The sequence below is a fragment of the Glossina fuscipes genome, unplaced genomic scaffold (genome assembly GCF_014805625.2).
Source record: "Glossina fuscipes isolate IAEA_lab_2018 unplaced genomic scaffold, Yale_Gfus_2 1, whole genome shotgun sequence".
Classification (NCBI taxonomy): Eukaryota; Metazoa; Arthropoda; class Insecta; order Diptera; family Glossinidae; genus Glossina; species Glossina fuscipes.
In genome coordinates, this window is record NW_023998415.1 from 17,011,792 (window position 1) to 17,076,510 (window position 64,719).

General features: G+C 32.5%; 6 protein-coding genes and 1 pseudogene across 6 annotated transcripts; 4 read left to right on the forward strand and 3 right to left on the reverse strand.

Annotated features, from left to right (window-relative positions):
• Positions 1–13,836: 13,836 nt before the first annotated feature.
• Positions 13,837–15,310, reverse strand: LOC119632182. Its single transcript, XM_038024979.1, has one exon. It carries the CDS (start codon positions 15,257–15,259, stop codon positions 14,327–14,329), a length of 933 nt encoding a protein of 310 aa, XP_037880907.1. The 5' UTR covers positions 15,260–15,310; the 3' UTR covers positions 13,837–14,326.
• A 7,880-nt stretch (positions 15,311–23,190) lies between these two features.
• LOC119632078 (probable serine/threonine-protein kinase DDB_G0278509) lies at positions 23,191–24,729 on the reverse strand. The gene has a single exon (XM_038024781.1). It carries the CDS (start codon positions 24,559–24,561, stop codon positions 23,437–23,439), a length of 1,125 nt encoding a protein of 374 aa, XP_037880709.1. The 5' UTR covers positions 24,562–24,729; the 3' UTR covers positions 23,191–23,436.
• A 14,073-nt stretch (positions 24,730–38,802) lies between these two features.
• Positions 38,803–46,285, forward strand: LOC119632464 (leucine-rich repeat-containing protein 15). Its single transcript, XM_038025383.1, has 2 exons — positions 38,803–40,630; positions 46,203–46,285. The coding sequence occupies exon 1, from the start codon at positions 38,803–38,805 to the stop codon at positions 40,495–40,497; it is 1,695 nt and encodes a 564-aa protein (XP_037881311.1). The 3' UTR covers positions 40,498–40,630; positions 46,203–46,285.
• On the forward strand, positions 46,056–46,791 carry LOC119632465 (vitelline membrane protein Vm26Ab). The gene is made up of 2 exons (XM_038025384.1): positions 46,056–46,067; positions 46,203–46,791. Exons 1-2 carry the CDS (start codon positions 46,056–46,058, stop codon positions 46,578–46,580), a joined length of 390 nt encoding a protein of 129 aa, XP_037881312.1. The 3' UTR covers positions 46,581–46,791.
• A 2,076-nt stretch (positions 46,792–48,867) lies between these two features.
• LOC119631918 lies at positions 48,868–49,530 on the reverse strand. The gene is made up of 2 exons (XM_038024496.1): positions 49,472–49,530; positions 48,868–49,290 (listed from the first exon to the last, which is right to left on the reverse strand). The coding sequence occupies exons 1-2, from the start codon at positions 49,481–49,483 to the stop codon at positions 48,997–48,999; spliced, it is 306 nt and encodes a 101-aa protein (XP_037880424.1). The 5' UTR covers positions 49,484–49,530; the 3' UTR covers positions 48,868–48,996.
• Positions 49,531–55,669: 6,139 nt separating this feature from the next.
• Positions 55,670–58,457, forward strand: LOC119631920 (cuticle protein 19.8-like). The gene is made up of 2 exons (XM_038024497.1): positions 55,670–55,701; positions 58,132–58,457. The coding sequence occupies exons 1-2, from the start codon at positions 55,690–55,692 to the stop codon at positions 58,363–58,365; spliced, it is 246 nt and encodes an 81-aa protein (XP_037880425.1). The 5' UTR covers positions 55,670–55,689; the 3' UTR covers positions 58,366–58,457.
• A 329-nt stretch (positions 58,458–58,786) lies between these two features.
• LOC119632467 lies at positions 58,787–59,235 on the forward strand (annotated as a pseudogene).
• The last annotated feature ends 5,484 nt before the right edge of the window (positions 59,236–64,719 follow it).

The window sequence follows — 64,719 nt, forward strand, 5'->3', positions numbered from 1 at the left end:
ACCGGCTGCATGTGTTTTATACCGCTGCTGTGCGAGCAGCTTTTCCATTAATTTTTGCCCTGTCGAACCTACATAAGCGTCAGTAGTAACCGTAACTGTTCTGTTATTCTTATACACAATTTAACACTGTTGTATACAGTACCTCTCCGTCGTTAAGGTCAACATATTATATTATCCCTGACCTAAATTTCGTTGCCATTATACTTGTAGAGCGTATAAATTATATCAGCCCGATTTTCTGTGTTTGTAGCATTTTTTCCCCGTATCCATCTCCTCTTCTTATTATTAAGGAACAACTTTAACCGAAATACGTCATCGTGCTTATAAGCGGTTTTTTCTTTTTTTTTTTTTTTTTTTTGTTATTTTTTCTCTCAATTCAATCCTAACATACAAGTTGTCAATGAATTTAATTTTATATGGAAGAAAATAGGAAGAAAAATGAAATTTTACTCTCTAGTAGCATGCATTTACATATAAAATACGTGATACGTATTTAATGTCCTTGTTATATAATCAGAAGTGTATTTATAGAAAGCAGGCTGTATACATGCATGCATGATGGATACTGTGTATTTGCCTGCAAAGCCTCTAGATATATCATTGATAAGTTAAGAGAATATTTGGATACATGTCATAGATATGAAAATGCCTTGAAACATAATGACGACATACTACTGATTAATAGTAGCTCAGTTAAGTGGGACTAAAATATACGACACGCATTAAGTAATAGGTTCTAATTAATGCTTTAATATCTAAACTAATAGTTTCTCATGCAATCAATGAAGGCTATAAGCATATATGTAAAATGTATCTGATTAGTTTTTCTATTGCACTTAAAATATGGGTTAAGTTAGACTTTTAATGCATAAGAAGACTAAAATATATGTATGTAAATTGCGAGGCCGCATATGTTTCGCATATGCATGCATACGAATATATATATATATATATATATATATATAGGTATACGATATTCATCTCCTTTACGGTATTAAGCTTAAATAGCCCACATTTCATTTGCGCTACAAAATTTATGCATATGTATGCAACACAACAGACGGTAACGAGTTTTTTAACAACCTTCGAACCACTTGACCCCATATTTGTCACATCTAAAATTTAGCTGCATATATGTGCATGGATGTGCAATAAACACATTTTAAAAATAACCTTGTTGAACAAAAATATTCACCTAAATGCATACACGCGCGCGCCCGCACATCCACGCACAAACTCGCATATACCTGCTTAGTAAGCCTTATAAAAAATAATTGCATTGTTTGCATAAAAAATTCAAATTAAGTCCTCTTTGTTTTTAGTTAAACTTTTATTAACTCACAGAATACACAATCGTTTCACATACACACACACACACACACACACACACACACACATACATAAAGAATGAGTGCTTCTTTAAACTATTTTTAGATGAATGCCATTTAAATCTAACGATAATCTTTTCTATAGCACGTGCATTGCAGACACAAAACAAAACAAAAATGCAAAACGAACAACACCGTATAACACGAATGTTAATTTTATGAAAAAAAAAATATACAAAAAAAAACAATAAAAACGAAAATGAATAAACAAATCCAAGATAATATATATAATCTACATACATATATATTATATTTAGTTAATAGTGTCGTATATATATATATATATTGTGTACATTAATCGCATCAATTATCGTATGGACACATCCAGTGTCGAGGCGTATGATTAACATTCTTATATAATACATATTAGAGATGAGCACGTGCTCGATCTCTTTGCGAAAGTAAGCTTTTTAAAGAAAACTCTCTCGCTTTCAATGATTATCTGTTATCCGGGGTTTAATGCAGTAGTACTCAAACTGTGGTACATTGCATTAATTTACTTGAAAATTATTTGCTAAGTTTGCAGAGGAATGTCCTTCGAATGTCCTTCGTAGGCTTAGATTATTTATTTCTCATTTAGAAAGACTGCTAAACACCATCAATTCGAGGAGTTGCAAACACCTATCTACCAATAGATTTTTTTGAAGCCAGCGAGTGAAGTGACTCTGCGAAGAAGAGCTCTTTAAGAGAACATTTGCATGTTCCAGTGCAAAAAAAAAAAAAAAACACATAATCTATTAGATAATTGCTACTTACGTAATATGTACACAGCGTATAATGCGGTTATGAAAATCTCTATATATAAATTTCTAGTTTACTTTACTCTGTTCAAAGTATGCCAAATCACTCAGGGGACGTTACCTATTTATGTAACAGGGTGACGATCGGAAAGAAAAAAATAAGAAATAGTTAGAATGATGGCAAAGGTTGGTGTTTTAATTGTCATTCTGTCATTGTTGTAGCTATGTAAAGCTATTTAAATTCCAGACTTTCCTTCGATTTCTTGGCGTTAAGAAGCGTCCTAAGCCTAAAATTCTAGAACCGAAGGTTCGAACTAAATTGCATGTATTCTCCGTCATCTCATCCATCTCTCTAAACTATGTTTACGAATTAATTTTTTTCCCAATTAAATTTTTGTTAACTTTTGATATGTTCATCATGTTAGATGATAAAAGCGACAAAGAGAAAAAGAAAAAAAAAAGTTTGCTTGCAAGAAAATGCGTATAACTAAGCACATGTAAAATGCACGTTAGACATGAGGCAAATGCATATATATATGTCTATGATATCAGCTACATGTCAGTAATTTTGCGTTCCAAGAAATTGTGAAACCTTTAGTTTAAATACAATGTACAGAGTGATCCAGATTTTAACTTTTTTTGTTTTGCTTTTCAAAAATTAAGCAGATTTTTATTTAATATTTGATAATATTTATGTTATATTTATTGCTGAAATGATGATTACGTGAGTTCAAAAAGCATCTATCCAATGAACAATTACATCAACGTATGCCTTAATTGGTTTGTAACGTAAGCAAAGTTCTGCTGCATTTACTCTTTAAATTTCTCAATCTATTATTATTATTATTAATATTATTGTTTTTTTGAAAGAAAATTTTCATCATTAAATTAACTCCGAAAAATCAAATGTCCAATGATTGTCGGCACAATATCTTATCGCCTTATAAAATATCTAAATCATTAATATGAGTCTATAAAGCATTTTAAATCTAAAGGATTAGTTCACTTTGAAGCATCCGTCGTTATTATTGAAAATGTTTCAGTCAAAATCGAAGAGAAAAAAAAAAAAAACAAAATTTATACTCGACTTAAACGCATTAATTTAGCAAATGTCATTTTTATGTTATTTAAGTTTTCATATTTCAAACTAATCGCTTTCCGAAATGAAGGGGGGGATGTGGTGCATTCAAATTATTAAATGACATTTGTAACGGTATTGCGTTACGTAAATTTAGCAGCATATTCTATTTCGTAACAGTATTATAACGTATGCAGTAAAATTGCTGCTCGCCTGTACATATGCTGCCACGTGTACGCTATGTTTCGATCCAAGATAATACCCTATCATAATTTTAAAGTACAATTTAGGCAGAGTAATATACGTAACATAACGTAATCATAATGCCGACACATTAATGACATAAAGAGATCGAATCGAAATGCAACGCTAAACGGTATATGTAACACTTTCTGATTTTCATCAATTTTTGCTGAATGCGTTGATCATTTTATTTTTTACCTGAGTCCAACAAGCAGGATAGATAGATAAAAAAAAAATAAATAAATCGATGCTTAAGAACAGCGTTGCTTAAGAACAGCGAGCGCTACCTGATGCGGCATCCGATTGATTTGTAAACTTAAAGATCTTTATCTATTGATCACCACCGCATCGCCATTTTTTATTTTTATTTATTTATTTATTTTTTTTTTGCAAATTTAACGCACTTCTGCGAGATAAAGCGGCAAAAGTTTAATATAAACATTCGTTAGTGCGGTGTAAAAACATCGGCAGATATGTACCCGATTAAAAACAAAAATCTTTTCGATTAAGTTAAGAGATTTTCAAATCTTCTCAACAACTCTCGATCTCTCTACATGTTGTTTGTCTGCTAATCGGTTTATCGGCTTATTAGTTTGTCGATTTATCGATCCGTCGGCTAGCTAATTTCTAGTTGTGTGCGTTTGTCACTTTATCGATCTGACCCTCTGTCTGCTTACATTTACTGGGACTTGGATGTTTTTTTCTTAGCTCTTCATCGCAGTTTTCTTACCAGAGGACGCGTCGAAATGTTTGGTTTCAATATTAATAAATATCTCTTTAATTAAAAATTAATGTTTGAAAAAAAAAAAAAAAAAAATGCTAAATTTAATGCCCAATATATATCCCGATGTTTGCGCGCATCGGCAAATCTTTCGCGGAAAACTCAAGAGCAAGTTAACGAATTGTTTCTCTTCGGTCGATAAGAGGCGTTCTTCGCAAGCGATCTACTTCTTTTAGTTGAATTGACTTTCAAAGCGATGTTTTTCGCAAATCCCAGCCTATTGAGGTGAAAATTTCAAATTATCGGTATTTTCGCTTTTTCAATTTTTTACTTATCGCAAGCACACTCTGCCGAACGTCGTGGAAATTTTTTGAAAACGATCTTGATTTTTCAGAATGTCTTCCCCGCGGTTCTTTTCGTTTCTGGTTCACAACGTCGTCGTTGTTTTTTTGCATTGTATGTACAAAGCCAGGTCTCATCGTCCACGATACTGCGTTTCATAACGTCCTGCGGATAGGAAATGATTGTTTTCCGGATAATTTAAAAAAAGGAACCTACTTTTATATGTTTAGAAAGTGTTGTAAAATTTCTCAATCGGGAAGATTTTTACCCCTGGTTGTGGTATTAATAATTTAATTGTGGCAGTTTTTGGTCATGACACCGACAATTGTCTATGTTAAATTTTTTCTGGGTTTACTCGTTAACTGACGGCACTATAAATAGACATAGCCGGACAGACGAACGTGCACGTAGATAAATCGAATAGACGAATAGAGGAATCTACGGTTTTAAGTAATCGACAGAGAGACAGATTGGTAGACTGACAAATGGGAGATAAGGACTATTCAACAGATCGACATATGGGCAGATTGATGAATCGACAGATCCGCAAAACGACAATAGATTGATGGAGATGCAGATAGAGAGATGAACAAACCAACAGATATACGAATCGGTAGATCGAAAAACCGATAAAAAAACACGAGAGAGATCGATAAAACTGCAGAAGGAGCAGCTTGGAAAATTGATAGACTAACGAAATTGTAGATAGACAGGTGAAAGCAGATATAGATCGACGACTAGAAACCAACACAGATATATAAACTAACATGCATATGCACATTATTAGGATTTGCATTAAAACAAATCGAGTCATAAATTTAGTTTATATCACATTTGTTAGCATTTAGAGATATCGTGCATGAAGTGCAAGTGAAAAAAAAAAAGAGAGCATATGCGTTAACGTATTAGATGGTAATCTTGCGAAAAGGTTATAAACATCGTCATCGTCATCGTCATCGTCCATATCATTAACTGATGTAGTTATGCAGTATAGCACGTACAATGCTGTATGCAATTGATTGCATTAAATTGTTGCAAGTTATCGTGGCATTTTTAAGCATTTGTTACTGTTGTCGTTATATTGTTTATGGATGTATGTACATATCTATGAAAAAAAACAAAAAAAAAAAATAAAAATAAAAATAAATAAATAAAAGAAGAAATTGTTTATATGCGCTTGCATATTTACGCGTTAGTCAATATCCTTCAACTTAAAAAGTAAATGTCACTTAAATGTTACAGCATAGAATTTTCAAACATTTTATTATGTGCCATTACTGCTGGACCGGACTGAAAGAAAAAAAGAAAATGCAAATTATCTCAAAGTTTTTTTTTTTTTTTTAATGAAATATTTATATAAAAACTTCTCTTGGGAATTTTATTTGAAAATTTAATCAAGGCATACTACGCGATATTTTACCATAAAAGACTCTCTTCACTCGTTTAGAAGGCGTCTTTTTCTTTGTTTTTTCTACTTAAAAAATAACATTTCCCTGGAAAAGAATTCACAAAAAAATTGATATATTTTAGCGCAAGCGGGAAACTGACGGTGGGACATGACAAAATGATACATCTTGACACAATTTCATTTTCCTTCCCCTCGAATTTTTTTTCCTCCGTTCCGACAAATCCAGCCATAAGTCTTGAGAGATAGAGAGAGATAGAAAGAGAGAGAAATAGCGAGAAATAGAGAGAAACTGAAAATCCCTCCTCTTCGGCTTGATCAAGTGCGAAAGCAAAGGACTACCCCGCTTGCTTGATTCGTTAGAGTTAGTCGCGGCGCTAATAAAATTGTGGATTAAATTGTGGTTAAAGGACAATGCAACGATTTGATCAGAAGCTCATCGAAAGTTTTTCATTTTTCAATTCAATTTTCATCTTAAACCTATGCATAATATAACGAGTTACTCCCAGCATAAATCGCGAACACGTGACACGTTGCATAAGCATCGACCAAACATGACAACAAATACACAGGCTTATAAAAGTAAATTATTTTGCATTTTTTTTTTTTATAAATCTTTTAATCTTAATTTTTGTATATTTGTGTCTGCTTTTAAAAAGCACTAAAAAAATGTATGTTTACTTGCTTTCGTTTAAAGAAGTTGAAATTCCTGAATAGAGTTTTATGCACATTTCGCTTATCTTCTTATCGTATGCGTTAAGTTAACAATAAATCTTGTATAAGGATTACCTAAAAATGTCACATTCAAGTTGGAGAGTATGTTGCGTTATTTTCAGGTTTCATGAGCATGACCTAAAGTATCTTGGACGCCCAACGATAATATCTCGTAATTGTCGTTTAATGTAGGTAGACACGTTAATGGATCGATTAAAATATTTACACACAATTCTAACCAATATTTAGATTTAAATATCATGATATTAAAGATTACTTTATTTCTGTCATATTGCGACTTCTCCATGTGAAAATACAATAATACTTTTCAGTATTCCATACCACGATAAGTTATCTCGCAGAAGAGTGCGTATAACATAATTTTCGGAAGTTTGGAAGAGATCAACTTTCATGCTAATAGATTACAAGGCTGGGAAGGTTGAACCGTACGATATACAAAGCGAAAATAACGATGATATACAATAGAAGAAACGAATCTGAATCATCATCGTCATCAGGACGGCTTGAGCGTATTATAGATTGCTCGATTGCTCAAGCGCAAACCGTCACTAGGATACGCTGATGCAATTGTTAGGGACAATGAGCGTATCGTGACGGTTGTGAAAAAGTCCACCTACTAAGTAAACGGAAATATGCTGCTTTTATCACTATATTCATCTCGTTTTAATGTATTCCCTATAACCGATCTATATATGTAGCGAGAGTAGAATACCAGATAATTATTCTTTTGTAAAATTTTACAAATTGCTTCAAAGTAATGAAAGACAAACTATATGCCAAAGTGAAAATATTATTTAATAAAAAAAAAAAAAAAAAAAAGCGAAAAGTATAAACGAGTTATGGCCGCTACATTGTTGCAAAGGGAATAACGGTATTACACTTTATGGTCTATAGTATAATTAATGTTCGGTATAATGTTGTTATATAAACATAGTACTTTCAACTACGAATAATTAACCGCTTTGCATACGCATTCTTTTTGAGTGTTTTGCAGGCATGTCTCAAAAATACACTCTACTTGATGGTTTTCCATTTCTGGTTGAGAAGAAACCTTTACATGATTTGATGACATTTTGCATAAAAAAGAGAACAAAGAAATTGTAAGTAAGTAAGCAGGAGAAAATTATGGAAACAAATTCAATTTAGTTATAAATAGAGAATAAATTGATTTTGTACGCTACGCATGCAATCGTGTTTTCGTGTGTTTTCTTCGCTTAAAGGTATATCGTACTTATGTTTGATTTATATGCATGTTTGCCGCAACAAAGCAAATAAATGATTAACGATGCGGAAGATAGAGTCTTTGCGCCTTTGTTGAAATAGCGAAATGTGAATATTTATGTAAAACGTAGAAAATGTATAAATAAATATGAAAGCAGATCTCTTAACTATTGCCATAGATTTATTCTCATTTTCTACTTCTTCTGCTTTTCAATTCTCTTTCTTTTTGTGCTTTATTACGATTTCCATTAAAGTGATATGTATTTCATTGTTATTGTGACATCATAGCAAGCCATAAGATGAAACCTTTGGTCGCCCTTATCCATTAGCCGTATGTATGAACCGTTCAATAATGATGTAGTTACGATCAACTATTTACTGCATAATACTTCATCATCCCGTATTTTGTTAACGATAATGTGCACACTTTTTAACCTAAATCAAATCCTTTCAATCAAATATTGGATCATAAAATTTTGCAAATTTGAACACAATTTCGGTTATTTTACCGAACAAACAGGAATTTTTTGTAGTCCCCATCGCAATGAGCAAAAACTTGAAATGAAAATTACATTTACAATTTCATCTTGCTTATGGAAAATAACAACATATTCATGGATAATATTTTCCCCAAGCATTATTCATATGCATGTAATGTTGCGACAATTATATTCTATATCGTATGTAACACTTCTAGGTGTTAAGTGCAGACACAACTATTTTCATATTGATCGTGATTCATAATTTCATTTAAACTTGCCTTATCCTTATGTACTTTGTGTGTGTGTGTGTTTGTGTGTGTGTTTGTGTGTGTGTTTGTGTGTGTTTGTTAACCTATAAATCTTAAGCAAACTCGACAACTTGATGCGAAAATGTATATTTATTTGTATTGGACTCCTATGGCGACCACATCTCGTTGGTAATGCCGTCTTTTCAAAAATTCCTTATCTGAAAAATAATTTCGCAATTTCGCTGAATAACCTTAATTTGATTCAAAAAATTTGCATCGAATGGGACAATTTTTTTGTATCGCCCAATACATCCCATACAATAATTGCTATGAAAAGTAAGAAAAAGTTATAATGCCATCTAGGTCTACATTATTGAATCCATAAAAGGGTTCGCTTGAAAACTATTTATTTTTTTAGCTGCAATGAAGGTATAATTTTTACTGGCATAAAGTTAGTGCATCGTACGTATCACGCGGGCTACCTTCACATTTGTTGGCATTTGATCATCATTGCAATCATTGATAGTTAAGGTGCGTTAAGGTATTAACAATACAATTACAAAAAGTGAATAAAAACATAAAATACAGACATAAATGAAAAGCGAAATCATGTGTCACGTTACAAGAAAAAAACATACAAAAAAAAAAAAAAAAAAAGAAAAATTGTATTTTTACTACTTACCATGCAGCGTAAATAGAAGGTTAGGCAAAGATGACGAATGTGCAAAGTGAGAGAGATAAGGTCACTCCAGATATTTAATATATCGTAAAGGACGCTATTATTTTGTTGCTGTCTAATCATGACATCGTCCCTAGTAACAGACTAAGCCACACAGTATATGTAAGGCATGACTTTAATTACAAAAAAGTAGGTAGCTAGCTAGGCTGCCTAAGTTGTCTTTTTTTTCTCTTATTTTTTTTATGCAAATAATGGCAGCGTGATGGCAGTTAAGTAAAACCATCTTGGAACCGTTTTCGCATTATCTTGAAATAGACCCTTATGATCATTGATTGATTTTCATTTCATTGTCCAGCATTCCTCATCTTTGTCGTCTGAGGTTAAAATATTCGTATGTCGTCTTCGCTTGGCTTTATATCAGGGAATGCCATGCTAAACACCATTCGTCCATCCAGTTCGGTCATATTGCTGTAACCGTCAGCTTGACTGCTAACCGGTTATAAAAGATGTATTTTCTATTCCCAAAGATCTGCAAAGGACATTTGATTAATGGCCGCGTCATTTATAGACATTGGCAAATATCGCAAGCATTATCTACTCGTAGTTCGAGAAGCTTTCATGCCCAGCCAAAATTTGTTTTACCCGCAAATTCATTTCGTCATATTTTGTCTCCGATCACGGTTCGACAATTCGCGATAAGGAGGTAGATCCACCTTTCAATTGGTACAATTTAATACAACTCTTCCTATTTTTAAGAATATTGCGCCTTTTTTTCTTGTAATACAAACAAATGTATAGTAATCATGTTGTATTATGTAATAGACTATGTATGCTATGAGAAAAGTTGGTATAACAATACGATGATCGGCTTGGAATTCGTTGAGTGTATAATTAGATCTTGAGCGATATTTCGATTTTCTCATTTCTCATGGTCTCTGCAAACGCATTAGTCGCGTTGCGATAATAGGATTTTTAAACAGGAGCCTTCATAGGGAAGAGATTACAAACAATAGATCTCAATATATTTCAAATTTCGCTTAGTAAATTTTATTTATGCTGAGAGCAAATAAAAGTTGAAAACTTTTTGTATATATTAGTTTGGGGAAAAAGAAATCCATTATTTTTTCGGTAGATGGCTGCACTGATAGATTTCTCGTAAAGTATCGATCAAACAATTTCAGATTTATGCTCGTTGGAAAGGTGACATTTCGCAGTAAAAAATATTCTTTGGCTGTTTTTTGTTTGGTGCATTCAGTTGTGAGTTACAGCGTGTCAAAAATGGAAGTGAACAAAGAGAAAATTCGATACATTTTACAGTTTTTCTTTGACAAAGGCGAAAATGCAAGCCAGGCGGCTAAAATTGTGAATGGTGTTTATGGTTCCGATACTGTAACAGCCAATTATGTGGACCTCGCACAGGTAGGCCGGTCGTCGAAAATGTCGATAAAATCGGAGAAATGATCGAAGTTGACCGGCATGTTAGCAGTCGTAACATCGCCTAGGAGCTAAAAATCGACCATAAAACAGTTTTAAACCATTTACACATAGCTGGATTCAAAAAGAAGCTCGATGTTTGGGTGCCACACCAATTAACAGAAAAAAACATGATGGATCGAATTTCCATCTGCGAAGCCTTGGCCAAACGGAATGAGATAGACCCATTTCTTAAACGGATGGTGACTGGAGATGAGAAATGGATCACATACGATAACCCTATGTGAAAACGATCGTGGTCAAAGAGCGGTGAAGCACCTCAAACGGCCAGGAAGGTTTTGCTATGCATTTGGTGGGCCTGGAAGGGGATTATTTATTATGAGTTGCTTCCATATGGCCAAACGCTAAATTCTGATCTCTACTGTCAACAACTGAACTATTTGAAGATAGCGATTGACCAGAAACGACCAGAATTGGCCAACAGGAGAGGTGTCGTGTTCCACCAGGACAACGCTAGGCCACACACATCTACAGTGACTCGCTAGAAACTTCGGGAGCTTGTTTGGGAAGTTTTAATGCATCCGCCATACAGTCCGGACTTGACACCAAGCGATTATCATCTTTTTCTTGCATTGCAAAATTTCTTTAATGATAAAAAATTGGAATCTAGGGAGGATTGTGAAAATCGACTACTAGAGTTTTTTGCAAATAGAGACCAGGACTTCTATGAGAGAGGCATTTTGAAGTTACCTTTAAAATGGCAATAAATCATACAACAAAACGGTGCATATTTGACCCAAATCGGACAATCCGAAGCATGTTAAATAAAGTCCTGAAGTTCATATAAAAATAATGGATTTCTTTTTCCCCAAACTAATATATATATATATATATATATAATTAATTGTTAACACAAAAACTCGCGCGATTATCACGATTATCAAATCCTGCAGAGAGCATTATTCCCAAATCAAATCTTCCAATTTCGCTTCGGCGTTTCACTCTAAGGAAACAAATGCGTTCGTCCCGTTCGTATTATTGCACGTTCATGTTATTCATGTTATCGATGATTGAATGAATCGATTGTGCAATTATGCGGCAGAGGTCGCCGTCCTGGCCTTATTCTTTGAAACAACAATTCGTCGCGATAAAGTGATATATGAGTTAAGTGCATTTAATGTAAGGCTTGAGACTACGCGATTCCGTATACAAATGAATTAAAAGATCGACACAATAGTTACAGAACAACTAAATTCTATTGAAGATGGCACAATTCAAGTCTCACGTACAGCCGTTACTTGTCCTCTTTACACCTCGCCGTGCTGTGTGTTGTTACTGGCAGAAGAATATTTCCTAGAAACCATTTTATCATTCGTTTAGCAAAATCGATCTCATAATCTAAGCTTGATTTAAAAGAGGCGACACTTCCATCAATGTCCAATAGATAAATTGACTAATCAATGAAAATTATATAATAATAATAATATATACTAAGATATGATCCTAAAAGAAGCAAAGTGAAATGATGCGCTCCTATGAAAAATGTTAAACTTACCCTTAATCGAATTTAAAATGCTAAGTAATAGATAGAATAAATTGTTTTACGTTATCATACATTTTTATTGATTTCACATATACTCGCTTCGCAAAAGCATCCTCCATCCGTTTTGTTACTGTTACTGTAAGTTTCGTTCGTTTAACGCTGGTTAAGAATATGTCGAATAGACAAATGGGTTTGGGTGTGTTCGTGTCTGTGTATGTATATATGTATATATGTATATATGTATATATGTATATATGTATATATGTATATATGTATATATGTATATATGTATATATGTATATATGTATATATATATATATATATGTGAACGCTTTTATGAATACTTGTAATTGTCTCTAAAAGCAAAATACTTTCTGTCTTTCGCGTTCGCTATCGTCACTTATCAATGGGCTCTTTTCATATCTAATACGCATAATAAAATGTGTGATGCCTTCGGCTTCTAAATTGCATACACGCATGAATACACATTCTGTGACAACTGTGATCATTCTACAAAAAGTACATATAAGAGATAAGATGCACATAATTTATTGCTTTAATTCATTATTGTGTTACGGTTTTTGTATTTTATTCTTTCATTCTATGGTCTTTAGCTTTATTTGTTTATTAAATATGCTGGTAGTGTAAAATACTTATGGCAAAGATGGAGAAAAAAAAAAAAAAAAAGTTAAAGAAGTAAACAAACATTCATTCAGCTAATGCAAATGCATATTTTTGTAGTTAGTTATGTTAATATTGCATATGAATGAGTACAGAGGGTATCGTATATCTATATGTGTATACATACGTATATATTTATGTAATATAATTTAATATATATCAATATACATATATATATGCATATATATATATATATATTGCTTTTATAAATTTATTGTATATTTTTTTATAAATATATTTAATTAGCTATTTTTCTTACTTTTTTCCTTTTTTTTTTTTTTTTTTTTTTTTTTTTTTTTTTGCAGGTTTGTATTTATTGGCAGTTTACGGAAGAGTTTCTCTATTGTGATAAGTAATTATTCATGTAAATATGTATGTATTTTTATATGTTCGCGTGCATTTCTTCAAAGGATTTAGATGAATGTGTGTATGTACGTGTATGAAATATAAACTTTATTTCACTTATTTGTTTTAACTTGTTCGCCTTGCATATAGAAAAGAAGGAAGAACGTAATGGAGACAGCAACGAGTTTTAACGAGTGTGCGATAATATAGTAAAAATTAATATAAACTGATTTTCTCTTAGGTTGCAATTCTTCTATTTTTTTTTGTTTTTTGATTTTTTTTTTCATTTTTTTCTTTTTTTTTTTTTGGTTATGTAAAAAAGGCACCACATACGTTTTTTTATTTTTTTTTTTTTAAAAAAATTTTTTTTTTTATAATATTTTCTTTTTTTTTTTTTTTTTTTTTTTTTTGCTTCCATTACTATGAGTAAAGTTTAATAAAAAATTAATTTTGTTCATAACTAATGTATTTTAATTAAAAAAAAAAAGGAGAAAAAAGAGAAAAAAAAAAAGGAAAGAAAATTAGTATGAAAAATTTCTTCTAACATTGATATGAAAAATTATGTTTTTTCTTATGAAAAAAACAACAAATGTAATATCTTGGACTTTGTTTAGATGCGTATATCTTCTCCCATTATCACAGTTATTATAAATAATGATGATTATAATCAAAAAAGGATAATAATTTTCGCAATGCTGTTAAACTGAATCAAAAGAAAAACAAATACATAAATAAATAATTTTTTTCCAAGTATTTTGGTGTTTGGGTATATGTCCGCGTGTGTATGTGTGTGTGTGTGTGTGTGTGTGTGTTTTATGAAGAAAGAAAAACTGTTATGAAAATCAATGCAACTACTTTTACTTGACTTTGTTTTGTATACGTTTCTGGTAACGACATCAAAGTTTTCCTCTCTTCAAACAACAACAATTTTCTAGCCTTGTCTACTGTTGTCTGCTGTTTTTCTTTTTTCTACCTTTTTTTTTGTTTTTGTTTTTTTTTTTTTTTGTTTTGCAAAATTCGAAAAAAATGCTTTAAATGCGTTTAGTGCCTCGCGTACTGACAGCACACCGAATTTCGCGGTACTCGCTGCGTTGGCAAACCGGAAATGCCCTTCAAATATGTGTAGGATACAGGCTGACGTAGTATACGTTGTGGCGGTGGTTTGACTTTTTTATTTGATTTACCATTAAGTGCGGCTGCTGGTTTGAGCTGATGTGTACAATGATTTGTTAAGGTTTTCTTATTCAATTCGAGATTTGATGATGATTTTAAAGCGGATTTAATGGGAGTGCTGCTAGCGGAGCTTGGTGTATCGCATTCACTATGCGGCTGAGCTGGTGGAGCACCGCTGCATGATAGAGAACGTGTGGTTAAAGAAAAACCTGCCAAGGCCTTGCGTATGGTAGAAGTCGAACGACGCTGCAGGCGCGAAAAGCTAGCGCGACTATTATATGAAAGTTGTTTATTTAATTCTTGTTTTTGTTGTTGTGATTGCTGTTGTTGTTCATTCGAATCTGTTTGCGTTGGTTCGTCGATATCCTCCATGGTGCTGCTCGTCTCACTTGAAGTACCCGAAATATGTGAATCAGTTGTTTGCAATAATTGCTGCTGCAATTCCCGCCCTTTATTTATGACTACAGTCGCTGCAGCCGCCTGCGTTGAAGAACAAGAATCGGTCGATGAACTTTGATTATCATCGTCGTTGGCAGTTGTATAAATTAGGTCATCGTTTGACCTCAAACCGAAACGACGACTCAACTGACGAAAGAAGCCCATATTACGTATGTAACGTGGTGTTGGTGAATTTACGCTATTGGGTGAGACGCTACGGTCACGGCTGTTTCTGATTAAACTACTGCATTGACGTATTGCATCATCATTGGCGTAAAAATTTGATGCGACATTTTTAACTTGATTAGATGCTGCCGGTGTCGAAGGCAACATATCAGCGAAACATACATGGCCAAGCGACATTTTATCTTAAATAAATTCAGTATGTCTTGCTTAATAATAATATTTTCGCTTTTTCTTTCTTCTTTCTCTTTTCGGCTCTCTCTCTGTTTTTTTTTTTTTTAAATTCTTTATATATATATATATATATATATATATATATAATTCACTTTTAAATTTTTATTATAACCGGCTAATACTTACAGAAGAGATTTAGTTTTTCTTTGTTAAACTTTTAACTTTCAATAATGTTTACCTAGAGCAAAGAACGCCAATGACAACCATGCACTTTTAATGTCCTTAACTGTCTGAAATTGTTTTTTGTTAGCGGCTTCTTTTTATAGTCCCGGTCTCTTGCTTTCGCATTTTCGGCAAAATTTCTCTCTCTGTCTGCACAATAATTACTCACGTCTGCACAATCGAATGCATTTACTCTCTCGTAATATGCTCGATTACGTGCTTTCTCCCAATTTGTGTTTGTGTGCACTTATTTTTTGGTTTATTTCCGCTTTTTTGTTTTTCATAACTTCCTGAGGATATAGTGTTTCACTACTTTTATAGGGTTATTAACCAAGCATTTACTCAAAATCTTTAGTAGCTTTCACGCGTACACTTTTGTTTTATTATTATTTATTTTGCTAGAGAAAAAAAAAAAAAAAAAAAAAAAAAAAATGAAAATATTAAGCAAAAAAAAAAAAAAAAAAAGAAAAGAGAAACAAACAAACTAACAACAAAAGTATAACCGCTACTATCAACTTGGAGCGGATATAGCTATCATTTTGTATAGCATTGCGTTAATTGTGCATATGAAGACTATGGCAAAACCTCATCTCAAACGCGCCATGACCGATGGTGCATAGTGCTTGTCTGATTAATATCTAGTTCGTGAAGATGGTGAATGCATCCATTCCATCGTCCGTCCTATAACTTTTTCAAATTAAAAATGATTAAATCCCCGGGATACGATTGACTGGATTTACTCTGCCCTCGTTTCGGTAGTAAGGTTAGTTCTCTCAGCGAGTACAAATTCTAATTGCAAAAAAATATTCACATTTACATATATAAGGGCAGTTGATGGATAAGTTTTCCGCTCTCTAAACATTAATGCAATTCTTCCGATGCAATGCAATGCTGCGATTAAAACGATTAAAGCAGAGTTCTTTTCACATCCATCAGCTATATAAGGCCCGCAATATAATGGGAAGTGTTTAGCATATATAGTATATGACAACGAGCAATAAGTGAATGAACGGACAATAAATACAAATGCAAGTTTACATGAAGTGTCGGGAAATGTTTTTCGCTTATTAGCCCATATAATGCTGCACTTGTTGCCTGCTGTCAGTTGCTTTACAAATGACTTTCATTACAAACGTATCGTACGTTTCTTGTTGTACGATGTCGGTATAGTGTGCCATATGTACGCGCGAACTTCTTATTAAAACACATTAAAGTTTCAATAAAAACAAAAAAAAAAGAATTATTTTTATTATTATTATTATTAATTTCGCCAAAGAAATAAATTCTAAGACTAAACCGTCTTATAAAGCACTAGGCATCTAAGGCTTTCGGCTTTATTAAAAACTCTACCGCACTTGAGATTTGAACCCACGACCATTGAGTCGCTAGTCGAGACTCTTGCCTACTCGGCCACTCAGGCGGAAAATTTTGTTGAAGCATTCAAGTTGAAGAAAAGATGTCCAGTTAAATCTCTTGTTTAGATGAGAATCTATATATCTATAATGAATATAGAAAAAATCTGCATCGAAAGATTTGAATATAATTTCAATTTTGTTTTCTCGTTTAAGCGAAAGATAATTATATAAGAAATACACAGGATTGTTCGTTTGTCACGTATCCACCCATACCATATAACTTAGACTTGTTTATTAAAGATATGCAACGGACAGGATAGTTTATTCATAAATTTTCATCGGTCTGTATTCCGGACTATTGTTTACATTCGATTGCATATCTCTCTGTCAGCAAAAGCATTGCAATGCATGAAATTTATTATATCATTTCTACACAATTAACGCAATCCTATATAAAACTATACGATATAGTATAGCGATTAAAAATGTATATTAAATACCCTACACCTATTAAGAATTTTAGAGAAACAAGTAAGAAAATTATATTCGCCTGTAAACGAGTCTGCACATCTTTACACATACATCACCCAATTTAATGCTAAAAGCAAATAAAAACAAGTAAGAACATCTAGTCGGGCAAGTCCGATCATTAAATACTCTACATCAGATTGTCTAGTACAATTTTTATTTTTATTATGGAACAAAAAAATTCTATCTTGTATCTTGTTTATGAAGGCATATTTTCCTGTGCGTATTTATAGGGAAGCGGGTCCTGAACGAAACCTAATGTAGTACAAGTTTAATCCTTACATAGGGTATGATATATAAATAGACGTAGATGATCTACTATTTGTGAAGTTAATTTTTGTATGAATTTCCCAACTAATATTATGGGTCAATTTCCATCACCGCATATTGAAACCTGGACTTTCCAGCTCTATAAAGGATCAATTTTCTTCAGTTTAGTCTTTGGCACAGTTCCTTTTTCACCTTAAATTACTTTCATGATGTATTTTTTATCGTATGAATTTTAGCTTTCGTTATATAAGAGGGCATTCAAAAATTGCCCCAGCCGATCCAAAGTTTTCAGATCAATTTAGAATGTCGTAATACTACAACTTAGCCACTTTTGCTGAGAAATTTTGAATATTACAATATTATTCCATTTAAAGCCCTTTCAGAATAGGACATTATATGGTGAGTGGTCGAATAAGTGGACCGATCCGAACCATTTTTAATAGCATTCGTGCTATACTAAATTTGATCATAATATCCCAAAACTGCGTCCTATAACTTGAACGAAAACGTACATGGACAGATATCGCGGACGGACAGACAGACTTGGATTATGATTCTGAATCGAACGCTATAATAAAAGGTGGGACCATCTTAAGCCATTTTTCGTGTTACATACGACCGCAGGCACTTAGTATACCCTGTACCACAAGCCGTGTATGGTAAAAAATGAAATTTTCATTCTCTGTAATATTGCGTAGGAGATTATTTATAGGATATGCATTAAAATTATTATGATGTGTCTGTTGTGGTTTACGAGCACTTGGCAAAGAAAAGCCGAGCGCTGTCCTTTGACCCAATTGGCCTATTTTTATTAGTAATATGCATGCAAGAACTTTGAATGTTTTTGCTAAATTTGTGATTAATGTTGTAAGTGTTGCGACCGCGGGAATAATTACCGCAGTCAAGTACTTAGATACACATGCTGACGGACGTACCAATTGCATCTCGATTGAGTATTTGACGCTGATTAAGAATGCACTTGACTTCAGAATAAGGATCCAATATATGGACAGACGTGGCGCTTAGTTTGTTATGATATTTCATTATATTTTCCAGATTTTATTATTCTTGATAATTGTTGAAGCACTTACTCATTTGATATAAATAAGTTTGCATGAAAGATGTGCTAACTGTGTAGAGAAGAAATTACATATAATAATAAAGGTAGATATGATATGATGCTTTCCCTTGAGATTTTATAACGTAAACGCACTTAATGCAGTTGAGGTTTGACGAGAAGACTAACATAAACAAACGGCTAACAAGTGTACTAACATACTAACATAAACAAACGGCCTAACATATCAAAAGGATATGAAAATGTTTATCACTTTTTTTTAAAACATTTATAGAATAAAAATGATTTGCTTAAGGCAAGAAGAAGACAATCAATTGTTCGTGAATTCAATAAAATAAAGTGTTGGGAAATGCTAAAGTTCTATTAGTTTTAAACAAGTATCATTCAAGTTTTCTAAGCGACCTGTTGTAAATAGTCTTCTAAGTGTGCGAAAAAAAGTCTATTGTTGTTCAAGAATCTAATCGAAGACTTGTTAGGAATATATGTCAAAAGTCATTTCACATAAAAATTAAAAATGTTTACTTTTCATGACATCTCTTACGATGTGTGGCCCAATTACTATTCTTGGTCAAGCTCGGATCATAAAATATGAACAATTAAATCTGTTTGTCATATAAAGACATATGGGAAAGGAATTCAAAAAATGTCATCAAATCGCTGATATTATTGAGAAAAAAGTGTTCGCTCCGTTGCGCGTTTCTGCTCGGACCCATTTAGCCCAATTTCAATGCCAAACTGCGTCCAGAAAATTCCAATGTTTGTTATCAAATTTGAAGTCGATATTTTCATTTTTATGACGAGGATAGTGTCAACAACACGCACCACTCAGACACACAGACGGACAGACATGGCTACATCAACTATGAATTTCATGCGGATCGACAATATTGTTAAGGAAATCCTAAATCCAGCTCGTTCGGGATTTTCCCAAACAATAAATTCCCTAGAGAGGGAAAGCCGGCGCGTCACACAACTGCCAGCCAAGAAAAACGAATAGCGGTAAAGCGGGTTAATCAGTTACGGATTAAAAATTAAGGCATGAACTTAGGTAATAGTAATATGCTTGTAAAAATGTATATCAATAGATAATTTTCGGAAGGTAGAGTGACTTGGACAAGAACATACTGCCACTACAAGAAAGTACTGCCAAAATAATGAATGAACAATCCTACTGTTAAGGAGTAAAAATGTAAATAAAAGAATTTTAAATGTATTTCTCTTGCAAAGAATATCCACGATCTAGTGGTACGCATCATGTCTTAGAAACGAGAAATTTAGAAAATGTAGCAAATTTGATCCATCTTTCTAATACATCTTTCAAAATTTGTAAATTGACATATATAAATGGAAGGGAATGAGAGAAGCAGAAAGTGGATTTCAAAAATTTAAAGTCATCACAAATCGTTTTGTATGTCACATGCACCCGCATAATCTCAATTTAGCTTGGTATCAGATGAAATGTGGTTACATTTATCTCAGGTCTGTAGTAAATTGATTGATTAACTATTATATCAGGTTTAGAGCAAATTGATTGATTAACTATTAAGTCGCCAAGTAATGTCGTTTATATGTTAACTTGAAGGTTTAGCTCGGCAAAATTTTATCTAAGATGAACACAATTCTCTTATTTGTCTCTAATGCCATGTTATGTAATGGAAATGAAAGTGATTGCCGTAAAAGGAATTTCTTGACGAATGTGAAATGGTTAGAAAAAAAAAGTAAACAAACAAACAAACAAACAAAGTAAGAAAATTATGTTCGGCTATGGCCGAATCACGCATACGCACCGCCATTAAAATCTTTGACCCGTCATGGGAATGAGGAAAAGTTTATCTTACACCTTGCAATCGATTAAAAGATATTGTTAAGCAAAATTAATACATCACGCATTCCGACGTCCATCACAATTAATTTACAATTAACGCACTTAGCTGTTCGCATTCTTCTAGGCAGGGAATTTTTAAGAAAAAATTTATTCATTATTTCGTGACGTCGACCACAATTAATTTGAAATTAATACGTCTACCATGTAGCCTTCTACGCGCCAAGTCCTTTTATTTGATATCCTTATTATGAAAAAACTAATCCACCTCGGTGATCGTGTGATCCACTATATATATTTTGACGCCTTTTTCAGCATTCTTTAAAGAATGCACTCCACTCCGTCTTGTTTATCTTATGATTAAAAATATGTAAAACTTTTCAAGGAGATGAGAAAAATGAAAATTTGAATAATTTAAAACTTTGTGTGGGCATGGCCGAACCTACTGTTGCATGTAAATCGTAGAGTTTTTCGCAAAGTGCATGGGGTAAAGCCTTCCGTCTTCAGCATATCTTTCATAATTTTTGAGTAATGGAAAAAGCATAAACTCGCACAGAGATGCGTTCACTTTACGCTTTATTGTGGACGTGTGTTCTGATTAATTTAATGCATTTTCAACTTCAATCTGCTTGCAAAAATTTCTCACGTTTCGAACAAATTTGAAGTCGATATTTTCGCTTTTCCGACAAACAGACGTGCCTTAAACAATTCAGAATTTCAGGCTGATCGAGAAGAATATGTATGGGGTCTTTGTAGAGTCTCTGAGGCCTACTTTTGGGATGTTGCAAACGTTAAATTAAAAAATGAGTTTACCCTTCTATCATTCAACAGTAGATATAAATATAGAACAAGGTAGTTGAGTTAGTTGTGTAAGTATTGAGAATTGAAGCGTTTCATATTCATTGATAGCAAACTTAAGGTCAGAGGTAAAGCATATTTTGAATATTGCCAAACGTATATGCAAATAACTCTTATAATGACCTGATAGGTTTTTAATTTTCTAAGATTCAAAGCAACTGCAAGTATATAAATTAATATATACTAATTGACAGTTCGTATTAAAGATGTAACAATGTGTTCCTTCAATAACAAAAGAAAAGTTCTAGGAAGAGAAAATGTATTCGTATTCAGAGAATGAAAATTTTATTCGATTGTTTTAAGGTTCACTTAATAAAATGTAAGAAAATTCAGTAGAATAGAAAACCTCCTCCATGACTTAGATAAGCCATAGAATGAAGCAATTAATTATTAACAACTAAGAAAATTATATTTGCTCATAGATGAATCTTTTATATGCATAACTTTTATTGCAAAAAAAAAAAAAAAACTTACTTTATATTATGTGCCTATGACCAAGTGATTCCTTTTCTGTAGATTTGCTGTAGAATCACACATACACATACATATTGGGCGTGGAAATGTTTTTATCCTTCTATCAGTTGCAATTGATAAGCAATTCGAAAAAGGGGTGCGAGTAAAAAGACTATAGTCGATCACGGCCCTACACACTACTTTGCTTCCACTTATTGTTATGACGATTATCCAAAATAAGTCCGAAAAGTTTGCAATTTGTAGCTCAAGAAATACAAGAAAAAAGCGATGATGATGGATGTGGACAGACAGGCGGAAAGACAAGTTTAGATCGATTCAGCAAGTGATTCACAGAAAGTCATTTTGAAACGATTGATATAATAAAAGCTGGATTCATCTCTGAGTTCTTCTGAGTGTCGCATACCATCCGCACAAGATGAATATACCCTGTTTGCTGTGTGTGAGTGATGGAAATGATACGAAAATATCTTTCAATTTTGAAGTGAAGAATAATTAAACAATTTTTTGTTTTGTTTCATATTTTTCATATAGTTTTACGTTTTATTCTTAATATATTACATACATATATATATAGAGTGTACTTATTAATATACAACTGATACATAACTATTATATATGTATATAGCTTATAATCTATACGGACAATATTTTGTGAAATCATTTCATTTCCTTCTGAGGCTGTGTGTGTTTCTCGTACTGGTTTTCGCATAAATTCTTGAAAAAGCAAAGAAAAACTTGAAATTGAATTTTTTGGTTGAAAAAAGTAAATAATAATTTATTTATTTATTTATTTATTTATTTATTTTTTTTTTTTTTGAAAAATTTATTTTACTAAATTACTTGTTTTAATAAATTCGTGTAACTTAAGGTGTAATATATTCATTTAAAGGCTATTAAGAAAAAAAGAAATTAAAACTATTGGCAAAGTTCTACGGTAGTGTCTTTAATACACTTATATAGGTATAAGTAAGTATTTGTAAGGATATGTTTTTCTTTTTTTTTTTTTTTTTGTTAAATGTCTTGTGTTATTGTTGTTTTGATTTTATTATTATTTTTTTAATTTTTTTTTTTGTTTTTGTTTTTTTTTGACTCAATAGACAGTTCTATGCTTGTAAAGCCTATGTTATTCGGTACGAATTTGAACTTTTAAGTGCCTGCGTGTAATTGTAATAATGGTTTAATTAATTAATTTCGGTGAAAGTTTTGTAAAAATTCAAATATCTTGTTCTACTTTGTTGTTATGCTGCTTTTTGTTGCTTTTTTTGTACGCCTTAGTTTTATTTGCAAATTTTATTATATGAAAGTTTTAGGTTTAGACAAAAAATCTTTAAAAAAATGCAAATTTTTTTAAATTTCATTTATAAATCTCTGCCTTATTTTTTGTAATCATAATTAGGCAATGTCCTTGGACTTATTGGTTTTTCTATTTTCATTTTTCATTTTTCTTTTCTCTCTCGCGCAATTCGCAATTTTTTTCTTATAATAATAATTATTTTAATATTAAGTCTTAAGGATTGGAATTTTTAGGTATTATCTATATAGATAGATAGGTAGGTACGTAGATAGCCTAGATATTTTAGGCCCATTGCTGGGTTCCATAGGGACAACATACCGTGTATCGAGGTACCCGAGAATATAGACCAGACATACCTTTCATATATACATAACTGATTGGTGGTCGTAAGATGCTTTGTTGTTTTTTTTCAGGTTTTTTGTTATTACTGTTATTGTTACTGTTACTATTACTGTTACTGTTACTGTTACTGTTACTGTTACTGTTACTGTTACCGTTACCATTACTGTTACTGTTACTGTTCACCTTTATGGAGGTAGAGGACTTTTTGTTACTATTACTGCTATTGCTGGAAGCTGAATTAGTTTTTTTGCATTTAGATTCCCATACGCGCTTCAGCGGTGTACTGCTGCAGGAAAGACTGCGCGACGAAGCTGCCGCCGATGCCGAGGTGATATGCTGAAACATGCTACGCACCGACGAAGTTATCGATATGCGACTTAAATGCAAACCTTTTGCACTGCTGTTAGTTAATGGGCAGCAAGGTGAGACGCTAATTGTTGGTGACTCCTTTTGATTAACTTTAATTTTATTATTTTGTGCCTCGTCGTCGTTTTCATCGCTACTAGAATTACCGCTATCTGCTTCACTGAGGTCGTCTTCCGCATTTTGACAATTAAATGTGCTCGCGTGACGATACAAACTGGTATCTAAATAAATGTGTCGTTGACTATATCGATAACTTGTTGAATTATCTAAATCGTCAGTTTCAGGTGAAAAACGCGAACATGCCGAGCCCGAGGATATTCTAGAAGTCCTTTCCGCACTGCTTAAGTCTAAATTGCTTCCACCGCCGCCTTCACTGCCGATACCGCCATTTAGATGAGCTACGCAATCCAAATGCGAATTGCGCTCATAGCTGAGAGAAAACGAATCTGTCGAGGAACTTCTTAAATCCTCTTGGCTATTGTACACAATAGTTTGGCCATTGTGATGCATTGTATGGTGATGATGATGATGAGATGTATGATGCAAAAAATGGCGGCCCAAATGCTTGCTTAGGCAATGTAAAAATGAACGCGACCGATTGCCGGACAATCTAATGTCTGTACGACATTTTTTAATGTCTGTTGTAGAAGAGGCAGCCGAACAGCCTGAGCTGCTGCTATTCGAGTTGCTAGCTTTCATATCCGTATATGGTGACAATGCACTGATTTTATAATATTTAGTATCCAGTATAGAATTGAAAGATTTAATAACTTTTTGAAACAATTTACGAATAAATTTTGGTTTTGCCTTTCAAAAAATTACACTTTATTGAAATTTGCAAAAAAATGTCCTTTCGTTTGTTTGACTTTCAAATAATCAACACTTTTCTTGATCGGTTTTATTTAGAATTTTCTTCTGTTTTTTTTCTTTCTTGTTTTGTTTTTTTTTGTTTTTTACTTTAAGATAGATATTCTTCTTTTAAATACTGAACAGGTAGCAGTTTTAATAAGAACTAATTTTTCTTTTAGTTTGAGTCCTGTTTATATAGCATTTTCATATCACGGCCAGCAGTACGCACTGTGCATTTGTATGCTGTCATAACCTTCGTACATAAAGCTTAGCAACTTTCTTTCGAGTCACGCGCACACTCGTCACATTTCGTGTTAACATTTCCCTCTAAAGCTTTACTATCTAACACGTTGTTGCTGTTTTACCGAACACTCGTCAGTTTGCATCACGGTTAGTATATATTGTATGGCCTTAAACTAAACAACGTGATATCTGACATTTTATATATATATATATATATATATATATATGTGTACGTATTTTGTTTGTCGTATATCATCGTCACCCATTTTCATTCATTGAGTGGCCTTAGCGGACCAAGAAAAAGTATATAAAGTAAAAAAAAAAAAACAGCAGCACACACCCCTCTAACTTAACATTCGTTACGATGGTTGTTGTTTTAAGCTACTGTTCTTCCGGAAAACAATAGATAAAACACCTGTTGATGCACGCTTTTAATATCAAAGAATAATGTTTAACGCTTGCCTTCGTCTGCATGCACATCAGACAACACTTCCACCATCAGATTATTTCATTTAAATTGTTTTTTAGAAAAACTCAACGTGAGCTCTTTAATACACACTCTCATGCCCAATTACTTTACCGTTATAGCAATGTGTTTTTCCGCCTCTTCATTGTTTGGGAAGCAATTCGAGAGTGTGTGAATACGTAAGACGTTGAAATAAAAGTCATTTTTAATGATTGCCAGACGATTTCGCATTGGCTTATGTTCTCTTGTTTATGTTTATTAGTGTGATATTAAATTTATCAGTTGTTCGGCGCCGACAAAGAATCATTGATTAAAGATTTCAATAAAAGAAAGGCAAACTTCTTTGACAATTAATACGTAATTCCTATAAATCTTTTCATCTTTTCAAAATTGTTTAAGGATCAAAATATTCTACAGATTGTTGATTTCCAGTCGTCTTTGATTGCTTGGTTCGTCTTATCCTATCATCTTATAGCATTCAATTGCCTTACCTTATGTCATTCTACTTAAATATTAAGCGAAATGGTATGAGATATTGAATGGTCCGGCTTGCCTGACGATGATACTTTTATTTGTTTACATTTGACTCAGTTGTTCACATGTGAAAGATTGACTTCCAATATCAATACAAAACTTTGTCAATAATCGAAAGAATTACGTTGTTTCCATTCCGGCGGTCAATGGTGCAACACTTAGTTACAAATAGATTGAATGACTGCACTCTACTGCACTTTCAATCATCTGAGGGCGTTTTTCTTAAAAATCTTTTTCCCCTGAAATACTCAAAGTCATGTTAGTCTACCTTTCTTCTATCGATTATAAGATATATCATGAATACGTTAAAACCTAAAATATTTTATTTCTTCGGAACAGTTTTATTTAAAATTTATTTACCTCGCAAGATATATAAGTGAAAAATCTAAAAACCTGCTCTAATCAAAGCCTATGGTTTATTTATGAAAATAAAATTTTTTTTTTTTTTTTTTTTTCCCAAATACAATTATCATGCATTAGGAAGAACGCCTTAGTTGGCATTCCATATCGATTTAGTGAATCTATTTAATACTACGCAATGTAAATGTGGGTTGTTGCTTTTTTGAAAACTAGAAGGAAACCATACACTTCTCTTATGTCCAGTATTAACTTAGGCGTGACATTTGATGATAAGTTAGACTGAGAATGGTCTTTCAGTCCTTACAGTTCGTTATTTCTCTAATTTTTAGGTAAAACTTAGATTCAAACTAAAAATCGCATATATTCATACTTGTACTCTCTAGGTCACTGTTTACATTTTTAGCCGCGACAATAATACTAGGCGTTGTTAGGTATCATTTGCAATTTTCACTGAAAAGTTTTACGATTTTTACCTTAGCTTACTTTGCAGAAAATTCTGTGATTTTAATGCAAATTGTGTTGTTTTTCAGTGAATTGAAAAATTGTGCCTTAACGCAAAAATGTAATTAGGTTGCGAAAAACCGCCGGCGCTATAAGTAGTTTGGATTCATCAAATCTATAAAGTGTAATGTGAGAGCATAAAATGTCCATTCTCTGGGGCTGAGGTAGCTCAGCGGTAAAGGAATTTAATCCACAAGAAAATTTATACACGATTCGGTTAATTATCAACTGCATCACTTTATTTGATATTTTCCTTATTTCCAAAATAATAATCGCAAAACGTATTTAAATAAACGTGGCGTCCCGCTGCTCTCACGGTTCGCGATCTACTCCCCCGAGAGTCCAGACTCGACTCCCCACCTAAACACCACTAACTAAATTATTCTACCCTATCCTATTCTTAATCTATTCTTATTCTACTGTTAATCTATCCTATTCTATTCTCACCCTATTCTTATTTTATTCCTATTCTATCCCCATCCTCTTCTTAATCTATTCCTATTCTACTCCTTAATCTATTCTTATTCTACTTTTATTCTGCTCTTATCCTATTCTTAATCTATTCTTATTCTAGCACTCTCTCTCCCCCACTGGAGACGGAGAAACCGTGAGACAAAAACGAACACCGACTTTGGCTCCTCACAGTATAAACACTCACTTTCACTTCTTTGCTCTCCTTCTCTCGCTCCCTCCCTCTCACCCCCTCTCCCGCTCTCCACCTCATTAGGGTCACACCGCATGGAAGTTCATTAGCGTGAATAATGAAATTGATGCTATTATATCTATCTGGTGGTCCGTCTCTTGCTCTGTCCTCCCTCTATTCGAATTCTTCTTCATTGTTTTCAACTTGAAACTTCGAAATTTCGAAAATTGGTCTGAGAATTTTCGTTGTACATAATCGTACATAATATCGTGTCAAAATGGCAAGTTTACTAAGTAATTTAATTTTTTCTTCTTTTGAAAATCTAATCGCTTTCAAAATAATTCTAAAACTCATAGAAGGTATCTTGTTAGCAATTTGACCAAACATATCGAAGAACAGCATTTGCACAAACAACTTTGTACAAATTTTTTTTTATTTTATTAACTTAGCGCCTTATGCATATGGCATGTGGCATACTTGGGGCGATTTTACCAATGATGGGACCTAAATATCGTAATGAAATCGACGTCGTTTAAAACATGTCGAAGTACTGCACTGCGCTTTTTTATGACACATACTTAGTATATTTGAAATTTTCATCAATTTTATGCATACATTATGTGGTAAATATTTTTTTGTTTGTAATTTTTTATTTTTATTTTAGTTTTTCTCATCGTTTTATTATTCTTTCAATATCGGTCGATTATCAAATTGTGAAGATAGTTCAACTTTTAGCGAAGACGAAAATTTCATCTACGTACAGTCAGGGCTAACTTGATGCCAGTAATAAATCATTTTCCTTGATCTTGATTTTTTCGATTTTTGATTCTCGTATAAAATTCGATCCACCTGCTTTTCTATAGCTAATATAATAATAAAACTTAAAAATAGTTTATATTACTTTGCCATTTTACGCTATAGCATTAATGCAATGAAAAGACAATAATGAATATAAGAGATTTTAAATTCATATGTAGAATGTGATGTGAGTAGAAGAAAACAATGAAGCATCCATTATAATAACATATATATATAAAATAATATTTTAATTAAAACGAATGACATTTAATTAGTCAAAGAAAGCTGAAAAAATTATATCATAATATTTGTTTTTTTTTTTTTTAAATTATTTTAAAAAACTCTACAATACATGAATAACGATGAGAAATATATTGTAATGAATTCTCTGATGTACTACTATTAACAGATAGAATGGTAATGGTTATGCAAGCATATGTTTAGCATGGGGAGTATTGTTATTATGAAATCTAAAAATACAAAAACTATCGCGTAAGCCAGGAAATAAAAAAAAAAAAAAAATAAATAAATAAATAAATAAATAAAATAAACAAAAAACATGTTTATTGCCATTAAAACGCATTATATATATACGTTCAAGGAGGAACGAAGAAGAGTTTATTGCCTAGAATTATGAGTCGAAAAGCAAATTTAAAAAAAAAAAATAAAAAAACTAGTTACATAATATTAACTTAACACAGTTTTTGGTAAGAGTAAACAGGTTGCATTATAAACATGCATTTGGATCTCTATTCATCACAATTCCTTATAAACACTCTCGAATGTGTGTAAGTGGACAACTTTCAATAATTGAGAAGAAATAAAATGTCTTTGCACATTCGTGTGATTGTGCTAATGATTTATTACAAATACATTTATTGTTGTTATTGTTGTTATTGTTGTTATTATTGTTGTTATTGACAAGTCTTACAAAACGTTATATAAAAAATTCAATACGAATTGATATTAAAAAATAATAAATTTAATACATTTATTATTGTTAAAATGTTACCCAATATCTCTCGACTCGCTGACTGCTTGATGGGTTTGGTTCAAGCACAAGCTCTAATGACGGCCGGTCTCACCTTTTGTACTCCTTTACACAAGCCGATATATTATGAAAGATTGCCATACTGTTATGCAAATCGTTACTACAACTGCCAGTAGAAAGGTGTACCGTATTGTTATATGTTTGATTAGGCTGATGTTAGTCGGTTGTTCTGGTGTTGGCGGTAATGTGACTATGTTTATACTTCACTGACATTTAACCCGATTGCATTGTGAAATTTTGGTAAATTGTATTTATTTCTTTTTTCTTGTGTTTTTTTTTTAAATACCTTCATACATATGTATTAAAGCACTGTATCCAGTTTTTGCCGGCGCACAACTAAATAAACAAACAATCGACATATATGGGAGGGTTTTTACTATATAAAAAAAAAAAAAAAAAAAAAAAAAAAAAAAAAAAAAAAAAATTTAAATAAAATTTTAAAATTACCTCGATCACATAGTTTGAACATAGATGTTTATTATAAGGTTCACTTAATTTACTGATGATTTTATCTGGAAAATTTTGCAATTAAACAGAAGTGCAAGTCAATGGCTCAGTCCTTATAAAAAAGTGAAAAAATGTTAATGTGAAACAAACACTGGTTGCGCGATGCGTTATCTGGATAATAATTTTAGGAGAGGATATGAGAGGCCATGTGTTGATGTTCCATCGCAGAAGAATATTGACATTCTATTACTATTATTATTTACAGTTAGACTTTATTATTTATCTTATCTTACTTTACTGGGCGCATATGCGTTGCTTGGCGGACGAATTATTAGCTGAGTAGTAGTTGAGGCTACCTAAAAAACGACTTTCTCTGAGGTGCCGCTGCAAGAATCGAAGCAATGCATACACGGGCAGCGAGGGCAGGAAACTTGAGGTCATTGGTGCCTTCATTTTGTTGTCATGTTTTGTAATAAGTGTTCGACCATTGCTACGCCGGAAATCCAATTTATTATTTACTTGCCCCTTTGGATCCATTATGTCTTTAACGATCGATTCAATTTGCGCCAGTTATTGATGGCTGCATATTTTATTGGGTTAGACTACGAGTTGAACTGATGCTTTCATCACTATGACGTGTTTTTTGGCTTTCTATAGCGTTCCCCTATTTTTGATTATCCGTCGATGACATTTTTCTATAAATTAAAGACTAATAAATAAATGGCGTCCTTGTTCACTCAAAGTTCGAAGAGATTTCGTCTTTTAGGCATTAATGTGAAAGTGTTTACCGTTTTTTATAAAACTCAATGGTTCAGAGATAGTTCGAGGTGGAGTTAGTTATGTCACTCGGTATCACATACTACTGCTTAGGTGTTTACACTGAAAACGTTTCATATGCTTTCATATCTGCTAACGATATACGCATTCCATCAGGACAGCACCAGTTGTGCACTTATTGTGATTTGTGATATTTCGCAAAAACCAATCCGTGTTCCGTTCGAGCCTTAGTCATTCAAATGGCTCTCTGTTCTCGAGCAATTCGATTAATACAATCTTTAGTGCCTTCGGCATCCTCAAGGATCTCTAGGATGACTTTCTAGCCGATCTATGTTAGAATTGTTTGTGAATTGACGGCAAGTAACTCTCTCTCGCTCTCGCTCTCGCTCTCGCTCTCACTTCTTAACTTTAGTATTAGTTTAGTGTTTGAAATTTATTGTGCTTCTCGAGCAAATTCATGGACAGACTTAAAGAATAATTTTGAATTAATGTGTGTGTATTTTATTTAATAACCAAAAAAAAAAAAAATAAATAAATAAATATCCATTGATTATAACAATTTTATCGTTTAGCAAAAGAATTTGAGTAGAGTGACCTAAGTCACGTGTCTCTGGCAAATCTATTTGAAATATTGTTGCTGTTCTCGCGTATATATGTGTTAAAGACATTCAGCTTTAGCCTATAAGATTATATACGCCATCATATGCCATCGTATATATAAGACAGTAGTACAGTTTGCTTATTAAAAATTCAACTCCTTTTCCATAGACTTTAGTAAAACAAATGACAATCGAAGTAAAACACCACCATTTCGATCGATTATTGAGATAATTAATTAAAATGCGAATATAAAAAGAATCTTTGAATTTTCATTGTATTTATATCAGTATGAAAAAGCAAAAAAAAAAAACACAGAAAAAAGCAAAAGAAGAAAATCAAATAAATCAAAAATATTCTTAATCCTGACGTATTCATTGGGAATTTAATGAAACATTTTATTTCAACACATTTTATGCAATGTAGTTAACTAGAAATTCGCCCACGAGTCTTGTTCGAAAAAAAGAAGAAGCAGAAATGTAACAGGCTGCTACTAAAACGGCGTGCGAAACAAATTAAACGTAAATCAAAGATTAAATGATGCAAATAGTACATGTGACTTGCGAGGCGGTTATGATCACGTTTTCCCATCGTTAAGAATGTACGTACACAACTCAAAAGTCACATTTCAATTTAGTTGGGATAAAAGATTCATGATGGTAATGATTGATACCTTGACAACCAACGACGAACGTGTAAATGTGTTTTGTTGTGACGGTAATAAAAACACGATAGATGAAAATGTATTTTTTGGATTGCAAGCAAGGGACGGCAACGGAGGGGCTGCCTAAGAATGTCTAAGAATACAACAAATCGTAGCAAAGTAATTTACCAAAACTTTTTTTTTAACGACAAACACATTTCCATCCCATCAGGGCTTGTAGATTGTAGAGCGAAAATACGTTTGCACGACTGTCTGCATTTAGATATATTTGAACAAATAAACAAACATTTAAAGTAAATGCTTTTTTTGAAGCCTTTGATTTCTTGTTTCCAAAATTCAATTTCAACTTTTGTATATAAAAATCGGTTATTTTATATCAGTTGGTTATGTTTTCATAAATTATATGGGATTGGGAAACGAGTAAGAGATAGATGAGAGAATATCTGATAAGTGCTTACAGTTCTTCTTATATGTCGTTATCAGCTGTACTATGTGTGTTTGATTGTGTTGGAAATGTTGAATAAGAAAATCCGTCAACTTTTTAATTAAGTAGCCTTAGCACTTAATAATCAATCGTAGCTTAAAGTAAGTAAACAAACTATAGCCGGACAGGGCGCATCATTAAATACCCTACACTACTTCGCTTAAGACAGTTAAGACGTATAATGACTTTTCACAATAAGGACGTCTATGGAAAGTGGTCGGAAAAATGGTCCGATTAGCGATCGTCCTGGGGTCAAAACATGCCTGTGTACTAAATATCATCAGAATATCTCAAAAACTGCGACCTGTGGGTTGAACGCAGACAAAGCAGACAAACACGCAGACAAACTTGGATAATAATAAAAGGTGGGCCTATCTCACGCACTTCTCGGTGTTTCGTACATCTGTACACACTTAACATACCCTTGCAACATAAGTGATGTAGGGAATAAAGTGCGTTTGTTTCGTCATTTTGTTTTGGAATCGAAGAAGAAGCATTCGAATGAGAACATTTTAGTTATTAAAGCGACTCTGTCGCTAAAAAACATAAATAAAATTATATTTTAAAAAGATTTGCAAAAGAATTCAGCAACATGTGCATTGAATTTGAGAGGCTATGCGAGCCGGCAGATTAGCGTAGAGGGAGGGGGACTTTAAAAAGAAAAATAAAAAAATGCACTTAATCTAGCTGGTGAAAGCCCTAAAGCCTTTTCGAATATATTACTTTTTGTGTGCGAAAATGCTTGGCCATAAAAAATTCTACTTAAAATGAATTTATCGAAAATCTACTACGCATCTCACTTTACGCACTTATCTTGAAGGTGCCGTTGAAAAATTTAATGAATAGAATTGAAATTGCTTGAGTGATCTACAATGAAATCGTGTTTACAGAGAAGCCTTTTTCAACTACTCGTAATACGGTTACATTCAAAGTTTTGTCACGGAACTAATCATCTTTTTATATCGTCCTTGAAACAAAATTGATTTATTGAATAGTTTAGAGCGATGTTCGTTCTTGCGAAGAGAGTGTTCAGCAGTTAAACATCAAATAAGATTTTTCCGCACAATTTGTAAATTGTTGTTGCTCTTTTTTTGCCCTTGGCTGTTATATTACATTTTTTCGAATATTCAAGCTGTTTCTAAAGATTACGTACAAAGCAAGTATTCGCGACGAGTTTCAGTTTCTTAGCCGTTTTCTGATCACTGATTGCGAATTTTCACTGTTATATCGAACAGACGGGCGTACTCAGGTTAATAGTCTAATCACATTAAATTATATTGTAAGGTTTCATTGCGAGAAAATTTAATGTCAAATTTGCTCTCTTAGCCTTATTACGTAAGGTAATAATCATGATTTTTAATAGATGGATAGACAGAAACGAAATCTAAATGTCTCTCTTATGCGTTATATATGCTTTGTGTGATGAATGATGTGTTTTCCTATGTGGGCTTAAAACATTGACATTTAAGAAATTTGATAAATGCCCTGGAATAGATGTCGAAATCTGCAAATTTTTGACAGTAATTGTGAGAATTTTTCTTTATATAGATCCTCATAAGTGTCAGAGGGTTTTTAGGCTTAAGTGAGCTACTGTTTCAACATAATTTTGTGTACTCTTTCTATTATCTTTATTATTATAACGCATAATGAAATTAAAATATTTAATGCGAAATTCATAAAGAAGACTTAAAAGCTCTTTAATTATAAGCTTTTCTACTGTTGAAATTAATTAATTAGCATTTTAATGCCGCTAGAAAGCGTTATCGCCTATCAGTGGGATGTTAATCTTGAATACAAGTCTAATAATTTTTTCTTGAAATTTCTGATTAAATTCCACGCTAATGGCTTATATTTTGTAGCACTTCGGTTTAATAAATGATATTTGCGAAATTTCTTTCTTTGTCATTATTTTATACTAGTTTTTACTAAATATTCGTTAAATTAAAATTTTATAATAATTTAATAAATTAATAAACTGTTTGCTAAATAAAGCATAAAAACTTGTTTTTTTTTTTTTTTTTTTCATTACCACATTGAGTTATAAAATATTGGATATATATATATATATATGTATGTGCCGTATCTATTGATATTGAGTTTACACAGCTAATACTATTCAAATACTTTTATCTATAGCCGCTTAAATTGAGAGCAGGAAGATTTGTAGGAAGCTTTCCAATTGGCTTATTTTCCCGGAAGGTATTGCAGGATATTGTAAAAAATTGTTTCATAAATACGAGTCATTGCATAAACTCATGTATTATTTCCATTGTAATGTTTTGCTTACTTCTTATTTCATATATGTTAGTTGAATAATGCCTAAAGAAGTTTTATAGTGCAGGCGAAGTTTGATGTATTTATTTAAATGTTACAAAACGAATGACAAATGTTGTGTATCCTTCATAAAGAAATAAAAAAAAAAAAATTTGGAAAACCTAAAATAGTAAGCACAAAAAAAAAAATGCTTTAGAGCAAATAGTTCATATACATATCTATATGTTATATATATGTTATATATATGTTATGTGTATGTTATATATATATATATATATATATATATATATATATATATAACACCTAAAAGCAATACATTATAGTTATAAAACGCTCTTTTGACGCTCTGAAAAGCTTAAGAAATATTTCTCATCATTACATCAATAAGTGTGAGTTTCAATATTTTTTATCGTAGACGTATTTATACCCGCCTAATGAATCTTTATGCACATGTAGTAGAGAGTGGGTTGTGAGTGGGTCACGCCCATGTTAAGACGTGACGTAAATATGTATACGCCGTCAGTGTTCCAGCAATGGACGACAGATATGCAGTTCCACGGACGGAAAGTGGCAAAATCATCTGAAAACTTTTGTGTGCTAATGAAGACTATAAACACCGTCTGAGTTATCTTATGACTACAGGGACTATCTTCCGATTGTTATAAACTTAAAAATAAATATAAAATTGCATTAGGAAAACCGTGCAACAAATCGCGTATGCGATACAATAAGCCATATAAAATAGTATGCAAGAGGTCTTTAGGAATATAAATGTAAACAGTTTATTTTTAAGAATATCTAATATACTTTTAGGAGCCCTATTAAAAATTATAATAGCAATGAAAAATTCAATGTTTTTAAAAAATAATTTTATTCAGTTTTTGAAGACATTAAAACATTAAAACAATTTTAAGGGTTTCGTATCGACTAGAGGTTTAAGTATTAATTTTTCGAAAATTTGAAAATTACTTTTTTATTAGAAATGTAGAGGGATAAGCGGCTGTATAAGGATTAGTAGCCGCATAAGGATTAGCCAGATATTGTACCGTGTACGGTGTCGAAACAGCAACGGCAGTGTAATGAGAAGTTAAGTAGAAATATTCAAGTGACAGAATAGTGCTGATAATCAACGGAGCAACCGCTATTGACGATTTTGTATATGCAACTGGGGCAATTATTCCAGGTTTGGCGGTTACGCAAGCCGCAATAGCCAATAAAACAAATAAAATATATTCAAACATGTTTATGGATTATGTAATATGCGTTAAACGATAAAACATGTAACTGTGACGTTAAGTGAACGCATTGACCGTTTTATAAGAATAAATGGATCTACATAAAATTATTAGCGAAATAAGCCCGACCTTCGTTAAGGTCAAATTCGTAATGTAGGCAGAAAACGAAGTAACTATAGCTAACTTGTCTCAATGCCATTTTAAATTTGTCAATTTGTTTATTGGTTTCTTTTTGTTTATAATGTTTTGTAATTTGCTTATACAAGTCACGTTTGAATTGAATTAAATTGAATTGAAATCAAAGTTTCAACAGTAGTAACACAGTAACCTAAACTTTGAGTCATTTTAAAAATCTATATATGCATACTTGTTATACCCTACACCATATCTGATACAAGGGCATATTAAGTTTGTGCGGATGTATGCAACACGCAGAAGGACCTGCCACAATCATGTCTTTCATTCAAAATCACTTTGTGAATTTGATTTAACCATGTCCGTCCGTCCGTCCATCTATTCGTCTTGATTCGTTATGTTTAACGCACCTTCTGAGATATTTTGCTCATATTCGATACACGATATGGCGTTGTTCGGCCCAAGTACGATCACTATTTGGTTCTGATTACTTTTCCAAGCATTTTCCATACGACGCCTTAGTTTGAAAAGTTGTCGTATAAAATGACTGTAGGATGGCGTGGCGACCGATTGTAGTGTTTTTACTTTTTTTAAATATTTTATTTGTTTACTTATTTATTTATTTATTAATTTTTTTTTTTTTTTTTTTTTCATAACGCAAACGTGGTTTTCCTTATGATTATCGCGAAATGCTTTACACTTTCGTCTTTTCATCATGTAATTGCAATTTTGTTAATTTTTCTTTCTTCAACAACTTGTAACTTGTTCAGGGCTACCCCGTACACACTGCACGCATATGATTGGTTAAGCACTCACGCCTTTATCTTTGCGTCTGTGCGTTTATTTATTAAACATACATATTTTTGTGATTTTAATGCAAAGTATACAGAAGCAATTAAAGAAATGCAATTAAACTAAAAATAAAATAATAAGAAACAAATAACAAAAAAAAAAAAATTTGCAAATCATTCTTATCGAATTGTATTTTAAGACGATAGAGAAAAAGAAACGGCTTTCAAAGGCTGCGATGATTCCTAAATGCTATATAATTATATATATATATACATATACATATATATATATATATATATGTATATATGTATATATATATTTTGTTTATTAATTTTGTGATTTTCATTATCACGGCATTACAAATGCGAAGGTATACTAAATCTGCCTTTTCGTTTGCAATAGCCTGAACGGTGAAGGAACGGCGGTAACTCAAAAAAAAAAAAACAAAAAAAAAAAACAATTCATATTCGTAAGCAATGGAAAAATTCAAGTCAACTTAATTGAGTCTGCGACATCGATTGCGTTTGCGTTGTTATTATTTGAGTTAAGAGTCGCGATTATCACGTCAGCGATAACGGGATCCAATCTTAGACGAGTAGAGTTTCTTTTGACCGTAGTTACAGTGAGATACTCAGTCGGTAAATCGATGGGGGTAAGTTTCTATCTCTTTCTATTTCGCGTTCGCGTTCTTCATTTTTTTCTGACACACCTCGAATAAAAAATAAGAGAAAAGAGATTCGTTATCCTATATACTGGAAATTTTCGTGAGATAATTGCCTTCCATTACAATTAGCAAAGAAGTTTTCGAAATTTTTCCCACATTCAAGGAAAAAAAAACCCAACTGCTGTTCAAGCAATGAAACCGTTTAGCTCAAGAACACCGAATACAAATCATAAGAATCATGTGATTAGAGATTAATTTTCAGCGATATATGTAAAACTTGGTTGCGCTACGGGTTAACTAGACTAGAATTAATCAAATGGAGCCAAACTGACTTGAAGGAGCAATAAGTAGAAAAAACAGGAACCATCATCAAAACATTTTCAAGTTAATGAATTGGAAATATTAATAATACAAGATCTCGATTTTTTTTTTTAGAATTTCATTTGTATTAATCGATGAAATTTTCTGAAAGCAAATGCTTGAAAATAGAGAAAATGGGCAGAAGCGCATGTAAGATCAACTATACCAACTATTTCGAGTTTTGATCGGTGTCGACTCTGCAAAAATAATCCAGCCTTAACTTCATTATTATAAGTTTACCCAGAGAATAGACTCGAAGACCAAAGTCTTAAAACACTGGCATCTAACGCTTTCGGTTTGAGATGTGAATCCACGACCACTGAGTTGCGAATTGAGACTGTTGCCTACTCGGCCGCTCAGTCGGATAACACTGATGCTGAGACTGTGTACAATTCGAAATCACAATATTGAATTTTTGCCAAGATATATATGAAATCATTGGAAGCAAAATAAACGTCCGGGTGTTACATTTCCAAAGTTGACTGACTATAGAGTTATCGAATAATAGTAAAAAAAAAAAAAAAAAAAAAAAAAAAAACTAAGAAGACGAGGAAGAAGAAAGAAAGAAAAAAAATTCTCTTTTTGTTGTAAAAGCACTTGGACGTCGTAACTTGTTTGTCAATGCATTCGATTTGGAAAGGATCAATACAGGTACAGTATGGGTAAGAAGGATAAACAAAGAATAAGAAGAAGAAGAAGAAATGAATGAATATCATTTGTTTAAATTCGAAATGAATTCCTTGCGTTAAGCATGGCAAGGCATCATGAATTGTTTTGATTTTTCTCGAACATTCCATATATTCTTTATCAAATAATATTAAAGACGGAATTATTTCTCCATTTCGTTGGGTTTAAAAAGAAAATTTATCACATTTATATATTAAATGCATATAAACATCTACAGAGGAAGCCGCAAAGCCAAGAACAATATAAAATATAATAAGAAATGAAAGCAACAAAAAAAAAAAAAAAAAAAAAAAAAAATCCTTCTTTATTCAGAGTTTAATGCTCAATTAGTTTTGCTTTATGAATGGTCGAGTTCACACACAGTTAATATATAATAATAATGTTTAAGTCGTCGCTGTCATCGTTAATAAAAATTTCTATCATTTTTACATTATTGGGAAGCTGGTGTTGCTTATCGACGCGTGCCGAAGACATTTTGTTAAAATGTGACGAAACCGATTTGTTGGATAGTCTATTTTGCACGGTATCCGGTTTTCAGGTGTCGCATAGTCAAAACGTAAAGATACCGAATCAAACGAAAGCAAATTTAAAACGTTTCATGAAATTCTATAATTCCGTATTGTTATACATTCCGGCTAAATTATTCGATGTCTTCAGCAGCTTAACAAATTTCGATGCTTCATATACGGAAATTGAAGATATTCCACGCAATACATTTTCATCAGCGAATAGCTTAGTTACACTTAATCTGAGCAATAATAAATTGGAAAAGATAACAACATCGGTATTCGTTGGTGCACATAATTTGATGCGTTTGGATTTAAGTTATAATTGCTTGCATACCCTAACGAATTTAACATTTACCGGTTTAAATGAATTGAGTCGGGTAGTGTTGGCGAATAATCGTTTAAAAGTTTTACCCAAAGATTTATTTGCCGAAAATTCATATTTGGACGAAGTGAATTTGGCCAATAATTTATTAGAATTCATTGAACCGGAAGTTTTCAATCATTTGGATAATATACGTGAAGTAAATTTAACTAATAATTTATTGAGAATTTTAGATCCGAACACATTCGCCAATTCTTATGCCCTGGAAGTATTACATGTGTCCAATAATCAATTACTTGATTTTCATTTGGCTAATAAAAGTGTTAGCAAAACATTGAATTTATCGCATAATAAATTAACTACCCTTCTTATAAACGGTACACGTTCGATATATGCCGGTCATAATTTTATAAATCAAGTGAAAGTATTAAATGGTCGCGAATTGGTTGCATTATGGTTGCAAAATAATCAAATCAAGGATATAACAAATATTACGACCGCCCTCACTAACCTATACGAGCTGGATTTGGGTTTTAATCCGGTTGGTACTCCAAATATCTCTACTTATCAACGTTTAGAACATATGACGGAATTATATTTGCGTGCAACTGGTATACATTATTTAACATTTGGAATGTTCTCGAAACTTAAATCACTCTCTGTATTGGATTTATCCTATAATAATTTAACTGAATTAAATTTGGAAATTTTCGTACCAAGCAATGACAACATGAAATATTTTTATGTCGATGCGAATAATTTAACCGAGATACAGGGTAAATATACATTTGCTTCGGCTTTTCCATTTCTACAGCAATTAGGCATATCGCGTAATCGTTTCAATTGCTCGTATCTGCATTGGCTATTGATATCGCCACAGCTGTTGGAAACGACGCAACTTCATATTGAAACGGATGATAGCGATGAAGAAGTAACACATATACGCGATGTAACATGTGTGAGTCATGTAAAAGAGGAATTGAAACGGGTCGAACATGATCTATACCACTCTGATGAATTGAAAAAAATTTTACAAAAATCTTTGGAGACCATGAGCTTACATGCCCAGCAAATGCAATCGTATCTGCTGGTCTTAAAGATATCGCTTGTTGTATTAGTGTGCGTAATATGTATAGTTGGCTGGCATTACGGACGCATTTTGAGAGCTAAATATCAAGTAAGACGCGGCGGTGCAATCGTTTATCATTCGAATGCAACAATGAGTACACAAATGGAACAATAATAATAATAATAATAATAATAAGAAATACTCGCGCAATACAAAGGAAACATTCATAAATAAATAAAATTAAATAAAAACGTAATAATAAATAATATTTGTCACTGAATTCAATCGAATGGAATGAAATCTAAAGGTGATCTATGAATCATATATATAAAAAGATATTTTTTTGAAAATTAATTTCTTAAAAACTTGAAATCATTTTGAGACAAAAACACAAACACACACGCACACACACACACATATATATATATATATATATATATATATGTAAAACATTCTCAGCAATAGTTCATTAGATGAGTTAGAGAAAGGTCTTAGATAGCTGGATCGATATCTGTTACAAATCTACGTGGATTTGAACAAATTTCGGTCAAGATATTTTCGCTATTTGCTATTAAGACAGAGACATATATGTGCAAGATAACTGTATAACTTAACGATGGACTCTAGATTGACTAACGACCGAATGATCGAAAATCAAAGAGCAATCAATATATCTTTGAATTGATCGCTTGCATTATTTACTCAATGTATTTGTGCGTGTACTTTCTTCTTCTTTTTATCGTTAATCCGAGTTTGGAGTGGAGTAGAGTTCGCAGCCTATGCGTTGACATTCCCCCATCTGTTAAGTCATCATATATCAACTTTTCTATTACGCTTGTAAGATATGCTTATAGGCGACTATTTTGAATTGTTTTATAAAAATACATTTCGGTATATGTGCGAATGTCCGTCTGCGCACTTGAATAATCTGAAATCATCGTGACATGACTTAACCCTTTGAAAGAGATCATAAATTACGAATCTGCCTGCAGAAATTTATTATTATATAATATGTGCACGCCTACACAATTAATATAAAAAATTTATTTAATATTTATCGAGAAACTGAAATAAATAAAATTTTATTACTACAGACACTTAAAGTAGTTTTTAATCAAATTTTGCACAATTTAGTATGAAAATCAAGCAATAATGTGAAACAAACAATCAATGCAAAAATAATAACAACAAAAACAATAATAATAATAATAATAATAATAACTGTAACATGATCGGTTGCCATAATGACATAACATTTTCCACACTCTTTCATTTGCTTATGCTCATAGGCAACTGTTGCATATCAGGTTTATGTTACGTAAACATATAAAATAAAACCAAATTTTTCAAACAAGATAATGTTCTCAAGTGTTGTACACCATAAACAAATCACACACACACACACACACACACACACAACCACAATTTGCCCACAACAGTTGCATGTCATTATATTATAGTCCGAATATGCGGTGTCAAACGTGTTAATGTTTCCTCCCTCGCAATGGGTGAGAAATACTGAAAATGCCTACACACAATCTGTATTGTGTGTATCGGTTACAATATGAATTGCAGCAAACATTCATTCGCATAATTACGCAGCCAATCAATCTATTGTCTACGAATTTTTTCTAAAGCCCTTTTTCTGAAGCATACGAAGGCTTTCACAATACTATATACAATGCTATCTATATACACAATAAATAAATAAATCAATTTTTCTATATTATATGTGTGTGCTGTGGACAGTGTTTCGCCACCAATTCTATTAAGGAGACAACGTATTGACCTACACGCATTTACATATATCTATATAAACATAAATAAGTACAAATGAAAGTATGTACGAGAAGATCGAAAACTGTGATGCGTGCATGCTTATGATTATAGGAAGGAGCCTTCCGATAAATCACAAGCAAGATCTTTGTCGCAACTTTCATTCATCGATTCTTTCATTCCAATTACCTTTATAAAAATCAATTTCAAGACAATACAATAATGGACGGACAAGTTTAAACACTAATACTTACAACCATTCCAGCGAAAGAGAGAATAACTTTAGCATTTTCACATTCACAGCCAGCTTGGATACCATATATATTACGCTATATATAAATTTTAGATTTTCAAGTCGAAACTCTGTTGACTTACATTCGGAAAATGTTGTAAAGAAACTTTCAAGATCAGATTAAATCATCTTATTAAATATTTGGGCATCAATTTATAAAAAAAAAGGCGCAGATATTATCTTTTCTTGTTGGTTGGTTGGTTGGTTGGTTGGTTGGTTGGTTGGTTGGTACATTCGATAGAGTACAACATTTTGAGTTCAGTTATTTATCTATCCATAAATAAGCTTTTATTAGCTTACGCAGATGGAAAAATCTTTGAAAAAATAAAGAGTTGATCGGTTAAGAGTAAATATCATAAATATCGAAAGCGAATAACTAACCGATCCGTCTTAATCGGAATATAGGGCTTTCTTATTTATTTGTCTTTTCATAAAAGCAAAGCGAACAAGTAAAAACTTGAAAGTGTCCAGAAACGGTTTGTATTTGGGATAAACTCAACTCTTCCCAGTTAACTTCTTTTCTACACATTTCTTAGGCATTCGTGTGTAGAAGATTATGTCATAAAAAACGCCTGACTGAAAGTCAAGCTGAAAATACTTAGCGGGGTAGCTATCAAAAAAATGTATATCTTTTGATAGTTTATCACACGTCTGAGTAGAGATATACACAGTTTGAATGAATGACAAGCACATACGAAAGGTTTAAATGGATTTTGTCAATGTGTGTGTGATCATATTTTTATGCCCAATACCATTTGTGCGGACCTATGTAACATCAAAAATGGCTTAAGATAGACCCATCTTCTATTATACTCATCGATTCGATGTACGCCTGTCTGTTTCTCTGTCTGTCTGTCTGTCTGTCTAATGCCTGTCCATGTATTTTTGTGTTCAAGCTGCAGGTCACAATTTCTAAAATATTTTGATGAAATTTTATACACAGAGTTAGCTGAGCATACGGACGAATGCTGCTGAAAATGGTTCGGAACGGTCCACTTTTTCGACCAATCCCCCTGTTGCAATTATCCGCTTAGAATAGTAAATTGCCAAAGAAATCTACTTTACCGAATTTGGACCACGTAGATCTATTTTTTTGGAGACCATCGCATATAAGTATTCTCATGAGAAATATAAACCCTTCCATGCCAAAAAACCTTAATTGTTCATATTTTTTTGGGATGAAACTTTGCTCCTGATATTTACTAAATAAAAAAAAATTAAGTGGACCTAATCTGCACCACATGAAACGCAAACTCTTATGTGGAGAGATAATCGAATATTCCAATGTCAGGGGCTTTCATGACAATTATGGCTTTGCGTGCAAAATAATGTGTATTATTACCAAACATAGCTGTACTAGGCCAAGTGGTTTATGGCATATAATAGTCGGTGTTGCCCGACTATAATGTTCTTACTTGTTTTTTTTTAGAATCCAGTAGCGATAGCCCGTTTCAATGGTATTTTGGTCGGCGACTCGGAAACTAAATTTCGTGTCCGACTTAGCAGGCCCAAGCATTAGCAGTCGACGTGATACTCATCCGATATCCCTTGATTGTCATTATTATTTCTTCTTTTGATCATCAGACGGCACGTTGGCTTGTATTGTTCTCCACTATTGAATTTGATATAAGCATTTACTTTCAAGCTCCAGCACGGAGTCGCGAATGAAGCGAGCGCAACTTTTTGAGAAAAACTGTTGTCTTCAAACTCTTTCCACATGGATCGATACACACAGAGTAACTTTCGGTCTACCTTTGTCTGTTTGTCTGCCTGTCCGTCCGTCTTGTTTTTTTTTTTGTTCAAATTACTTGTCGCTACTGTTTGAGATATGATATTTTGTTGAAATTGCGTACATCAACATATTGGGGCTCAAGGAGAAACGCAATTGAAAATGGTTCGGATCGAACAAATTTTTCGACGCTCCCCCTGTAAAGGCTTATTTTAAAAAGTCGTTATATGATTAATTTCACTAAACGAAGTACTGTAGGGTATTTAAGGGTGGGTCAATTATTTAAATATTACTTCGAAAAGCCTATGAGTAAAACTTTGCTACTTTTTTTCCCCGCTAGGACGAGCAGGCAATCGTGCATTATCTACATTATAAATATTGCAAGCATTTTTTCAAGAACTCAGTTTTTCTTTTATTTGTACCGACCTATTCACACTTGAATAGAAGTTTGAAGAACGTGCCAGTAAGGTTTTTCGAGCAGATAATATCAGTGCAATGAAAAATGATAGAAATTTTTTTATTTTAATTTCCGACTCACTAAAGTGTGTTTTAATGCTTCCTTTCTTCTCTTTAGTCCTCTTCGGAGCTGGCACTAATGTGCTTTGAGTCAAATATGTCGGGACAGCGCAGTTGATTGAGTACGGTGCGTAATCGTTGAATTTAGTTCATCCACAAACTTCTACTTGCATCCTTGCACAACACTGTTAATTGTTCGTCTTTGAAGGCGCCTATGACAGTATGCGTAATGACAATAAGGGCGACCAGTAATACAAAATTTGTATATTTTGCAAAGGCTTCTCAAAGGCTACAGCCTGTAAAGATGATATAGCAATACTTGTTCGGTTGAACCTTAAAGAACTGCAATTAGTGTTGCAAGTTAACTTCAAAAGCATTAAAGGGAAGAATCCTTATGTTGAAAACGCTAACGTTTTTTCAAACATGTTTTCAATCTTATAGTTTTGAAGATAGTTTGAGATTTTAGAATAGGAATTGTTCGCTTTGGAAGCTGATCTATAAAACTGAACCAAGAGCGTCAAGCTTTGGATAAATTTTTAGTAAATAAAAATTCGAGTCCTTTAGATAGCATCAGAAGAAAGTAGCGCCCTATTCGAGGTAAGAACATATGGTGTGAACATATTTTATGCCTGTATATGTAGAAAAGATCAAAAGAATTTAATAAAAATTTTTTCTCTTATTTTGAATATATATATTTTTAGGACCATTTTAAATTTAGTTGAAAATTGTATCGCATTGTAGGCTTATTTTTAAAAGTGCGTGTGAATTGTTGCTGAAGGTCATCAAAAGAAAAAAAAAAAAAATGTCTTTTTCAACGTTTCGATTCAGTAAGCATTTGATAAATAAACTTTTACGCCTAAAAACGTTTCATGAAATTTAAAGACGATTGCGTAGGTAAACACCATCGAAATCCTCTACATATAATAAATTAAACCTTATACTTCAACGTGAGGGCCAATGAAAAGATGTGATTAGAATAAATAATTTTTTTTTTTTTTTATATATTTCGTATAATTATTGGTTAATAACATAAAATAGTTTTTTTTTTTTTTTTTTTTGGCACTCGCACTACGGCATGGTTAATCTATTCGTTGCGTATTTTTATATCATAAACAAATTTTTGATATGAAATAATTGTTGTGGATACACTTATACCATCACAATACGTATTAGGGTTTGTAGAACTTAATTTTTTTATTTTTTTAGTGTAATGTTTGTTTTTTAAGCGTTTGTTAAAAAAAGCGCATATATTTTAATATTTTGACGGACATCTTGATTGAACGCAATTCATTGAATTTATGACTATATAAGACAAGTGATTTTTACAATGAGGGCATAGTTTGCATTTGGCAAAAGTTAAGTAAAAGAGTCTCAAATCAAGTTTTTAAAAATTTTATAAAAGAAACAAAATCCAACAAAATGTTCAAATTGGTAAGAAAAGATCATTATGTACTGATACAAGAAAAAAAAGAAAAAAAAAGTTTTATTTTTTTATAACTTTTTTAAATTATTTTGATTATTAGGCATATTAATGCAATAATATTATATCCTTTGCTTTGATTACAGTCTGTTTGCATTGCTTTAATTGCTTTGGTATGCTCCGCTTCTGGTAAACCTGCCGTTTTGGCTCCTGTTGTGGCCGCTGCTGCTCCCGCCGGTGTTGTAACAGCAACTAGTTCACAATATGTTGCCCGTAACTATAATGGGATAGCTACAGCTCCGGTAATAGCTCCAGTCGCTGCAGCTGCCTATACAGCGCCTGTAGCTGCTGCCTATACTGCTCCCGTTGCAGCCGCTTACACCACATCCGTAGCGGCGCCTGTAGCTGCAGCCTATACTGCTCCCGTGGCAGCCGCATACACGGCCCCCATCGCTGCCGCATATACAGCTCCTATAGCTGCCTCCTATTATCCTCATACCGCTGCCTATACTACGGTTTTCTAAACCTCTTTATCAACGATTTTGAAAACTATGTAAAATGGATCTTTGTTAAACGGACTTTGTGATTTTAATTTAAGTTCAAAAATGTTAATAAAATAGTGAAATAAAAATAATTTGCATCGTGTACCAATATGGTTTATGTCATCTAACATCATAATAAATAATGTTATTATGCAGCCCAGAATTCTTATGCACTTGTAAGGTTACACAACAAAAGGTTCATCTATTTTTAAATGCATTTTTTACGCAAAAAAAAAAAAAAATGAACAAATAAGCATTTTATAACCTTTATTAATAGGACCATTATCTGTTAGTCATATTGTCGCCATTCATACATAATTGCATTGCCAGTCGATCAGGAAGACAACAATTGCTATTCATCTTGTCTTTAATACAAATTGCTTTGACTAATGTCACAGGCATGATGAGTATAGTATAATTCTGAGAAGAATATTACCTGTTAACAGTTAAGTGAATCGATGATGTGTATAAAGACATTGCTGTAATGTGATCACACCCACAAGGAAATAATTAAATCTATTTATATGTCTTTATATTATCATTATAAATAACATCTCAAGGTTACGAATAGATAAATTAATTTATCATCAAAGTTTACATAAATTTTAAATATTTTGCTTTGATTATTACTTAACAGGAAAAAAAAAAAAAAAAAAAGATGAAAATGCGGTACAATATATATTATTAGCATAAGATGATAAGTAAGCGTAATATTTTATATAGTGTAGTATGGTAGCGTTTTTTTCTTTTTCGTGCAAACACTCCACAGCGCTCAGATGCAATCGTGGCAGTTAGAAGTCGTTACGGTTTACGCATTCCTAAGAACTATAGAAAGGAATCTTTACGCCACCTTCCCTCAACTCATGGCCCGATTTGATGTGAAAAAAAGAAAAGAAAACAAGCAACATAAGTGCAATTTTATGGCCTTATTGTTATTATCCTTCTATGATAGTTTACGAAAAATTATTTCTCTTTTCAGCAGGACTAGAAAGCTTGCTAAGCGACAAATAACAGCGACTTCCCTTTACAATAATTGGGAATAGAAAGTGAAAATTTAATACTCCTTCTTAATGGCATTTGTTTCGCTTACATTATTCAATTATCAAATTTTATCTCAACTAACCTAAGCAGATTTGCAGATGAGGAAAAAGGGCAAAACAGTTAAACAGATGTCACCCAATCGATAAATATTTGAAAAATTAATTATGTATTTCAATAAAATGTTTTAGTTAACTCTTTGGACTTTGTATTTATGTTAGACGTTTAACGAATCCTTAGAGAAGCGAATTTTTATTTCATACGTAATGATATCGTTTTAGTTCAGTTACGTACATAATAATATGGTTTTGGTTTAGTTTAGTTTAATTTACAATCAAACTTTAAGCTTAAGGACATTCTCATTGCGTAATGAGTTAGAAATACTGTAAGTATATCCTAAATGAAAAATATGTTCGTCTCAGTCTTTCACGATTGATTTTAATTTCATGCAAATGAATTTTGATTATACTAATAGTGCTATGGACTCGGCGATAGGTATATAAACTTGATAAGAATTTAGTGTTACATCTACACAGCACACATATATAAATGATATCGTAAACGAAAGATATCATTGCCTAATTTATCCTAAAAACATTCTAGTCGAGAGACTAGAGAAGTCATTGAAAGCGACATCGCATTGAGGTTAATTAATTGAGGCTATTCTCAATAGCTTGTAGGACAGCATTTTTAATTGATTTTTCAATATGTCACAAGCATTCGCATTCGGGCTTCCTTCACTGAACGATAGTTAATAGTTAGTTTGTATTCGATGATTAATTATTTTTACGAAAAATGACTAAATGCCTTCAAAATGATTTTGTTTTGAGAAGAACTTTTACAACTACAAAAAAAAAAAAAAAAAACACACTTTGATTAATGATATAATAAAATTTGTTATGTTCATGCTTTCCGATTGAGAAATTCGGGTTGACAAATGGCTATCTAACTGGATTGAAAGAATGATGAAAGCAATTACTAATCCTTTTCAGCGACTACCATCTCGAATTGAATACATAATCAGGAGTAAAGGTGTCCGCGTTATAAAATAAAATTGCGAATATTTTGTTGTTTGTTTATTTGTTATTTTATTGTTTTTCATTTCAAAATTACATACATCGTATTTATTGATAAGCATAACATATACGTACAGTTTTCTTTAGTACTTAACAAAAAAAGACATATATATATATATATATATATATAATTTATATATATATATATATATATAATTTTTTTTTTTTTTAATAAAAAGTAAAACAAAACTGCCGTAAAAAATCCCTTTTAAACTATATTATAATTGTGTTGTCATAAAAGAAAATGTCAAGTATTTCGTCTATTTATCTAATATCGCATGATGTTAAATAGCAATTGTTGGGGCTAGGGCAGGATACGCATTGTATGTATTGGCGAAGGGTACAAAACCGTTTGGTGTTTGGAAGAATAATGGATATGTGCCGGGCATGGCAGGGAATATGGCTCTTGGGTATAGCGGGACAGATGGCTGAGCAGCTTGCGGCGGAGCAGCACGATGTTCGGGCGGTACATCGATCTCTTCGACAGCATCCCGGAAATCGCCCGGTCGTGGCATAGCTAGAGCAGGCTGCAAATGGCTGAAGATCACGCTGAAGCTGACAATTGCAAGCGGGATTATCTGAAATGTTGTTGATAAAAGTATGATTTGCAGGGTGTTGGTGTTGGTGCAGATGATGTTGTTGATTGATTGGGGATTTGGGAATTAAAGCAATCGGATTATGAGTTGATGATGTTTGAAGTATAGGTGATTGTTCAAGATTATCAACGTTGCCATTTTTATTATGACGTTTTAAACTTACGAATTTAAACATAATTGTTTTTTATTTGTTTTTTGTTTTTTTTGTTTTATTTGGTTTACTTTTGTTTTCTTCTTATTTGGTTATTTGGTGAACAATGTTGAATAAGTTTTTTTTTTTTTTTTAAATATTTTTTATTATTTTTAAATTTTATTCTTTGCGGGCTATGAATAGTTTTTTAGTTGTTGTTTTTTTTTTATTTTTTTTTTTTTTTGATTTTGGTCGGCAGATGAATTTTAAAACGTTTTCAGAGATAAAGTCAACTTCAGGTGCTGTGAAATGCGAACGATTGTGAATTGAAATAGAATTTCAAGTAGCTGTGGATTTTTATAATTTTTTTCATTTAAAGGTTATTTGTCACAATGTTGTGAATGTAAAAACAAAAACAATAATAATAACATAATAAACCCGCACCAGAAATATAAAAAGTTCTCAGAATCGAGCGCGTACGATTGCATTAAATGTAATTATTATATAGGCTTGTGCATACGGGCAGATACACAGACACGCACACATGTACGTATGAACGTACGCACGCCATTCCAAGCTTATTTGAATTCATGCGAATGAAGAGAAATTAAGTGAAAATATATATTAAGGCTTTAAGCGTTGGGGCGAATTTTGTACACCCACAACTTTATTAAAATATATTCATGTATATCGCAAAATTGTTTCTTACTATTAATAGGCGTGTTAGCGAGTCAATCGCGATCAATTTTTACAATGCAATTTTTTTCCTATTACATATGCTAGGAGCACATGTGCCAATTATAAATTATCCAGCCGTCGGCGCGTTAAAATCATCCGTTTGTTAGGTCAATTTTACGCCTTCCTTTTTTCCCTATCAATTTTTACGTCTTCAAATAATAGGTGGGAGATGGATGAATATACGAACGAGTGAACGGATAGACGGATATGGCCAAATTGGTTGATGGGGCAACTATCGTGTTGGCCGCATATGAGAATTTCGCTGCACTTGCTTTGGAAAGTGTTACGGCAATTTTTGGTCGTTGTCGCGAACAACATCTTGCTATTGGGTTATTGGGAACTTAAACGAGATTTTACGAGCACCGATTATGTGGAATGCAGGGGACCGTCAAACGAGGTACTTACGGTAGAAAACATGAAAAAAATCCAGGAAATTATTTTCAATAAGCGAAAACAAAAGTTGCAGAAGAAGAAGAAGAAGAAGAGGAAGAAGAAATAGCTTACTTACGGACGATATCAAGGCATACTATTTTCACTGTTTTGGATAAAAATTCGAGCATGATAAGCAGGTTTTTCAAAACTATATCACATTTACTCACAGTATAGCAAGACGGTTGTTGACGGTAAACGAGTTGCTGGCTACAATCACAAAATTGCAAAAAATCGAGGTTCGGGGTGCTACCTCATCCGCTATATCCCACACAGCCGAATATATAAGACAGGCGACTACCAAGTCTATGCTCGCGAGTGCAAATTTGGTCATAGCTACAATGAGTGCTTAGTCGCTAAAGGCAGAACATTTGCCGCTTGGGCAAGTACCCATCAGGCTGCGGTCACTACATATCTCCTTCTCTTTTACCGCTTTCTTTTTCACTACCACTATGTTACACGTATAGGAGAGATATCCCGAGTGTTTGGTCGTATGAAAATTAAAAAAGAAAAGAAAAACCGAATTGCCAAAGGGAAAAAAATCGCTTTATAAAAACGGCAACGAAATGTTAGCAGAGCTCTCGATTGATTGCATCACATCGGTAGAGCACTACGGTGACGAATAGAATTGAATTTTACAACAACAAAAAGAAGCCTTTGCATCTTATGAATTTATAATCTTTGTTCGACGATCAAATAGATGGAAAAGTGGCTGTGATTAGAAATTAATTTAGACTTTCTAGAATCTCCTATGCATACTTTTACGCACGACAGTCTCGAAGTTAAGAAAGCTGTGGAGAAAATTGTGAATATTTAATATATTATTAGTACGCGTATGGAGTCACAAAACGCTTATTTGTCGAAGTTCCGTATAATTTATTTTTATAGAATTCAAAATTTTTCGTTTTAAGGAGACGTTTGATAGGAAGAACACCAATTCGCATTATGTTATGGCATAAGTTTGCATCCATCTGCTGCTGAGACTTTGTTTAAAGTGTGACCCGAAATTCGGATCGTTTTCCCCGAAGGACTTGCTATAGATCCACATTTAATTATACAAATCGATTCGGCATTACTTTCTCAATCGATCTAACGTTGTTTGTCTCTATGTTGTGCCTTATTATTGATTCTGATCTATGTTTTTTGTACTCTACCTATAGGTCTTAATTTTGAGATATTTCAATGAAATTTGATATTATATCGAGGTGTTTTGGCCTAAGGACGACTGCTATTCAAAATAGTTCGTATCGGACTAAGTTCTTGGTTACTTGCCATATAAAGATTTATTTGAAAAAGTCTTTATTTTAAATTGATGTGATAAATTCGGATCGTATTGAGCAATTTTTTGAACTAAATTTCGCTTACGTCAATTAACGTGCAGCGGTGTAATCTCTAAAGAAAAGGTCGTTCATAAAAGGTACACCTTTACAGGAGATGATTGTATATTTTCTAGGAAGCGAAGTGAAGCGACGTGACGTACGGTATTTAATAGTCGGCCGTTACCGACTATAATAAATTCGACTTGTTTCTATTTGATATATGCAGATTAAGCAGATTTTAATATGAAATATTTTTACCGTCAGTTATCCGAATATATTACATCATAAAAATCACACTGGATAAATTTTCGGGCTAAAGTAAGCGACGATAACTATCTTTAGTATATTTTGAACCGATTGCTTGTACACTTTTGAAATGATCCAGAGAACTACTGGGGCTATTTCCCTTTTCCCTTAAAGCAGTTCACTTTCCCCAATTTTCTGTTTAACGTTCAGTGTTTCGCCTATGTAATGAGCAGGAAGACAATATTAATGAATATTTCTCCTAGTATTCGGCGGAAGAATAAAACAATTATTATAATGACAACGAAATCAAAGCATTTAGATGTATGTGTATGCGGATATGATTGATAAAGATATTGATAAAGAAGACTGCATTATATGCATATTGTAAGGTGTAAGAAAGCGTACACATGCGAAGCTTAGAATATAAGAATAATAATAACAATCGTATGGATCATACGTATCAAAGAAGATGAGTTCTTAAACTGTCCTGCAATGCGTACTAACTGTCTGTAGAATAATAGTAAAAATAACATAACACAATGAAGGCGTTGAACATATTGTGCAGCGGTGCATGAGACCGATTCAATGGTAAAAAAAGATGCTTTCAATAATTATCGCCGGAATGTATTTCAGTTTAATATTTCAAATACGGTATACGTTGGTTCGCGTGCGTGCGAGAGGTGACAGCCCCTAGACGATTAAAACGTAAAAAAATATTGTGAAGTTTGTTAGCTCAGTCGAAAGTAACTGCGCTTTAACGACGAACCAAGGTTTCAAAAAAATTTGCTACAGTTTACAATGTCACAATGTCGGTCAAGCTTGTGACAATTTTCGTGGTATTAATGGAGGCTTTTTCAAATTTAGTGGCACAAAACGGCTCGTGTTATTCTTAGAAGCTTGGGCAAATCGCTTTCCGGTCGATCAGCTGTCGCTAAAGTGAATGAACTTTTTCAAAACTATAGATAAGACCGACACCGATTTCATTTTATGCAACTTTAATCAAAAAATAATTTTAAACTATGTAGCTCGTGATCGGGTCACAAATTCGTGAACCATTATTGCGACTCGAACCGTCTTTGAAGAGATTGAAAAGGGGCGGTGAAAAAAGATCGTGATCCAAGATGAATAAGTTTGCACCAACGGTGACAAAGCTCAGCTACGATGTCTTTCAGGATTGGAGGCAAATCGTGCTCCAGCTGAATTGCTCCAACTTAAATAAACGATTGTTTCCGTACTCTACAGCCAACAACTAATGGGATTAAAGCGCATAATTAAGGTAAAGCGTCCAGAATATTTCCGCAAGAAATGTGTCATTTTTCTCAAAACATCTTTAATGGTGTAAAGGTGAAGGTCTATGCTGATAGGAAAATGATTTTTACCAGAAATCTTGCGAAAATTTATCGATCAAAACTTTGTATAATGAAACTAGAAAAGTTAATGTGAAATATCCGATAAATATGTTTTGAGTTTTTCGTGAAAATCGTAATAAACTTATGTATTATATATGGTGGCGAGTGAAGTATGCAACACTTTTGTTTTACTGATGCTTTTGCTCGTTTCATTGGCCCGATGATAATTAATTTTACCTGGAATTTCTCGTTTATTTGTTTTGATGCGAGAAAAATTCCTCTTCTTCTTGCCTCTCTCCTGTATGAATAAGTCTTTCCTATCAGCTCTAGTCCTACATTAGAGATCATCTCCTCAATAATTAGTCAAATAAGAAACACAACAACAAAGAGACTAAGAGTTCGCTCTTGAATATATTTGTAGGTTAAAAATATTATTATTAATAAATGTTATTATTATTATTATTATTATCATTATTAATTTTTTACCCAGAAATATAAATTTTAAGTGTAAAGTCTTAAAGCATTAGTACCTAAGAGATCCTTTGCCTACTCGGCCGCTTAACCGTACAAAGTGTCGTAGCCAGAGCTGATCTGACTCCATCGTAAGCTTTGAAAACTTTTTCATAATAAGAACCGTTTCTAATACGAAAGTTATTTTTCATTCATTTTACGGAACTGGGCTTCCTACCTCCATCAAAAAATACAAGACATTTTAAAGATTATGGATATGGAAACATGGCTCTACAACATAGAAATCAATCTTTGGGGCTTAAGTCCTACGCAGATGATAAGTAGACGCAGTCGCTTATGGTCTATTCGATGTCTGCGCTGTGTACAAAAATTGCATATACAACAACAAGTTTAAGTCATTCTAGAACCGCAAGCCATCAATATTGCATGAAACTTTAACGTAAAAAAGTTATGCGTGTGCGTGTATGTGTGCGAGTGTTGTACAAACTTCTCACACACCTAATCTAATGACAACTTGGAAGGCATATGATAGATTAGGAACATAATCGAGAAATTCAATTAATGGATTCATTCAAAAATTGCTTATATAACAAAGATAAGCACGCAGCAGAATGCTGTGTAAGACATGATTTCATGATTGCTTCTCTTCAGGTTATCGTTACTTGTTAGCAAGCGATTGATTAGAGATAACTAACTGAAAGTTGCTCGTGGCATATGCAAAAGTATTATATTAATCGTCAAAGTGAAAGGGTTAGAGTGTCAGAAAAAAAAAGAAAAAAAAAAAAAAAACTATTTTTGTTGGTTTTGAAATCGATTAACGAGATAACGTTTGTAAAAATTATTTGGATCGGGCATAGAATGAAGAAACGTATTGTTTTAACATTTCGGTAACACTGTTGATATTGTTTGTTTACATATTATTTAATTTTATTACATATGCATAAACACACACACACACACACACACACAGGACAGACAAAGTTTGAAAGCAAAATCAATTTGTATGCGGAGTTCGTTGATGTGTGAATAATCTTAACAAATACTTAAGTTATTATGTACTTAACTGGCAATTGTTTATTCCTCACAATGCGGCCTTTTGTGCAATAAAACGATTAAGTGTCAACCGCATGGTTAATTTCCATGGTTTTTGCGTTATTTTCTTATGGTTAAAAAAAAAAAAAACATTGAAACAAAAAAAAAATAAATTCCTAAACATATTCTTTTTTTTTTTTATTTTTTTTTTATTGCATTTGAAAACATTAATTTTATTATTTAACTTTATATGTGCAATTCTACGCTTTTTGTGGGCTTTTAAGAAAGAAAAAAAAGTGTCAACTATAAATTATGGAAAAAAGCATTGGCAAAAAAAAAAAAAAAAAAATTAATAAGATCATGTTTGGAATTTAAATGTAAGTAAAAAAAAAAATTTTTGTGTTTTTTTCTTTGTTTGTTTTTTTCTTCTTTTTTTTTTTTTGGCTATAGTTTGATGATTGAGTTGGCCAAATCAACGTTTAAAAGTAGAATAAGAGAGAAAAAAAAAAAAAAAGTTTAGAAAATTTTTAAAAAATAGTTTTTGTATATAAGCAACAATTTTGTGGGTGAATCGTTATCAGTTTCGAAAGAACTTTTTAACAAACAACTAATAAAATATTAACTGGAAAAAAAAAAAATAAAATAAATAAATAAAAATATATACAAAATGTTTAAAATTGTAAGTGTTAAATAAAAATAATATATAAATGAAAAGTAAGAAAGAGACGAAAAGATATATGTGAAAGAAAGGATTAAATTATTTAATCAATTTCCAGTTTATTCTGGAGCTAAGAAAAAAATTGCGATTTCGATTGAGCGCTACATTCGGTATCAAAATCAAAAGTAGCTTTATGAGATATATGGTCGCCTTAAGACTACAATCAGTGTAAATAGCAAAAATTATTTATCTAATAGTTTTCTTTATCACTTTATCAATAGAATCCTTCGCGACATTTTGTGTGTTGTGTACACCAAATCCTTTTACTATATATACATATAGTATATTTGGAAAATTTCTCAAGTCCAACCTGTTAAGTATCTGCTACCGATATTGTTTCACTCAGTGTCTTTATAATAACTCTAACTAGCTATATAGTATTTATGAATATATTTATTAGATTTTCTACGAGAGAATGGGTAAAGGACTTTATAAAAAAGTTTATGTTACCAGAACGCTCGGCATGGAATTGCTTTCCCTATTTTTTGATGTACTCTTCCTCCGACTTACGTTATGGGCCGCTAAGTTACAAACAAGCTCCGCCAAGGTTTCTATATCTGATATTATTGACGGTAGTATTTCGAATTTTACTTGGCATCCTTTGTCGCCGCCTTAAGCTCTAATGGAGCTGAGTTTTATAGATCTATTAATTGGCCTTTTTTTTTTTTTTTTTTGAACAGAAATGCCTGGAAATGTATGTTTTCAGCTTAACTATATAAATCTTTTCATATCGTGCTTGATATATTTTGATCTTTGTAATCAATATGATCGAATGGCCAAACTCTAGTCTATAGATTTCCAACTTCTGCTTTCCATGTATAAAAAAAACTTTTGTTTTTTGTCTCATGATCCGAAAGAATTATATTTGATTATAACACATTCCTCAAATCCTTCTTCCGAAGCAGGATTTATCGCAACAATTTGTTGGCGTTATATATATGTTATCTAAATTTTGTTCAATTAACAGATTGGATTGCAATTTCATGAATTTTGTAAAATGATTTATTAAGATCTGATAGCAGATGTTGCCGGGATCTTAATAAATAGGAAATATTAAGCAAAAGTCATCGAATTGTCATTAATTTATGAAATTAACATTTATTATGCTATCTGAGCTATCTGGGTATGGGAATAAGAAATCAAAAAAAAAAATTTTACTATTCCGTTTCTAATAACGAATGGTACGCACCAGAGGTCGTTTAATCTAAATATAGACGCGGCTCGGATTATATCGATCAATCGGTCAGTTTTTGAAAGCTGAATATATTGAGAAAGATTTATATTCGCTGATGAAATAAGAAAATGGGCGCCGAAAATTTGGCCAAAGCAATAACATTGAATATAAAAGTAAAAAAAATAAAAATAAAAATAGTTTTCTTAATAACATAATCAGCGATCCATAGCAAGTATTCACCTACAAGATCAGTCAAACGACTGAAAGAGGTTCATATGTATTCATAACGAAGCGAATCGTCGCTATTGCCTACGCATTTCTTATATTTTTTATATATCTCTCGTATAAATTACTACCATTATTTATATTGTATGATTATACTCTATACCACTTGTGTTGTACCAGGGTGTATTAAGTTAGTGCGGACGTTTGTAACACACAAAAGGGCTTAAGATAGATCCACCTTTTATTATACTCATCGATTCAGAATCGTAAGCTGAATTGATCTTACCTTGTCTGTCCGTCTGATGTCCGCCCATGTATATTTGCGTTCAAATTGCAGGTCGCACATTTGAGATATTTTGATGAAATTTGGTACAGGGATGTGTTTTGATTCAAGAACGAACGCTATTGAAAATGGTTCGGATCGGTTCACTTTTTCAACTACTTCCTCTATAACGCCCTATTCTGAAAAGTCGTTATATATGGAAGAAAAAAAACTGCAATTTTCAAAATTTCACGGCTAAGTAGTACTATTACGGCATTTTGAATTCGTATGAAAACTTTGGATCGCCTGGGGCAATTTTTGAATCCCCTCTCATTTAATGAAATCTAAAGTTCATAGGTCAAGAGGGCATAATTTTCAATGCTTCATGATGAAAATTATGTCAGAATAGTAATTTAACTTAAAAAAAATGCACTGTCTCCTATTTGGATCATCTCGGTCTATTTTCTGAATATTATCCTAATAAGAATTTTTATGAAAATTGATCATTTCTAGCACGGAAAAGTCTAACTTTTGATATCTGGTAGTAATTGAAAAGTAATAATTTCATAGTAAAATAAGAATTGTGTTAGACAATGTGATGTAGGGTATTGAATGGTCGGCTTTGTTTATGTATAAAATAGTTGTAAAAAGTCTTTGTGTTTAGAATAAAAAAAAAAAAAAAAAAAAAAATCTAAAATTGTTTAAAAAATCTCTTTTTATTGTTGTTTAGTTGTTGGTTTGCTTGTTCGCTGTATTAGCCTGCGCTATGGCTAAACCAGCTGTAGTAGCTGCTCCGTTGATCGCTTCACCGTACACAGCAGCCTATACAGCTGCTTATACAGCTCCAGTTGTTGCTGCCGCTCCTTATACAGCCGCCTATACAGCCCCTGTAGCCGCCGCTGCTTATACTTACCCTTATGCTGCAGCTTACTCGGCCTATACAGCTTATCCATACTTCCGTTAAGTTTGCTAAAAAACGCAGTTGCAAGGATCTGACCGGACTGAACAACAGGCTTAGCGAACAAGATTTATTATTTCGAAAAAAATAATGAAATAATTGTATATAAGTGTGTTAAAGTTTTGTTATTTTTTATTCGTTAATCGAACTTTTTCGTTTTTCTTTTCTTCTGTTCTGTTCTGTTCTGCTTTATTTTTTTGTTTTGTTTTTTTTGTTTTTTGTTTTTTGTAAAATTTAAGTGAACGTAAAGCAGGGATTTTTTCAATAAAGCAAATTTTTAAAAGAAAAATAATAAATGCATTAATTTTTATTATAGCGTGTATAGGTCTCTATACATCCGAGAATATTTAATTATTACAATACAATACAATACGTCAAAGTGTATTAGAAAGAAAGAAGGCCTGGCGATTACAAAGATTGCATATCCATCGAGCAATTGAATGGTTATGTTAAAGGTCGTTTCACAATTCATCGCAGAAGAATTGCCCGGGGAGAGCAAAGTACAAACTGTGTAAAGTTCGTAAAACACAATTAAATGCGAAGGGTGTACCTTTCATACGTTATCCTGATCCATTGATAAAGGATCCATTGTTCAAGTTTACATTGCTAAAGGCAAAATTATTGAGTCTGGCAACTTGTGCATGATCACTGGCGGCCGTAAGTTGGGACGCGTCGTAAAAGACATCCTGCCTCATTTGATTTGATAGTTTACATTAAGGATTCACAAGGACATATTTTCGTTACCCGTTCGTCTAATATTTGCATCACAATGGCAAAAGTACACATTCGTATATTAGTTGAACAAAGGATTTGGGCGTTAAATTGAGTGTTGCTGAAGAACGTGATAAGGTTTTGGCTGCTAAAGTGATTCAATAAAATGATCATTTTTTTTTTTATTAAAAATATATCGGTTTATTGCATATTTTAAATATGGAATGAGACGCATTACGATATATTTTAAAGCAACTTGAAAGGAAGGCGCATAAGTTTTGGTTTGACTTTTAACAATTCTACCAAGCCTTTACGTAAGTAAAAGTTGTGGGGGGCGCAACAAAAGACATAGACACCAATTACTGGAGCCTATCTTAAGTTTTTTTATTTAACATATAGTAGAAATTCTTGGCCCGATAGCATGATGGTGTAGAATTTAGTGATCAGAAGAGCAGGTGATATATTAAATTTTGTAAATTCGAACGAGTCGTTAATATGTTTAGCATGTTTGTGTGTATCTATCTATTTCTTAATTCATCCCAATGAAATTATTATTATTTTTTGTATTAAGGAGATTAAGATGAATAAGTCTGAGGTAAGTCCTGTAAAATGAGTAGTTAATGCTCCTCTTAGGTAATGTGAAAAATTCCATAAAATATACTAAGTAAAGGTAAAGTATTCCCATCACATGAACTTCCAATTTTTAATTAGGAAAAATATTTTTATAGGCGTATAAAACGTTTTCAGTGCAATTTATTGAAGCACTTGACGGGGAGACAGAGTTTAGAAAATTGATAAAGTTTGATATACGTTTGTGATGACGAAACGAAGACAAGTTATTATACATTTGCTATATTATTGTTACGGTTTTTTCACGTGTATACGTGCACACAAGTGAAGGCCGTAGCGTGCATACATTTAAAAGCACAGAAGGGCATTTGCTCTTGCCTTACATAGAATTGATATCAAGGACCTTTAATACTAAGATTTTTCCCGAGACAAACAAACAATGAATGAATGAATGAGGAAAGAGTAACGCAGCCAAACATAAGAGATAGCGTTACTTGTATTGCTGTAAAGACGTCACACACAACCGCACTGTATAAAGTCACTCTAATGCTTCTAGTTCACTGTTCTTACACCAGTTCCTGTTTGATATAATTTATTCCCTTGAGTTCTCTGCTGCTCTTTTAACAATGAAGACAATTCACTTTTTTGTGCTTTTCAAAAGTTTATAAAAATATATATATAAATATATATATATAATAATAGATACAATAATACATACATCTACCTGAAAAGCAAACTTTCGTAGTGTTCTAGAAAATAAACGAATTAAAATAAACGAATGAACTTAGGTGTTAGATTAAGAATGACTAATGGGGCAAGGTAGCGTTATCTCGGTCGAGGGGAGGCACGAGAAAGGAATCGGAACTGGCAGTCCGAGCGGGAGCGAGAAATGCTGCGAAAAGACGCAGCTCTTTGCGTTCCCCATACTCTTGTTTCTAATCTATGCCGATACACTCGCTCTCCTCCTCCGGTAGGTCAAGTCTGTTAGGTCAATTCTGAAGGATGTTATATAACTTCCAAGTTGTTACGATTATCCTTACTTTTGTTTTTGAAATTCTGAGACTGATTACCATTTCAATAGCTTCGAACTGCTCCAAGATCCTATCCTATCCTCTATTTTCTGCGCTCGCGTCTCTGCTTTCCTTCCACTCTTCATAAACTTCTTCAATTATGTTGTAGTGACTTTTTGCAGATGAAATGTATTTATGTAAGTAGATAATAGGTCTATGGCTTTATGCTATGCTTACTAAATGAATAAATTAAAAGAAAAAAAAAGTCAAAATATTATAGTCAGGCTGGGCCAACTATTAATTACCCTATACCACATGGTCTAACATAAATTCTTATTTTTGCCATAGAACACAAAAGTCATACTTTGCTTTTACAAGAACATATTATTATGCGATTGTATATTAAAAACTAAAGCTCTTTGCAAATGAAGCCTTGCGTTCCCTTAGCATGGATGTGTCCAAGAGGTCGAAAAATTGAGGTACTTTTTATATAATTTTTATGTCACATTACTATTATGGGTTCAGTGCCATCATAACATTATGTCTTTCTGGCGTGTGAAATTTAGTTTTCGTGTCGTATGAGAGGGGATTAAAAAATTGCCCCAGCCGTTCCAAAATTTTCGTAAAACTTTAAAATGCCAAAGTTTGAAATAGGTCATTATATGGGGAGTGGTCGAAAATTTGGGCCGATCCGAGTCATTTTCAATAACGTTCGTCTCTGACTCAAAATACGTCACTCTACCAAATTTTATGAAAATACGGACGGACAGGAGGACTTAAATCAACTCAGAAAATAAATATAAATCGATTGGAGATTGAATAGATCTGTCTCAAGTCACTCCCTATATTGTATACATCCATACAATCTTAATAAAGTCCTATATCGAAATATGTTTAAGGTATAATAAATCAAGATAAATTTAGTGACTTTTTCACTCAACTTCTTTTCATTATATAAACAAAAAAAAAAAAAAAGAAAATGTTCCATTTTATTCGAATTAAAACATAGTTGTGTGTAAAAGTCATTTTCGATTTGTTATAAAGTCATGTCAGCAGCTTTGTTAACATAAGCGCAACAGAGATAACGTGACTCCGAAATATGAAATATTTATATGAAAGTCTTTATTGATTGATTGATTCAATGACTTGAAAATTTTTGTTTGAACATTTCATATGCAAACAAGGACACATTATAACGTAGAATTTCCATTTAACAGAGATAACTGACAATGGCATTTTATTGCCGGCATATCATACTGAAGCCTGTTTGACAAAAGAAATTTTAATGATTTTCATTTAATTTGACATTGAAGAGCATTTGCTAAGGACTCAAAAAAAAAAAAAAAAAAAAAAAATATATATATATATATATGCGCAGCACAAACTAAAGAAACAAATATATTCGAAATTTTCAAGTGAAAGGCGAGCAAATGACTTTAGGTCAGCTTTGTTGATTTTAATTTTTGTGCGCAAGCATTCAATGCAAGCGAATAGAGAGATGTGTAAAGAACCTTCGCTTTCCTTAAAGTCCTTCCAGCATTCTTGTATAATTTTCTGCACTTCTTACCATGTGCTTACCCCGTTTTCGTTATCATTGTTGCTGTTGCTAGTATTCGGTTAATGCTTTATAATATGGTTTGTGTGAGGGAAATTCCCATGCGATTCCCATGGAATTGTGACGATTTCCTAAAATGAATGAATGAATTCGCCAATGTCTTAAATAATTATTCATTATGGATTTCTATTCAGTTATCGTTACGCGAGCGTACACAATGATAAATAATGCGAATAATAGAAAGGTAAGAGAGAGGTCGAAAGGTGGTCAAGCATTTTTGGGCAGACTAACTAAATTCTGAAAAATGATTTAAATTTTCAATTATTCTTAAGGTCATAGTTGGTGACATCATTTGATTTGAGTTCAAGTTATCTGTGCAGAGGTTGTGGCCTAAAATGTGATCTCGTATTTGCCTAAGCATACATGTTTTGTCATATAATTCTAAAAATACATTTAAGAAAAGGGAAAATATCGAAGCGAAGAATAGAAGCCTCCATTCTATTATAACTGTATTTAGAGGATTTTTCTCAATTTTCGTCTACGCTTAACAGAGAATTCTTTTGTTTTATGTTCGGTTTACTGTTTGAGTCCAAAGTTAACTGAAAACGTGCAACGTGTTTGTATGGTACTGACATGCACGCACCCTGAAATTGTTCTCCCATTTATTTATTATTGTTCTTAGTGATGACCTTAACATTGCTAACACACTTTTTGTGTGCGTGCTTTTAAAGTGCCAAAGTTTTTATGTTTGTATTACTGTTACATACTTAATCACATGTAAACAAAAATCTTACGTATTGTCGTCGTCGTCGTCGTCGTCGTCGCCGTTATCGTGAGTGACGTCGTTGTTCAATAAGAAAAGTAAGTAGTATTTGGTAAAAGTTTACAAAACTGATTATGTAAAACGTTTAGGCAAACGAACGCCAATCGAACACAAAATTTTCCATTTGAAAGACAGTGAAGCAAAAATTCTACGGCCAACGCCGATGGATAGGGGAATGTTCATTTTGTTCAATTTGTTAGAACGTTCGCAACAACCCGCAGAAAGCAGAGAGCTTCAGAGTTCCCATAAATTATATATATACATATATATATATATATATATATATATACATTTTTTTTTCATTAGAATCGAATTTTAAACCGACTTAAGCATGTAAATCGCCTCTCGGCCTTAGAAAATTAATCTTTAGATATTAAATTTGACAGAAGTATTGGAAGTTCTGGCAAGTGCGTTGGTGTCCGCCGATATATTCACTTTTGCGAACGGAAGAATTTTTTCCTATAGACTCTATAAAGTTGGGTCGCGCGCATAGATAGATAGATAGATGAACAGACGGATATGCTTAGTTCGATTTCGAATTTGACATTGGTCGAGAAAGTACATACATTGGGGAAACTTTGAAGCTCGCTTCAAAAAAGATGTTGCTCTGATACACTATCATATTGAATGGGCCTGGCCCCTTTTTTTCATTTCGGTACAAATAGTATAGCATTCAAGTGTAGTCTGTGAGTAGATAGCAAAAAAAATAGGGAAACAACCAATACTTTTTTTTCTTTTTTTTTTTGGAAAACGAGACTGATCTCAGTTTACGTGATATATACTACACAGATGGACAGAAACAGACAGACGTAGTTAAGTCGATTCGGAATTTGACGCTGATCGAAATTATATATATATATATTATTTATGTCGTCCACTATGCCGTCCTCCTGGGTATCGCAAACGGGTTGACAAAATAAATGTATTCGCTTATCTTTTAGTAATAGGTATATAGCAGTAGATGGCATACATATAACGAAAGCAATTTCTTTTTTGTAAGAAGAAAAAATGCATAATAAATATTAAAACATGTGTTCATGCTTTCTACATCCGGGCTAATGAAGAATATATTTACTCTATGCAGGCTTCGGAATTTATATCAATTAGTTTGTTAAGTTGACTTAAGAGATAAATAGAAGACAAAAAAAAAAAAAAAAAACGAAAAACCAAATAATGTAATGAATTTAATTAAAATTATTCTTTTTAATTTATATATATATATAAATAATGTAAATAAATTAACAAAATTTTACCATTTCTTATACTTACTTACGTTTAGATTACGTAGATGAATTAAAAGCTACAACATCTTGCTTTGCATTTATATTGTACATATAAGTACATATACATGTGAAGGGTACTTATAGGTTTACACACGCATATCCAAGTGCATAAATTTAAATCTATATTATTATATAAAACATTGCTTAAAACATGTTTCGCATTATTTGCTCTAATAAAATGAGATTTTCCACGCCTAAAATGAATTAAAATCAACCTAAATTAAAAGCTATAATCATAGAAGTTGTTGTTGTTGTGCACTTACTATTACTATTACTATTGACGTTATTGAGAAGATATTGTTTAAATTTTGCCTAAAAAAATTGCATCATCATTTTGCATACATTAACAATAATAACAATGATAGCTGAAATAGCAATAACACCGATAGTACTAAATGCACCAGCACC

What these genes read in the sequence shown, in the direction of transcription:
- LOC119632078 (XM_038024781.1), bottom strand. Translation starts at nt 24,561, where the DNA reads ATGAAAGCTAGCAACTCGAATAGCAGCAGCTCAGGCTGTTCGGCTGCC.
- LOC119632182 (XM_038024979.1), bottom strand. Translation starts at nt 15,259, where the DNA reads ATGTCGCTTGGCCATGTATGTTTCGCTGATATGTTGCCTTCGACACCG.
- LOC119632464 (XM_038025383.1), top strand. Translation starts at nt 38,803, where the DNA reads ATGTTTAAGTCGTCGCTGTCATCGTTAATAAAAATTTCTATCATTTTT.